Source organism: Marmota monax, unplaced genomic scaffold, assembly GCF_021218885.2.
Source record: "Marmota monax isolate L192 unplaced genomic scaffold, Marmota_monax_Labrador192_F-V1.1 WCK01_AAM20220418_F8-fsc00051, whole genome shotgun sequence".
NCBI lineage: Eukaryota > Metazoa > Chordata > Mammalia > Rodentia > Sciuridae > Marmota > Marmota monax.
The window spans coordinates 11,115,958-11,185,350 of record NW_026695202.1 but is presented as its reverse complement, the minus strand read 5'-3'; the positions used below and the strand labels follow the sequence as shown (position 1 = coordinate 11,185,350).

Below are 69,393 nucleotides of genomic sequence, written 5' to 3'. Positions count from 1 at the left end.
GTAGCGCAATTTTAGCAGCAGGAAACAGGAAGGAATGTGGGGAGTGCCCGCCTCCCTCTTCTGCAATTTCTTCCGGGTCCTCTCTCCCTGGCTAGCACCCATCTGCCCAGCTGTCAAGTGAAAGGCAAGACCAGGGAAGGAGGGCTGTGCATGTTCGCTTGCCCCTCGGCCTCTGGAGATGCCAGGAACGCTTAGCAAACACTCCTCTCCCACTGCTGTGGCAGACACTGCAGGAAGGAGGACTGGCTGCTGGGCCTGTCCTTACTCTAAGGCAGCCTCCTAGAAAGGCAGGGCCCACTGGGGGGGCCACACACAGGCACCAGGCCCCAACTGGGACTGAGTTTTCCAGCTGACACTGAGCCTCTGCTGCTGAGGCTGTGTTCCTACAAGGCCTTGTTCTGTTGGCAACAGAGAAGGAAAGAGACGAAGCCAGCACCCACGGGAGGTGCTGCCCTCGCTGCCCCATCCCTCCCTTGTCTGGCTCACAGAGACACGGAGAGACAGACAGTGGGCATGCAAGCCCTCCACCAGGCCCTCTGAACCCGTCTCTCCCACCCCCAATCCTGTGGTCTTGCTGATGGTTCACTAAGAAATACAATCTCCAAATAACTCTGCATCCAGTTCATCCTGTGTGGGTTGACAACCGTGTTCCCAGGAGAGATGCTATCAGCACTTAAGAATTCAAGTTGAGGGGACGGGGAGGATGGATTTGTTTTCCAGGAACCAGGGTCAAAAGCCGGCTCCTTTCCACCAGCCTCAGCCCCAGAAACCCTAAATACTGTCTCAGCACTCACTCTGCAGAGTTCAGCTTGCAAATATGCAGTCACAGCTCTTCTGTGATATTCAACTAAAAGGCAATACCTTGATTAGGCAGATATGCTCCAAGGACAAGAGCAAAACAGAAGGCATGTGTTGGCAACAGGTCCACCTTGGCCCCTGGAGCCCTACCTCCACTAGTTTGTTCTGCATGCCAGTGTGGCCAGCTCACAAGGCCATGGCGAACTTGCGGTTTTTCTGTTCCTGCTTGTCCGTCTGAGACATATGTATCCCACGGGAATGCCTTGACCTTTTCTGGTCTGATGGACTTATTGTTAAGGGAGGTTTCGGTACCTGACAATAATAGATGTTGAAACTAAATTTCTCCCCCCTCCCTCCTGCTTTTGGGTAGTTTTCCACTTCTGCTGCTTGGGGTATAAAAAAAGGTGTGTTAGCAATAAAGATTATTGACTCCTGGATGAAGAACCTTGGTGTCCTGTGTGTCTTTTAACCTCGCCGTCCCTCGCCAGACTCGGCTCCCTTGGCCGGACGCGGCAGGCATGAACAAGAGGAAAAGATAGAAAAGACACTGAACAGGAAGAGGCAAAAGGAAACCTGGGCCAAAATGCAAAACCCCCAGTGGTCTCAACAACTCAGGCCAGCACTGCACCTTCTCAATTCATTCCAGAAAAAAAATCAGCCTGGAGCAAGGCGGGGAGTAGGGAGCACAGTGTTTGGTAACAAAAATAAAAAGGGTTGGGTGAGAAAATAGGAGATCGAAGAGATGTCATCCTAATCAGCATGAAGTGACCAGGAAGATGGCCAGCAAGACAGGAGGCACCTAGGGACCCTGTGAGGCACCAGCCATGTAGCCAGCTGTTTCTATCGGAGACTCCAGTGCCTGACCGCCCAACACCTGCTCTGGCCTTCACTGCCCTACGTCTGCAGCAGCACTTCCGGCTCAGACAATGAGCAATAGAGAGTATATCCCAATTCGTCTATTTCTCCAGGGGTGAGCTCTGCAAATAAGTTCACCTTGGGGTTTAGGGCACTGGGCAGGACTCCTGCCTCTAAGTAGCTGATGAGTCCCCTCAGAGCCTGCAGGAAACGGTCAGCTAGCATATCTGGAGACCAGTCAGCCTCCTCCTGGGCCAGGTGGAGGATGACATTGGTTAGCTGGCTGGCAGTGAGGGGGCCTAGAGCTGGAGTGGACTTGCATATGGCCTTGAGTATCTTGAGGCACAGCGATCGGCAGCCTGAATCAGCCTGGTCCAAAGCCCGCAGACGCGCTGTCTCAGCAGGACGCAGGCTCAGCCGCCACAGGTTGTCATACTGGGCTAGCCGGTGTGGTCTGGCCACCAAGACAGTGTCACCAAGGGTCACTGATGGCAAGAAGTCAATGACAAGATGTTTGTCCCGCTCATACTGCACTTCAAGTGTCAGGGCCTCTGGAGGTGGAGCTGGCCGGATCACATAGTCCAAGAGGGACCCAATGGCCGGCCAGTTAATAGAGCCAGCCACAACCTTCTCAAAAGTGTCTGCTACTGTCTTTGGGGAGAGGTAGCCCCCGACAACACAGCGGTCCCAGTAACTGCTACCACGAGGAAAGTACTCTGGATTCTCACGACGAACCAGGAAGAAGCCAGGGACGTTCATGATCGTGTCCTCACCAGGGATGCATGACCACAGGTTCTGCTCCAGCACAAGGGGAACAATGAGTTGGATGTGGTCGGCTGTCACCACCTGCCAGAACAGAATTAAAAAGGTTTTGAGGGGTTTACTCTGCTCAGGGGACATGCTTCCCCACACACAAGCGGCACCATCTTGCATTCCCCAACAAGAACAGAAGCCAAGAATTCTTTCATGTCACCAAAGCAATCCATGTCGTGAGGAAACCGGAAAGGAGAGATGGGAACAAGAATATAGGAAGGAGCAGTTTTCTTACACTTTCTTCAAAATTGTGAGTATGACTAAAAATGAGAAGGTTAAAGATGACGTGAGCAAAAACAAAGCTGCCCAGGAGCAGGTTCACAGCAGGAGAACCTCAGTCTGCCTGGTCAGCCCAGGACTTTCTAGACTGATGACACTACTGAGAAGCTTCTGGTCAGAGCCCAGCCCCACCCTTTGTGAGAACCACCATGTTACCTGCAGGTCATCGTAGAGGCTGCCACTCAAATACATGTCCCGAAGTGGCATGTCAGGCAACTTGGCCCGTAGGAAGCTCCGGAGCTCAGCACATATGTCCACGGCAGCTTGCTTGGCCCGAGCCTGCTCTCCAGCAGGGATGGCTGCCCGGTTCCGGTAGTAAGAAAGAAGTTTCTCCTGCAGGGACATGCGGAGTCGTGACTTCTTCAAGTCTACCTGGCCCTTCCGGGCCAATGGCTTGGGCCGGGGCGGGCAGAATGTATCTGCCAAGGCAAGAGAGAGAGGCACATGAGCTCTTCCCATGCTTGCTCAGTCCACAGCTGCCTCAGCCCCAGAAAGGAGAAGGGCTGGGCACAAAGGACAAGTACCTACACGGTGCCCGGCACAAGTGTGCTCAAGAAATGCCTGTGCAACGAAGGAGTAGTGATCAGGTCCACAGGCAGTTCCAGCAGGGTAACATCCCTTCTCACCTGTGTCAAAGGCCAAAGAGTCTGTGGGAAGGGTCTGTAGGGACCGGCTCAGGCCTGTCTTCATGTCCTTGTTCAGCAGTCGGGGGGAGCCCATCCAGTTTGGTTCTTCCCAGCTCCTTTTCCCTGAATGACTCAGGCGGGTGGGACTGGTTGGGGCACTGATTGCCCGGTCATACATCTGAAATGGCACAGAGGGCCCAGGACATATACCTGCCTTTCCTTCTCTATTTCCTTCCAATCCCCTGCTCCCCAGAAGTTTGGCCCTAGTAAGTGCCAATTACTTCTTTTACCTATGCTCAGGATTGAACTCAGAGCCTAGCACATGCTAGGGAAGCACTCTACCACCAAGCCACATCCCCAGCCTCCACTACTTTGTTTTTTTCCAGTGATGTCGTACTGGGAATTGAACCCAGGGGCACTCCACCAGTCAACTACATCCCCAGCCCTTTTTATTTTCTATTTTAAGACAGGGTCTAGCTAAATTGCTAAGATTGGTCTCAAACTTAAATCCTCCTACCTCAGCCTCCCAAGTTGCTGGGATTACAAGCACGTACCACCACACGTATATGTACTTATGTGTACTTTTGAAATGGAATTTTTTCATTTATCATTTTGATCATTTCCTCATGTGACTAGGATGCTTCCACATTTTCTGACTATACATTCATATATTATGAATACACCATGATTTTGAACAATGATTCATTTATTTAACAAATAGTGCCAAGCACAGTAGTGGACACCTGTAATCCCAGCTACTCAGGAGGCTGAGGGAGGTCAGCCTCAGCAATTTAGCAAGACCCTCAGCAACTTGGCAAGACCCTGTCTCCAAAAATTAAAATAAGGGCTGGGGTTTTGGCTCAGTGTAGAGTACCTGCCTGGAATGTGTAAGGCACTCGGTTCAATTCTCAGCACCATATATAAGTAAAAAAATAAAAATCCATCAAAAACTAAAAAAAATATATATATTTTAAAAAATTAAAATGAAAAGGACTGGGGATATAGATTAGTAGTAAAGTGCCCTTGGGTTTAATCCCTAGAACAACAACAAAAAAAAATCATCCCTTGGTATTCCAGGGGAACACCCTAAGGTTTCTAAAACCTTCTGATGCTCAAGTTCCTCTGAGGGCACAAAACACTGCATTTAACCTATGTATACCTTGCTATATACTTTAAGTCATCTGCAGATTTTTTATAATATCTAATACAATGGTAATGCTATATTCTTAAACAGTATTGTTTAGGGAATAACAACAGGAAAAAAGTCTCTACAAGTTCAGTACACTTTTTTTTTTGCAGTGATCAAAACCAGAGCCTCACACATGCAAGGCAAACACTCTACCACTAAGCCACATCCCCGGCCCTCCAGACACATTTTAAATATTTTCAATCTGTGGCTGGTTGTGTCTGTGGATGTGGAACCCACAGATAAAGAGAGCTGACTTTATCGGGAGGCTACTGCATGCTGGGCATTTTTCTAGGTGCCAAGAATAAACCATCAAACCAAAGAGGCCCAAATCCCTGCCCTCATCAGTTTCCAGTCTCCCAGGGAGATATAGGCAAGACATAACAAACAAGCTAAATATAAAGTACACAGGTAGAGATGAATGCGTAAAAACAAAAAAAATAGGCAAGGGAAATAGAAGTATGCAATTGGTGTAGTGCCACTAATTTAAAGGACACTTCAGTTATTTGCAATTTTTTACTTGCCAGGATACATTTATTTGTATTTCCAATCATTTCTTTAGGGCAGAGTCCTGGAAACAGACTCAAGGTCTCAGATATCTGATTCCAACACCAAGTTAGACTGGCAGTATCAAAGTCTTGTTCCTACTGAGCTCTGCTCTGTGAGGCTGCCTTACTGCCTCCCACCCCTGGCCCTGGCTATGTGCACTTACCCGCTTAACCGCCAGTGTGGCGATGCCCAGCATGGCTGCTCCACCCACCCCCAGCACCAGCCGGGCATTGGAGAGCACAAAATCAATGGCTGTGCCAATGCCATTGTCATCCTTCTTGCCTTTGCGCTCACCAGCGCCTGCCATTGCTCACCTGCGAATGAACAAAGAACACAGCTATCACCACCTGGGACCTCAGGAACCATGCGCCTTGTGCCCGCTCTCCTGTCAAGGTCAGGTCTTGCCTCTAGCACTCAAGCACTAGGGCCTAAAGAAAGGCACCAGATCTTATGATATAACTGGATACAAGGGAGGGGAAACTGACCATGTATACTGTGGGTAAAACGCCCCATGATCTGCAATCAGAGAGCATGAAGTTCACTGTCAGTCCTTGTTATAAACACAAAAGTGACCAAACACCCTGTACATAGAAACACAACTACAAGTCCATGTGAGAGAAAGTGATCTCTTTCACTCTGTGAATGCTGCTACTTGACAAATGCTTGTTTCTTGGGGAAAATACACAGTGGGACTACCAAAGCTCAGGTAATGCCAAGAAAAAAAACACAACACTCTAGTCTCAGCTGTAGACTAGAAAACAAAACCAACCAACCAGCCATCTGCTCAAATGTCCTGTGAACTCAAAACACAGTCACAAAGTGTACATGACACAAACCAGAAGAGGCCTCCTGCCTGGTGCTCAAGCAAGGCAAGTACACACTTGCTTCCGGGCTACATCTTGGAATCATCCTGATTAAAGTAGCCCTGAGCCTTTCCCTAGTAAAGGAGGGCCTTGTGGGCCATACCTGACTCCTGCTCCCAGCCTGCTGCTCTCTCCCACTGCCTGTGACCTATATTACAGGAAATACCCGGAAAAATGAAATTGTGTACCATGTGGTATCTTCCAATATCAGATCACATTTCTCTCAATACCCTGTAACAACAGGATATTACTAGTGTCACATCTCATGCCCCTGCCTTTCCTTCTGTGCCCCTCAAAAAAGAAATACTTCTGACTATACTCATTCCAGCAATTGCATGGTATTCTAACAAAAACATGGGCTTTACAGTAGGAAATCGTGAGACTGAGAATTTGCCTAGAGCCCTGACTAATTAGCTGGGTGACCGCAAATGGTTACTTAACCCCTCAGCTATGAAAAGGGGAAAATGATCCCCACATGGCCCCAAATCACAGGCTGCAGTGAGGAAAAAAACTCTGTTGCAATGCTGTCTGTGAACATTTTATAAACTGTAAACATGTTCCACAAATGAGGGCTGTCATTAAGTTATTTAAGATTCCCATCTACAGGACACAAGGTCAGTTTCCAGGAAGCACTCGACAGTCCCACCTGTCCTCTAAGGCAATCTGCATCTTTTCAGGTGGAGCTACACTGGCCTCTAAAACTCATGCTGAAACTATCCTGGGCTTCAGATTGAAACTATTAAGTAGAGCAGGCTTGTTGAAGACTCTCCTGCCCTAATGCAATGCCCCCACCCCATCCAAGGACCAGGTGACATCATAGATCAGGTAACCTGGAGGAGAAAGAGCGTTCACAAGCTCCTACAAAGAGATGCCATCCTTATTCTAACTTAATTCAACCTGTTTGGTGAAACTGCTCTCCATGGCACATCCTGCACTCGGGTTCTGCTGAATCCACCTGCAGCCCACTAGCTGAGAGGAACTCCACCTTCCAAGGAGGTGGGGCATGGTTCCTTAGGGCACTAAAGGACCAGTGTTGTTTAATAGGTTTAGTTTGATTTGCTAGATGAAAAAAGTTCTGGCGATCTGTTCCACAACAATGTGCGTAAGCTTAATACTACTGAAGTGTATACTTAAATGCTTAAGTAGTTTAAGAAACAAAAAAAGAAGCCAGGCATGGTAGCACATGCCGGTAATCCCAGCAGCTTGAGAGGCTGAGGCAGGAGGATCATGAGTTTAAAGCCGGCCTCAGCAAAAACAAAGCACTAAGCAACTCAGTGAGACCCTGTCTCTAAATAAAATACAAAATAGGGTTGGCTTGTGGCTCAGTGGTTGAGTGTCCCTGAGTTCAATCCTGGTACCCTCCCCCGCCCGACAAAAAAAAAAAAAGGAACTCTGAGCTGATGGCCAGGACTAGGTATGCCAACATTTTGGGCAAGTTTTACTTGTTTCCCTAGACACAAAAATGGGTAAAGAAACACTCATCACTCAAGATAGTAAGGACGATGGGTCTTGCAGCATTCTAGCTTGAAAGGTCAGAGCTATGAACTTTCCAACTTAGTTTACTTGAAAGTCATAGGCTTTTTTATAAATACGTCTGGCATATACATGAGAAGAGCTAATAGCATGTGGAGGCTCCTGACAGCCAAAGTGAAAGCCTCAGGAACAAAGTCCCTCTAACCTTTCCCCACCCTCCTGTCTCTCACCCCTCATTCTCTAAGGCAAGTCATGGAAACCAGAACCCAAAAGCCAGCATTAAAGCCTAAAAATATTACTCCATCTTTCCCCCATCTTTTTGCAATAACATTCTCTGACCTTCTTTTGACTACAGTCCTAAGACACGCCCCCTCCCATTCCATAAAAGAGCCACAGGAGGAGATGCTACAGCTGAGGAGCCAAAGGTAACAAGGCCAGGCAGCCTTGCTGGGCTTCCCCTCTCCATCCATCACTGTAAATCATACTTTCTGTCCAGTCATTTTTCTGCACAGCTATTCACACTTCCAAGAACCTAAGCATAAAAACGGGTAATTTAACCTGGGTCTTTGGGCCTTCCTTATGAAGGCTCCTGTGCACATATAAAACTTTGATTAATCTATTATGCTTTTGTCTTGTTGATCTGTGTTTTCCTAGAGTGTCCCTCATGATGCTTTGTGATGGATAGGAAAGTGAGCCCTTGTGCTGGGCACTTTACACACACTAATTCTTCACAACAACAATCCTATGAGGTCAGTAATACTGTTATCTCCAATTTAAAGATGAAAAAAATGAGGCAGATGCTAAATAACTGGCCCATGGTAACATACCACACCAATAAATTGTGCACCAGGATTTGAACCTAAGGCTTATGCTGCTAGGGAGAACTAATCTATGGGAGACCCAAACAGTTTCCAAACTCCACCTTGTTCACATCTCTTCTATTACCTACTAGACCACCAGCTTTCTTGGGAACATTCACTGCTGTGTCCTTAGGATGCAATCTTTTTTTTTTTTTTTTTTGCAGCGGGGGGTGGGGGCACTCAGCCACTGAGCCACACTCCCATCCCTTTTTTATATTTTATTTAGAGACAGGGTCTTACTGAGTTGCTTAGCACCTTGCTTTTGCTGAGGCTGGCTTTGAACTCATGATCCTCCTGCCCCAGCCTCCCAAGCTGCTGGGATCACATGCATGAACCATGGCGCCCAGACTTAGGGTACAATTTTTAACATAGTGAATATCCATTGTATAAATGAACCATAAGGAACCCCTCTTAACCTGAAGGTTTTCTTTTTTTTTTTTTTTTTGAGTGGGTTGTGATAGCAAGATATAGTGTAGCTCAGAGTCAAAACAGAATAGGAACACAGAGGCTTTAATAATTTGCTATTTCCCTTCCATATCCACTACCCCTCCCTGTGCAAGCAGGCTCCCAGGGGCATCATCCAACCCCTGACCTTGTATTACCAAAGGCAGTTCTGCCAATCAATGTACATGGCTAATGAGAACCAAAAGTCATTACATAAGGCTCCTCCTCCTGATTTCCATCTCTACCCAAAACAGCACCTTCTACCCAACTGATAAGCCTTAGACCACAGCTACCCTTCATTCTGTCTCCTCCTGCCTCAGCCAACTGACTGCGCTGCCCCGGTTGTACATGCTGTATTTGTATTTAACCATCCACCACAACCTTAGCCGTTTAATCCATCTGGCCAGATTCAGTGCCTCTGTTTTCTCTCTCCAGTTTACTCTCCACATCACCCTGGCATGCTCCAAGACACAAATGTCACTGCATTCTTACAAAGCTGTGATGGTCCCATCACAGTCCTTAACAATGTTCTTCCAGATCTGGCCCAGCCTCAACTCCAGCCACGTGCCTTACAGATGTTTCTAGCCATTACGAAATGCAGTTCCCATGTCCAGGCACCTGCTTATTCTCATCCCCCTGTCTGATGAGTTTCTATTTCTCATATAAGGTACACCTCAAATGTCCTCTTTTCTATAGCCACCTGGGATCCCCTCCCACCACACAGCCCAAGGCAGAGCTGTGCCTTCACTGTCTCCACAACTCTTCCTACAACCCTCAAGGATAGAGCTGCTTACATTAGAATTACTTCCCACCGATCTCCTTAGAGTGAGTTCCTTGATGGGCCGTATCATTAATCTCTCTCCCCAGAGCCCACCAGAATGCCAGGGCTATACAAGGCCTACCGGAAAGGCTGCTGAATTAAATATGATCACTATACTGCAGTGGGACTTCTTAATAACACTGGGAGAGCTAAAGACAGCTAGCACACCCCTCACAATAGCATCCCCAGTGCTGTGTGCGCACTCATTCAATTCTCATGGAACCTAAAGAGGGAGGTACTATTATTTGCACTTTACAAATGAGGAAATGAAGGCCTAGAACAGTTTAGTGACATGCCCTAAGCCTCACAGTCATTAGCAGCAGTGCCAGGATTTAAATCTCAATCTTTGAACTCTGCAGTCTGTATGCTATGCTTGCTTTATAAATTGTCTTGTAACAGAACAGCTATCTTCCAGAGCATGATCTGACCCACAGTATACCTAAATCTAACTGAAGAACAGGTGAGCTTGAAGCTGAACTCAAATGGTATTAACCAACGTCTTTCCTAACATTTTTATATATAAAGTGTTCTATGAAATAAAGTTGTGATAAAATGGTTCTGGTGGGACTTGAAACTCAGGTCCTGTTTTTCTCAATAAGAGAACCCACTTCTATTAACTTGTCCATTTCCTCCACTGATTTCAAAGGATCAAAGGGCGGGCTCTGGTCACAAAGGAAAGGTTCTTCCTTTCCTGGTCCCCCATATTAGAAAAAAAAAGAAGAAGAAGAAGAAAGAAACCTACAGGAACAAGGACCTACCTGAGGAGTCTTAATGCATCTGTGAGGAGGGGCTGGAAGAGAGCAGGAATGTCTACAGAAGGCACCTTTGTCCTCTTTCCCTTGAAATTAGAGTGGGAGGGGAAAGAGAGGATCCTAAATAAGCCCCCCTAGTTTGCTGCGGAGGAAGACGAGGCCCTTCTCCAGCTGCTTCTCCCGGGCCTCAGGATTCTCTAGCTTCTGATTTTTCCGGAACTCACGGCGGATGGAGGCAAAGTAGAAGTCTCTATCAGTGTAGCGAAGTTCTCGGCCCTGGCGCAGCAGAGCCCGATAGAGACTCAGCACCGCCTCTCGGCTCCACGGGGCCATGGGGGACTTTAGGGGTTGGGCGTCACACTCTAAGCAGAGGGAAGATATAAAAGCCTAGAATCAGAATTAATGACAGCAGAGCATACAGAGACTATGTATGGGGTCTCACTGTGTTGTCCAAACCAGCCTCCAGCCTGTGATCCTCCCTCCTTGGCTTCCCAAGCAGCTGGGACAAAAGTAGTGTACCACCACTCCCGGCGAGATCAGGTTTTCAATCCAAGATTCGGACTTCCAAGGTTACACTGTGACTTGTGGCAGGGCTAGGATTGGACTTCAGCCTCCCAACACTACCTCCTGGGGAAGTCCAGAGTGTGGCTCACCAGGGCTCAGATCCTGGTCTGTGCCTGGGCTGGAATATTGCTCTGCCACTTACTTGCTATATGACTCTAGGTAAAATACTTGCCCCTCTGAGCATCAGCTTCTTCACTTATGAAATGGAGATGATGCTATTATGGTACCAGTACCTACCACATAAGGTTATTTTGAGAACTGCCATGTAAAGCACCTGTTAAGTAGATGGCCATGGTCTAGCGTAGTTGATGGTAAGGACTCAGCCACACTTGAGTCCTGGGCCCACCACTTATGAGCAGCATGACCTGGACAAAGTTCCCTAACCTCTCTGTTTGCCTAGTTCCTCATCTGTTAGTGAGGAGAGACCATTTTTGCCCAGATGGTTGGTCTGAGTATTAAATGACTTAAAAGTGTGTGAGTATGTTTACAGCAGCTCTCGGCACACACAGAGCCTATCAGGACAGCTACCACGGTGCCACCTCCAGGCTGATGGTCCCTGACACACTAGTTACACACGGACCACAGTAACAAGAAGCCCCACACAGGGATGGAGTAAAGTGCTTTGTCATCCATTATTACACCTAAACTGAGAGCCAGGAGGTGGTCAGCGTTCCTAACAAGTGATCCCGACTCTCCACCCGGCATGTTCTAAGCACCTCCCACTCGGGCCCCTCTCCCTCAGCAACCCCAGTGTCACGTTATCCCGTGTAAGTGGAGGCTGCGGAGCTCCCGGAGGAAGTGGCTCGCCCAGGACCCACAGCTGTGCAGGGAGGCCTGCGAGGCTCTCGGGGCGCCCTGAACTTCCCCAGCGCAGCGCCGGCACTGCCCGGCTCAACCCGCCCGACCTCGGGGTTCGCGACGTGCCTCCGCGGAAGGAACGACCTCGCGTGTCAGACACGGGGGAGCGGCGGGGCTGAGGGGCGATCTGGACTTGGGGCCCACGGCGAGTCGACCACAGCCCAGCCTGGCCGACCTCCCAGCGCGCTCGGGCCAGCCACCGTCGCTGTCCCCTTTCCCTCAGCTGCAGAGGCACCCCCGCGACCCCGAGGGCCCCGGGACAAGCCGCAGGAAACGGGAGGTGCCCGATGAAGAGAGCCACCAACCCGCGGGCTGCTCCTGAAGGGCGCCGGGCGACGCGCGGCGGCCCCGCCGGTCCACGCTCGCTCCCCCGACGCCGAGACCCCTGGAGGACCCGGGAGATGAGGCGGGACGAGCCACCGAGAGGCCGGGGGGAGGCTCAGGGCGGGCTGGGCCGGAGGCAGCCCCCGGCGGCCCCTACGCCTGCTCTCACTCACCGCGGGCCGCGCGCTACCACTCCTCAGGACTCGCCACTGGCCCGGTACCTCTCTCGGGGTCACCCATCAACATGGCCCCTTTACTTCCGGGGCGCGACCTTGCGCACCGAGCCGAGGGAGGGACTGAGGGGAGCCAGGAGCGGGCGGACTTCCGGTCTTCTCTCCACTGCCTCCCTCCCGAGGCGGGGCCGAGGGCTCCGTCGGGCCCCGCCCCTCGCGTGGGGCTCCGCCCACTTCACCGAGCCCCGCCTCCGTGGGTGACTTCACCTAGGGACGGGCCTGCAGAAATCTGCGGGCCCCGCCCCCGGCGTTCTTGGGGCGGCGGTGGGCCCCGCGGATTCCCAGAGTGTGTGGTGGGGAGTGATTGCGGGTGTCGCCCTCAGACTGTTAGACCGGCCACCTCCTGCCAGCCCCTAGCCGCCACGGGCTCTGGCCAGCCCCCTGCGCTGACTGCTGACCTTGGGCCCGGGCTCTGAGGGACTCTGACACCCTTATACCCTCTCTGGCTTCTCTTCCAAACCCACTTTCTCAGATCGCTTCCTTTGATCCCTCCATGTCGGCCCCGCCTCCTGGGCCTCTTGTCTCCGGGCAAACTCCAGCCCTTGCTTCCAGGTCTACCTCAAATGTCCCGGCCTTTTCCAGCCCCTTCCTCCAACCCTCAGGTTGTTTCTGGGCCCCCAGATGCCTGCACCGCTCTTTGTCCAACAGTGAACCCCTTTCTCCGCACCTGTTTCGTGTTCTTCATCCATCTGCTTCTGTCTCTCACTGTACTTCGGGTTGGTGGCCGTGTCCCTCCAGAATCTGTGAGCCCAGCCCCCAGTGCCTCCCCCAGCCAGGGATGCTTGGGGTTTGGGACTCAGGCGAGTGGCTCTCTGACAAGTCTCCTAACCTTTCTCGGCACCTAGGCTGTTGGGATTAAACTGTTCAGCAGGAGAGACTTGGGGAATTACAGGTAGTTGTCGACTTATTCATTCTTTCAAGCCACAAATCCTGGACCTCTAAGGAGCTAGGCCCTGCTGTGGCCCCAAAGGAAACTGCTATCTCAAGAGCTGGGAGATGGCAGTGCTCTGTTAGTGCACTCCTGTAATACCAGCTACCCAGGAGGCTGAGGCAGGAGGATAGCAAAATTGAGGCCAGCCTTGTAAACTTACCAAGAACTTGTCTCAAAATTAAAATAAATAAAAAGGATTGGGGATGTATCCCAGTGGTACCGTGCCCCTGGGTTCATTTCCCAGCGTCACTAAAACACACACAGGCACACACACCCCACATATGTAGGCGGACAAGGACAGGAGGAAGAGGGCCTGAGGAGGCAGTGAGCCAGCCAGCCAGTGGTCAGGAGGGAGAGATCCAGAAAGGCCCTCCTAATAACAGGGACAACTCTCCAGGGAAGAGCCTTCCGGGTGGAGGCTCCCAGTGGGGCCCTTAAACTTGAATTGTTCTGGAGCAGCAGAGGGGCCAAGAGAGGTCCTTATGGGACAGGGGAGGGAGACGCAGGTGAGCAGGTTTGGAACTGGGGCAATGGGACCTGGCTTCCCGTTCAACAGGGTCAACCTGGAGGGAGAGTAATGGAAAGGAGCCGGGGCTGAGCAGGGGGCCCCTCAAGAGAGCATTGCCAAACCCCTGGAAGAGAGGATGGCATTCAGGCCAGAAAGGGGCGGTGCAGGGAGAAGGGGTCAGCTCTGGAGAGTACTTGGAGGCAGGGAGGCAGAATTTGCTACTGTGGCTATGATAGAGAAGAGCCAATGGCTTCTGGCTTCTGCCCCAGCAATGGCCCTGCCACCATCCTGCTCCACACTATTTAGGAGCCTGTTCCGGGGATTCCAAATCCCTGGGAGAAGGCCACTTTCCAGTCTCCACTAGGTGGGGGAGGGGACTTCCTGTGACTGCAGCCCCGGGGAGACTGTGAGCCCCTGGGACCTGTGGGGAAGGGAGGGTCCCAGATAGAGGCCTGAAGGAGGCTTAATGACTGTGTGTTCCAGGGTCTTAGGAATCACTCCCCAAGGGCTGGCCTGGCCTGGGAATCAAGATGATCTCCCTCCCACCACCCAGGCAGGACCACACCCCAGAGCCGCCTTCATTGAGCACATACTACACGCCAAACACTGGCCAAACACAGTCTAATTCAGTGTCCCTGTTTGCTAGTCACCATTATCCTAATTTTATAGATGAGGAAACCAAGACCTAATCAGGGCATGGTGGCACATGCCTCAGCGACTCTGGAGGCTGAGGCAGGAAGATCACAAGTTCAAAGCCAGCATCAACAACTTAGTGAGGCCCTAACCAACTCAGAGAGACCCTGTTGCTACATAAAATATTTGAAAACGGGAGGATGTGGCTCAGTAGTTAAGGGCCCCTGGGTTCAGTCCCGGGTATTAAAAAAAAGAAGAAAAAGAAAGCAAAGACCTAGAAAGATTCATAACGTCTTTGAGACACGGAGTTGGGCAGCAGAGAGGCGCACAGTGGGACCCAAGTCTGCCTTACTCTGAAACGTGTGTCCTTTCTGTTCTTCTTGACTGCACTACTTTGCTCTTTAAGGGAATAATTTTGTGACCCAGTTAAATCTAATTGGTGACATTTCCAGCTGGAAGACCAGGTGACCGCTCCGATCCCTCCTGACCTTCTGGTCTGTAGAATATTATTTTTAGGAGGGAAGGATGGAGGGAGATACTTCGGAGGTGGACACCAACCCACTGTAGCACGGGGTGGGAGGGGGATAGCATAGGTCACATGGAGCATTTGCAACAAGCTTTATAATGATGACAGAGGTCTCAGAGGGCTTTCCAGGTGATGGCCCAAGGACAGGGATCAGCCACCCAGGGCTGGCAGGCCACAGCCTGGAACCTGACCCTGACCTAACAGCAGTGAGAAGTCTGCGCCATGGTACAGCTTGTGTCTGGGGAAAATCAGCCTGGCTGCTTTGTGAGCTGGCTGAGCCCAGCAGATCAGTCCCCAGGTGACCACCGCGTCCACTCATCGGCGAGAGTTCACACGGACCAAACTCTCCCCATGCACGGCCCTGGCAGCGCCAGCTCCCATTATTCTCAGCACAGGTGGGCAAGAGTAAGAGAAGTGGCATTGTCCTGACGGCATCCGAGGAAATGGGACCTTAAAAAGCCTTAGGTGGCAGGACGAGGACCTGAAGTCAGGTCTGGGGCTCTACACCACCGTCCACAGACCAAACAAAGTCACTTGGGACCAGGGTGCAGAACGAGGACAAGAAGAGGGAACCCTGGGGACACTGGAATCTGAGATTCAAGAAGCAGAGGGACACTGGGGAGGAACAGTCAGAAGACAGAGTGTCCTTGAGGCTTGGGGGTGCGGTCACAAAGGCCAGCAACCCCGAGAGTTCAAGGCAGAGCCCGGGGCCTGCAGAATGAACGGGCTGGGACGAGAGGGTGGGCAGGACAGCTGGAGGGGACAAAAGCCAGCTGTGTGCCCTGGGAGGGGCTGGGAGAGAGCTGGAAACACCGCAGGGAGGGACCCTGGTGGAGTGACGTCACAGAGGGCAGGCAGCCGCCCCTGACCTTGCCCCTGACCTGGCCCCTGACCTGCTCTGCCCAGTCGGATTACAGCCCCTACCTCCTCCAGGGGCAAACTGGATACCCAGGAAGTGTTCAGCTTCTCCACAAAAAGAAATAAGCCCCAGAAAATGACCAACCAGCTCTCCACTTTTGTGGAAATAACTGCAGGATCTGGATTCCCCGGGCTCCCCCCTGGGCTAAGGAACGGCCACCACCTTTGACAGAACTCGAGCTCCCAGCTCCCCAAGCCCCACCACTCCCTAGAGTCTCACCCCGGGTGGCTTACTCTCACCCACAGGCTCCTGTGGTCCGCCAAGGTCTTGTTGGGGTCTCCTTCCTCACTGGAAGACAAGGGAATCAGAGTCACTGTCCCCAGTCTTCAGTCACAAAGCCCTGAAGCTTCGAATAAGGACAAGCTGAATTGCACTTTTAAGAAAAATTTCTGGGCTGGGCTGTAGCTCAGTGGCAGAGCGCTTGCCTAGCATGTGTCTGGGTCCAATCCTCAGCCTCACGCAAAATAAATAAATAAAATAAAGGTACTGTTAAAAAAAAAAGGAAAAGAAAAGAAAGAAAGAAAAGAAAAATATTTCTGGTTTGGTGAGGTGGGACCTGCCCAAGATCCCAGTTACCCGGGAAACCGAGGCAGGAGGATCACAAGTCCAAGGCCGTCCTGGACAACCTAAAGAGACCCTGTCTCAAAATAGGAAGTAAAACGTTCTGAGGATGCAGCTCAGTGGAAGGGCACCTGTCAGCATGCAGTGGCCCGGGGTGCCATCCCAGGACTGGGGGGAGCGGTCAGGGCTGGGCGGGGCTGTAGCTCAGCGGTGGAGCACGAGGCTCTGGGCTTAATTCCAACTTGGCAAAAAAGAAAAAAAGTTCTATCTTTGGTGTGTTCACCTGGATTCCTTTCCATGAAAGGAGGGAGGTAGGGGTTAGAATGAGTCTTTTTTTTTTTGTACCGGGGATTGAACCCAGGGCGCTTAACCACTGAGCCACGTCCCAGTCCTTTTTATACTTTATTTAGGGACAGGGTCTCGTTAAGTTGCTTAGGGCCTCACTAAGTTGCTGAGGCTGGCTTTGAACGCGTGGTCCTCCTGCCTCAGCCTCCTGAGCCGCGGGATTACAGGTCTGTGCTACCACACCTGGCTTAGAATGAGTCCTTTTTCTACTGTCAGGTATTTACTGATGATCCCTCCTCAATGCCACCAAGTGTCACCTTTGTCATGTGCTAGACTCCTGCATGGACCTGAGGACCCCATCTTCAGAATGCTGAGGCTGCCCAGACCCTGCCTATTCTGGGTCGTTGCAGACCCCCCTGAGTCTCGGCTCTGGAGGTGACTTGGAGCCCATGGCCAGAGCCCCCCTAGGGCTGCTCAGGTTGGGTTTGTCCCAAGGACCCACCAGCACAGAATGCTGGAGGCTGGCATCTGTCGCCGCTCCTCTGCCTGCACCGCTCCAGTCACCACCTCTTGACGGCTTCTGCTTCCTCTGCTGGCCCGGCTCACCTCCTCAAAGGACCCTGTGTCCTGGGCAGTGCTGTCCCAGTGGCTAGGACAAGTAGCATGGCAGGGTAGCAGGCACTCCCCAAAGCTGTGCCAAGAACTCTGACTTGGCACTGGTGTGAGAGGAACAAATCTCGAATGTAGAAGCAGGGGTGCTGGGTATGGTTGTTCAGGTTACATACTGCACAAGGGCACTCCATCTGAGGAGCCTGTTCATGTCACTGACCTCATGGAGGTGAACATTTCCTAGAAGACGTCTTCAGCAGAAGGCAGTTATCATTCTTTTATTGATTGATTGATTGATTGGTTATTTTGGTCCCGGGGATTGAACTCAGGGGCACTCGACCCCTGACCACACCCCAGCCCTATTTTGTGTTTTATTTAGGGACAGGGTCTCCCTGAGTTGCCTCGCCACTGCTGAGGCTGGCTTTGAACTCGCGATCCTCCTGCTGGTATCACAGGCGTGTGCCGCCACGCCCAGCTGCAGTTTATCAGGCTAATGAAACTGGTGCATCACGGCAACTCTCCAGTGGATGACAGTGACCTGTTTGGGGGAAGGGACGCCCTTTTCAATTTGCACCAAGGCCCCTGAGGCTGTGGCGGTCCTGCTGGATGGGAGGAGAGAAGGGGCAGCGGGGGCTGTTGCTGTGTCCAGGTGCAGCACGGCCACGGCTCTGGGACGATGAGCAGGTCTGCTCCCAGGGACGCGAGGGCCTGGCTGTGACACACTGTGGCGGTGCCACCCGCTCCCTGTCCTCCCCTGGAGTCTCTGAGTCTCTTGACCCCGGTGCCCTCACACTTAGCCTCCCCCTGGGCACGGCCCGCGGAAGGCTGGGAACCCGGGGAGCTTTCACCCAAGGCCACTTGCTCCAGGAGGAGAAAGCCACCCTGCGGCCCTCTCCTGTCGGAGGGTCACAGGAGCCTGTCAGGGGGGCAGCACCAGGAAGCAGCCCAGGCCGTCAGGCCAGAGCCACTGTGCGCGGTGACTTCTAGTTGGTGACGTTACCATCTAACAAGCCTCCCACTGACCCCACGGAGGGCCTCTGTCCTCAGGCAAGGGGACACATGAATCTCCACTAAGAGGGTGGCTGCCCTGGCTGCCCGAGGGCGGCTCCCTGGGACCTGACTCTTCAGGGACCTGCCGCGAGGCACAGGTCGATACTAATCATTACTAATGAGGCGGGGTGCAGGCCCAGGGAGGCTTGCTCAGTGCTCACCACGGCAGCAGGACCCAGCGGGGGTTCAGTGAGCACCTCCGGGCCCTGGGCAGAGTGCTGGGGAGGGACACCGAGGTGAGGAAGACGCCCAGCCCTGGCGTGGTCAGCACCTGGATGCCCCCATCAGTGTCTATCCTCAAAGTGTGGCCACCTCTGAGCATGTTCTAGAAGTTTCCTTCTCTCCTCTCCCCCACCGTCTTCCTCCTGTGTTATTTCTGAGGCTTGATTTTGCTTTATCGTCATGGCCCTGTATTCTCACGTTCGAGTACTGCTCTCGCCTTTTGCGACGTGTTTATACAAACAGCTTCACCTCGCAGGTGGCCTCAAGTGTCATGAGGCGGAAGCTGGGAGCCAGGGCAGGCGCCTGGCCCTCCACCAGGAGGCAGCGCAGCACAGCAAGAGCGGCTGGGAGCCGCAGGACCCCGCCCTGTTGAGGAGCGGGCGCCTCCCAGGGGTGCCCCAGGTCCCCCAGCTCCTGTCGTGCAGGCTGGAACACGGAAGGGCCCCTCCAGGGGCCACTCGGGTGCACAGGAGGAAGGGTGACCTGCCATGACCACCCCCACGCCCTGTGCCCTGGAGCCCCCTCCTGGCACCTGGTGGTGGAGCCACGGGGACAGACTGCCAGAGCGCGGGTCCTGGGAGCTTCCTGGAATCGGGGGTCCCCGTGGGAGCCTGGCACACAGTTGGCGTGAAGAAAAGGCCACCTGCCGGTTTTCTCCAGCGGGTGCCACCCGGGTGACAGGTGCCTGAGCAGGAAAAGAGGAGGAGGCGCTGGGAGGGAGGCCCCGAGTTTGACCTTGACCCCCGGCTGGTCCAGCGGGAGCTGAGCTGTGGCTGCCCCCATATTGAAGGGGTGCAGGGGAGGGGCCCAGGAGGGACCAGAACAGGAGGAAGGGGAGACGGAGGCCCAGAGTCGCAGAAGCTCAGGAAGAACTACAGGGAGGGCTGGCCTGCGTGTCGCCAGGTCACCACATCAAAGGAGGCGGAGGGCGGGGTCAGGGCTGGAGCCTCCGCCCCTCTGGCCTCCTGGGCTCTGCCCACCTCTGAGCAGGGCGAGGACCAGACAGGGAGCCCATCAAGGGCCAGCGGCTGGTGAAGCCCTGAGGGAGGCAGCCGAGGTGCCGAGGGGACATCTGTGCCCGCGTTTCTGTGGGTACCCACCCCCCTTCCTCTCAGCCAATATAAATTGGTCTCTCATTGATCTAAAGAAGTCAGCAGATTCTACCCCAACCTCCCTCCAGTTTCCTGGATCTGTTCAGTGATGTTCACACCACCTAATCCAGGCCAGTGTGGTCCAGGCTCTGGACTTCAGAGAGAGGAGCTGGGTGTGACGCCTGGAGCTGCTGCAGCCATCTTGTAACAGAAGGGTGCTCCAGCTTGAATAAGTGTCTCACAAAGGCCACTGTGTTAAAGGCTTGATCACCAGATTGTGCTGGGAGATGGTGGAGTCCTTAGAAGTAGGGCTTGTTTCCTTTGCTGTGAAGAAGCTTTTCAGTGGAAGGAAGTGAGGTCATTTCAGTGTGTCCTTGAGGGCGATAATGGAACTCTGGCCCCTCCTCCTCCTCCTTCCTCCTCCTCCTTCTCCTCCTCCTCCTCCTCCTCCTCCTCCTCCCTCTTTTTAATTTTTTAAAATATTTTTTAGTTGTAAATGGATACAATATCTTCTATGTATGTATTTATTTATTTTTTAATGTGATGCTGGGGATCGAACCCAGTGCCTCACACGTGGAAGGGAAGTGCTCCACCCCTGAGCTACCGCCCCAACCCTCTTTTTTTTAAATTTTTTTTATTTGTTCTTCTTAGTTGCACATGGTTAGAGTGTATTTTGACACATCATACATACGTGGGGTACAACTTCCCATTCTGTGGTTGTACATGATGGGAAGTCACACTGATCATCTAGCCATGTATAGACACAGGAAAGTTATGTCCAGTTCATTCTACTGTCTTTCCCATTCCCATCCCCCTTCTCTTCCCCCCACCTCCTCCTGTCCAATCAGGTGAACCTCCACACCTATTGTGAGTCAGCATCCACATATCAGAGAGAACATTCGGCCTTTGGGAATGTTATGGGATTGGCCTATTTCACTTAACGTGATAGTCTCCAGTTCCATCCATTTATCAGCAAATGCCATAAATTTCATTCTTCTTTATGGCTGAGTAATATTCCATTGTGTCTATATACCACATTTTCTTTATCCATTCAGCTGTTGAAGGGCACCTAGGCTGGTTCCATAGCTTTGCTGTTGTGAATTGAGTTGCTATAAACATTGATGTGGCTGCATCACTATAATATGCTGATTTTAAGTCCTTTGGGTATGGGCCAAATAGTGGGATAACTGAGTCGGTAGTCGTTCCAATCCAAGTTTTCTGAGGACTCTCCATACTGCTTTCCATATTGGCTGCACCCATTTGCAGTCCCACCAGCAATGTATGAGTGTGCCTTTCCCCCACATCCTCGCCAGCACTGATTGTTACTTGGATTCTTGGTAATTGCCATTCTGACTGGAGTGACTTGGAATCTCGGTGTAGTTTTAATTTGCATTTCTCTGATTGCTGGTGATGTTACACATTTTCTCATATTTGGTGACTGATGGTATTTCTTCCTCTGTGAGGTGCCTGTTCAGTTCCTTTGCCCATTTATTGACGGGGGAATTTGTTTTTTGGGTGTTAAGTTTTTTGAGTTCTTTGATTAGCCAGGAGATTAGTGCTGATCTGAGGTGCAGGAGGCCAAGTTTTCTCCCATTCTGCAGGCTCTCTCTTCACGTTCTTGATTGTTTCCTTTGCTGTGAAGAAGCGTTTCAGTGTGATACCCTCCCATTTGTTGATTCTGGGTTGTCTTTGTGCAGTGGGTGTCTTGCGGTCTCTATTCCTTGGCTGTCAGGAGGTGAGCAGCCTCTGCTACATTCTGCCTGCCACCTCACCACAGGCTCAAAGGCAACGAGGCCAAGCAATCATGGACTGAGACCTCTGACACCCCAAGCTAAAATAAACCTTTATGCTTTATCAGTTGATGGTCTCGGGCGTTTCGTCACAGTGATGGAGAGCTGACTATCACAAGGGCAAACCCCTGTGAGAACGGAAACACGCAGTTCGGGAAGTGAGCTGAGCTGAGCCACACAGAGCTGGATGTCCCTGTGCAACCAGCTCCTCCTCGGGCTGCACCCGAAACCAGCAGTGCCCCCAGTGTCACGTTAACAAGCAGCAGATCCCTTCCCCGCCTCACTAGTTGCCTCCCTTGGTTGGCTTTTCTGACATCACTAAAAGCAAAATGGCTCAGTCACCTGTGGCTGCCATCAAGCTGTGTAGCAAACCACCCACAGCTCTGCGGCTTCGCGTGAGCTTGGGAGACTGGATCGTGGTGCAGCCGGGCGCACACACAGGGGACGCTGGGCAAGCAGGTGGCCCCTTGAAGCCACCGTGGCAGGGCTTTGTGTCACTCTTGGTGCTTTCCCTCTGGATGCCCCGAGCACCCAGAGGAAGTGTTTGAAGGTGGCTTGTGACGCTGCTGCAGGGTCAGGCTGCGTCTGCAATCGCCACGGAGGGTCAGGGTGGCGGGCGAAGCGGGCACGGGAGAGCAGCCGGTTTTCCAGACTGTCCTCCAGTTGGAGCCTGTGTGACATGTCCTCGGGATGAGATTCAGGTGACAATTTCGGCAGCAGGCCTCTTTCTCAGAGCCTCATCTCAGTGGGTCTGTGGGGCCTGGAGTCCCTTCTATGGTGGTGATCAGAGACGGGTGACGGGCTCGTTCCTCTGTTATTTCTTCCTTTGTCACCTTCCCAGGACCACGTGGGCAAGTGTGTCCTGTGGCTACTGTCCACCTGCTACCGGACAGCAGAGCCCCTCTGCGGAGCCCAGTCTGGACCCTACAACTGTGAGTAAATACATTGCTGTTTGAATCTACTCAGACTCCGGTGGTTTGTTTTCCAACAATAAATATTTGAGCCGGTGCCTGTAATCCCAGTGGCTCAGGAGGCTGAGGCAGGAGGATCGTGACTTCCGAGCCAGCCTCAGCAACAGTGAGGCTCCAAGCAGCTAAGTGAGACCCTGTCTCTAAATAAAATACAAAATAGGGCTGGGATGTGGCTCAGTGGCCGAGTGCCCCTGAGTTCAATCCCTGGCACCACCAACCCAAATAAATAAATGTTCGAGAAACTAAAAGTATTTTTTTTTCTTTTTAATTTAAGGGGATCTATTTTCTGCTCTGAGTCTGAGAATTCACTAGAAGATCAAGTGAGGGACCAAGGGTGCTGGCCGGGGCTGGCCCTGGGCAGGGCTGTCCTCCCCCCTAGCCTTTAGCCAGAGGCCAGCGGGTGCTTCCTGACTTGGGGTGACAGGAGGGGCTCCTGGCGGGCCTCAGGGATAGACTCTCAGGACCTCAGTGTTTCCCTGCCCACCACTCACTCAGACCTGGCCAGAAATGGCCCTTCAGCATGGACCTACTGTCCCCACTGGCCTGGTGTCCCACCAGGTGAGGTTTCACAGGTCGCTAAGCAGGCCCTGTCCGAGCACTGAAACACCATGGGCCATCTTTAGAGACAAGGGACCCAGTCGGGAGGAGAATGTGCACCCCCAGGGCAGGGCCTCCCAGCGCCTGCACACCTACCTTCTGGCCAGGAGGAGGCCTTTAAGCCTGTTCAGTGCTCGGCTTCCTGGCTCTGCTAACGTTGCGCCAGCCCTCACACCACCGTTCTGAGCCAGTGCTTACCTGTGCTCCCTGACGACTGACCGTGATCCCTCTCTGGGTCCCCTGACCTGGCGCCCTGCCGGGCCTGTCAGGAGCTTGGATGGTCTCGGAACATGAGCACCACCTCGGGCCCCCTCCTCTCCCTGGCCTCTTCCCCAGCTTCCTCCCCCACCCTGCGCGCAGCTGCGGATGGAGGGAGGCCCAGCTTGTGAAGTGGGGCAGACCCCCTCAGCCATGCACACACCTAGGGCGTCGGTGTCTACGCCTCACCTTCCACATCTGTGCATTTAGCCCGGAGTTTGACACAAAATAGGCAACTAATAAATAATGCCCGCAAATACTGGCGATGGTGGTGGCGGTGGATTCACCCAGGACATGACTTAGAAGTTGTAAACTTGATCTAAAGGACATGGCTCCCCATCGCCCCCTTCTGGCTGAATAGAGGTGTCCACATCGTTTCCTTTATCAGGGGGAATTGGCCCCGCCGCCTGCGCCCCAGGGAGTCAGAGCTTAGCCTTGTTAAACTGCCTGGCACCTGATGAGTGCTCGGGAGACCGGAGTCCCTGTTCAGGCCACCAACCCGACACCACTGCTCCACCCTCTGGGCCTGCCTGCTAAGCCAGAGGCTGCAGAACTGCCCCACAAGGAACCCAGGTTGGGCTCAGAGAGTGTCTGTTCCCACCGCCGGGACTCTCCTAGAACACACCAGGGTCCCCCAGGACAAATGCCAGTGTCCACTCTGGAAAGAGGCCTCCAGGAAGGTCCCCACACTCCAAGGCCACAGGTACTGTCACAGCACAAGTCCAAGGCCAGCTCTCTGGAGAGAAGACGGATGCTGTCCTCCCCAGGGGCCGGCAGACCAGGGGCTGGACTGGCCACTTCCTCCTGCTGGACCTTGAACTGGCGTCTTCCTTTGCTGAGCCTGTGTCCACCTGCCTGAGGGAAGAGGCGCCCCAGGATGGAGGGTGGCCATTTCCCTGAGTGAAGGCCTGGCCCCTTGTCCCCGTGGCCATCTAGCCCTCAGGGAGACCTCATACCCCACTGACCATACCTGGTGGCAAGACCAGAGCCACCACCAGCACACCTCTGCCTCCCACCCCACCCCTGCCTCCCACCCTCCACGCGCACACACACACAAACACCTTCAGACTTCGCAGCTGTTTTTATTAATAATATTATCTTCTCCTTTAAGCATCCCTTTAAGGGTGAAATGAAATTCAACCATTTACAGAGAAAATGATTTCAGAATGTACATATTGATTTTCCTTTACAAAAAAAATAATACTATTATTATTCTTGGTGTCCTTAAATTACACATTTCCCAGGGTCCTGCCTTCTGCCTGGGCAAGTCCTGTGTCCCCACTCAGAATCTCACCTTTGCCCTAAAGCTCTCCCGCACCTGTCCCTAGAACCCTGTGACCCCCAGGTGGACGAGGCCTGCTGGATGCTGACACAGACAGCCCACCCCAGTCTGGAGGTCAGGGGCCAGTGGTTGCTGGGAAGAGATCTGGATATGGTGACAGGGCAGTGGTGTCCTGCGGTTCACATGGTTTGGTTTTCTTTCATATTGGGGAACAGCCCTGGGGATCCCCTGCCCCCCCAATTCCCAGTGTATGCTGTGGTCATATGTGGAACTCTCACCCCACGTCCTGGCCCTGGCTCTCACGGCTGCCCTCTGCACCCAAGGCCTGGTCTCCACTTCTGGCCGAGCGTGCCCTCCACATGGTGGGAGAAGCGAGGAGGACCACACGGGCCTGAGTTTCTCCTGTTCTTCCCCGAGTCCAGGCCGTGCCTGGGGCCAGGGGCCGCAGCTGCCCTGGGAGGGCCATCCCTGAAGCAGCTGAGCAGGGCTGGGGGGCCAGGAAGCCATCAGGAGGGAGGCCCTGGGCTGAGGCTCAGGAATGATGCAGAAGCCCCCAGAGACCGCCTGTCACAGGGCCAGCAGAGGTGGCCCCTGCCTCAACCGAAGCCTGACTTCTAGAGCCAAGACTCAGCCCCAAGAGGAACCAAGGAGAGAGGTTCTATGACTTCAAAGGAGGGGTTCCCTCGGGGGTGTCCACTAGACGGAGGCAGAGAGGAGCCATGGAGCCCTCTCAGCCTGCTCCATGCCTGCCCCGAGCTGCTGAGGCCAGCTCCCTCACCATGTCTACACCTGGCACGTCCCCAGACAGAGCAGTGGCAGCAGAGACCCCTGTTCTCCCAGCCCATCAGGAACCCTCCAGTAAGACTCCCCCCAAAACCCACCGGGTGTGGGGATCAGGAGGCACAGTGGGGCCAGAGAGGCTGAGGGGTAGAGGGCTCGCAGCTTTCGGCCCTCAGACCGGGACAATTCTCATTCCTCAGACTGACAGACAGACAGACAGACACCCTGCATCCCCTTCAGATTTGTTTTCTGGGCTCTCCATGGGCTTTCTGCCTCGGTCATCTGGGGGAGCCATGGGAAGTGTGGCCACAGGCTCCAGGTCCAGGACCGGGACTCCCACTCCTACACACAAGCACCTACATACGGGGACCGTCGATACAGACGTGGACAATACACACCAGCATGCACCCATGCCCGTAAATACACACGCACACACAACACGGCCCATTCCACAGGCAGCCTCTGCACACGGGCATCACCAGAACGGCTGAGGGGGGTCAGGGGTGGGGGGCGTGCCGCCCTCCCCCGACCTGCAAGCTCTTGCCGTACCCTAGCCCTGTGCGGACAGGAGAGTGGGAACGGTTCATTCTAGAAGCTCTGGACAACGGAGAGCCCCTTCCCCACATCCATCCTAAGAGCCTCTTCTCCCAAGTCGAGGCCGGGCACCAGGAGCCCAGAGATTACATACCCCAGTCTCCACGCTGTGGCCAATGAGATGCCATGAAAATGACTGGATTCCTGGCTCCTGTCCTTAATGGGAAAAGTGCCTTTCCCAGCCCCCTGATAGGGGGCTCCAGAGCAGCCCTGTATCCAGACTTGGAAGGTGTGGCTGAAGGAAGCAGAGCCGCCCTCTGGCCTCAACCATCTCCCTGTGGACAATGAACCACCCACGAGCTTGTCTTGCTTGAATTTCAGTCTCTTTACTTACAACAGCTTTAGAACCTACTCCAACAAACACCTTCCCTCTCCCAAGGCAAACTAAGAGGAACGGGTTGACATATAACTGGCCTTAATGTCCCTTTTGGGCCCAGAAGAGCCTCATGGCCCCTTCCTGGACCCTAATCAGCCCTAAGGAGGGGCACAAGAGTGACTGCCCCTGGGACGGAGGCAGGCTGGGGCCACGGGTGTGTGGAGGGAGAGGCCTCATGTGGGTCTCCCCTCTCTGGGACCCTCTACTAAGCTCCCCATCCCCCTGGCCCCTGCTCTCATCCCACCTGAGAACTGGACTGCGGCTCCCTGCGAGGCAGCCCACGGGCAGCAATATGAAAGGCAAGAGGGACCGTCAAGGCCAGGGGCCCAGCCTACCTCCGCGGGGAGGGGGCAGGCAGCGGGAGGCCTCAAATCCCTCCGGCCTAGAACTCCAAGGACACTGTGAAGCCCCCTTAGTGCTCCTCTCAGCTCCATGCCATGCTCCCTGCCCTCCCACTGGGTACCCCCTCTTGCTCCTGGACCCAAACGCACTTATTTACAGAGCCCAAGGCCTCCTGGGATGTCCTGATCTCACTGCAGGTCCCAGGCCCCAGGAGGCCCAAGGCCGTCTTCTCTCCCCCAGGCTGCAGCCCCCACGTGGCTGCCTGGTGAGTCCCTGCAGGCTCCCTTCCGTGCCACCTGCTGCACTCTCCAGTAGCACCTCCTGGCCACCGCCCTCTTGGCAGCAGAAGGACTGCGGAGTTGTCTGGCTTGCTCCCGTGTCCTGGCAGGAAGGATTTCCTTTTTCTTCTTTTTTGAGCTTAGAGACCTGATCTTGACGCACAAGGACTTGCACAGGGAAGATCACCCACCTACTCCTGGTCCTCCCAAGAAGCCCCAAGCCGGCAGGAGGCCAGAACTCTGGGGGTAGCCACCACCCCTCACTGCCATCTGCCTATGCGACCGCGCAGCCCTAGCCTTCCACCACGTCCGATTGGCCCCTGGCGCCGGGTGGCCTTCCCTCGCGGGGGCCCTTGCTCCGCGCGCCTTCCTCCGTGCTCTTGGGCTCCTGGTAGGGGTTGTCGAGCAGGTAGCGGAACTGGTCGTAGTTCTTGAGCAGGTACTTGGGGGCATACATGTGCTCGCTGGGGTCGGCGGGCGGGTACTCCTGCTGCGTGCCGTCAAACCAGCCGCCGGTGCGGATCAAGCTCCGGATGTAATTGAGGTCCCGCTTGTCCTCGTAGTCACCCCAGCGGGGGAAGTCGCCGTTCTGGGCGGACACGAGCTTGAAGTAGATGCCCTCGGGCGTGAAGCACCAGGAGCAGTGCCAGCCGGCGAAGTGCAGGGGGCTGCCCAGCGACCACTGCACCAGGATGTGGCCCGTGCGGTTCTCGTACTGGCGGAAGTTGGGCATGGTGTAGTACTGGCGGCGGCGCAGGCGGATGCCGTCCAGCCCGTACACGGCCTGCAGCATGTCCACCGTGCAGCCCGACACCACCTCCAGGGTGCCCGGCTGCTTCCAGAAGAAGCCGTAGAGCGACTTGCGCATGTGGAAGGCGAAGGGCTCCGTCCAGCCGTCGTAGAGCTTGAGGAAGAGGACGCCGTCGCGCGCCGGGATCTCGTCGGCGTCGTCGATGATGAAGACGTCGTCGGGCCGCAGGTTGCGCAGGCGCGAGACGCCGTCCTGCGTGAGGAAGGTGCGCAGGTAGTCGTCGGCGATCCAGCCGTCCTGCCGGCCGCCGGGCGGGAAGTGGTCCAGGAAGACGTAGAGCACCTTGTGGCGGATGTACTCGAAGGTGCCGTTGGTCAGCATCTCGCGGAACTTGAGCGGCCGCGGCTCCCCGTAGGCCGTGAAGTTGGACTCGCACACCACGAAGGCGTCCACCACGTCGCCCAGCTCGTGGAAGCGCACGTCCAGCAGGTCGAACTCGTGGTTGATGTTGATGGCGTTGATGACCCGCCGCGGCACCTCCCTGGGCACCAGCCGCTCCTTGGTGGGCAGGTTGGAGTACTGCACCACCGTGGGCACCCCGCAGCTGGGCCCGTGCCAGCCGGGCAGGCACACGCACTCCACCCACTTGCGCCGCGCGCCCTGCCTGCTGGCGCGCTCCCGGGCCGTCAGCGTGTGCCGGGGAGGGCGCCGCGGGCCCCGGGTGGAGGGGCCGTACGCCCCCTCGGGCTTCTCCTCGGGCCGCCCTGAGGGTGGCTTATCCAGCATTTTGGTCCCTGGCTTAAAGCACACGCCCCCCGCTTTGGTGCGCACAAAATACTCGGTGGTGTCCTCAGGCAGCACAAAATCCACCCGGTGGAGTTCCTCGGTGGCCTTGCTGGGGGACAAAGGCTGGAGCAGAGGCGAGTGGGAGTAGAGTGGGGTTCGCAGCAGGTCCGGGCCACCTGGCTCAGGGCTGGCCTGAGGTGTAACGGGGGCATTGTTCCAGAAGAAGCTGGACACGAGGTTAGGGCTGAGAGAGGCCAGTTCTCGGGGAAAGGTGACATAGGACAGGGTCTTAAAGAAGTGCAAGAAGGAGATGAGGCACAGGCCGGCCATACAGAACATGAAAAAGAGCTTGTAGCGTCTCATCTTCATCCTGCGAAAAAAGGAGAGAGTGGACCGTCAGGGGCAGCCTGGGGCGCTTCTCCTAGGGAGGACAGGTGAGGGCAGGGTGGAGGGGGAGCCTTTACTATTGGCACCATGTTTGAGACCGTCCTGCATAGAGTCACCCACCTCCTGCCCCCTAAGGGTCCACCAGCAGCACCAAAGCCCCTGGAAGTCCCAGGGTCAAGGAAACTGCCCCTTGCTCCCACAGCCCTTGTCCGCAGAGATCCCAAGCCACCAGGGCTACCCCTCAGCCGGCTGCTTCTCCGCCTGGCCCACCCTGACTGGACCAACTGCAGGGCTAGGATTTGCTCCAGAAGCAATGTGCAACCTGGAAACGCTCCATGGAAATGCTGTACTGCCCCAGGGGAGGCGCCAGCAGGCTAACCCTACCCACTAGGGTCCCATCCTGCACTGCAGAGGGTGGGGGCTGTTCCCTATCTATTCATCCGAGATAGGACAGAGACCCTCACCCTGGAGACCCTTTTCATAATTAAGCAGAAACCCCCACCATTTCTGTAATATATAAGTTCCTCTGAGCCTTGTCAGAAAGTTTTTGCACAAGGTATCAGCTATCAGCAAAATCTTGTGCAGAGGGCATTGTGGTTTGGACCTTCCTCTGTTTGTAAATGCCAAGTTTGCAGGAAAAAAATTACTTTTATGTAGACTTCTTTAAAAATGTAAAACACTGGGGCTGGGGATGTGGCTCAAGTGGTAGCGCGCTCGCCTAGCATGCGTGGGGCCCGGGTTCGATCCTCAGCACCACATACAAACAAAGATGTTGTGTCTGCCAAATGCTAAAAAATAAATATTATAAAAAAAAAATGTAAAACACTAAGCCCCCTGGCCACACACACCCCCACTTCTCCCCGCCACCCCGCTGCCACTAGGTATAAAGTTCAAAGAATTTCTAGACTCACGGTCCAGAGGAGGATTTCAGACACAAGCCACACTCTGGACTGGCCGGTGCAGCCAATAGACTGCCTCTCTGTCCTACCTCATTTGGCAATTCCAGATGGGACAGTGGAGCCAAAGATGGCTTTTCCACCTCTCCAGGGTCTGGCTTTCCCTGGACTTTGGAGGACAATGCTTCCCTTTGGTGCACCACAGCGACTCTGCCTGTGGGGGAGGCACTGGGTGCCCTGGAGCAGCCACCCTGAAGCATAATGAAACCCGCGAGGAGCAGGCACCAGGACTAGGGAACTTGGAGCACCGCAGGACTGAACAGGTAGGACCGGCTCCTTTAGTGGTAGCCCATCTGACTTCCCCCTGGAGGCCTGAGCAGGTGGAAGAGAGGCTGATCACCTCTGAGGCCCTGAGTAACCTGCCAGCATTCAGGGTAAGGGAATTGGTCAGGGTGTCTAGGGGTCCTGTCAACTATTAAGAAGACCCAGGGAGTTGCCCAAGTAGTCTCTGTTGGGGGTCAGTGAGTGTAGGGGAGGCCATGACTCCCTTCTTTGGTTTTGGAATTGTGCAGCTGGGATGGTACAGAAATTTTGCTCTGATCATGTCTGTGTGCAAGTGTGTGAATGAGAGGGACAAAGGAAGGTTCCGACCTGACCCAAGGGCCCAAGTGACTGCAGTGTCCCCATCCGTGGTTCCGTGGTACCTCAGTCTGAGGCAGATTCCACCAACCCACGTCTAGGGGGAAGCTCCAGGTAGGGGGTTGATACCCACCCATAAAGCTAAGAGGACTCTAAGTCCCCAAGAGGGGATCAGCCAGAGACACACAAAGTGAGTCTTGTCCTAATGTGAGACAGCACGCAGGGTAGAATTGGGAGGCACACAAAGGAAACTGGGTCTTTTGAAATGTATGTTAGCAAACTATAAGAAAAGTTCTGAATGGTAAGTGTGGGGCGAAGCTCACTCCACAAAGGTTATATACTTTGTGAATTAGAATGGCCCACCCTTGAAGTGGAATGGCCACCAGAAGGATCTTTAGATAAAAGTGTTCTTGGTGAGGTCCGTTTAATAGTTGACAGAACCCTTAGTCATGAGACCAGTTCCCTTACACTGAATGCTGACAAGAGACAGTGCAGAAACAGTCCCTTTGGCTGAGAGCCTGTCTGGAAGGACGGTCTAAGTTGGTATCAGCCCGGGCTATAATGGCCTCTAGGACTCAACAGAAGGGAACTAAACAGGAAAATCCTGACAAAGAAAAGACAGAAAGGAAACTAGTTTTTTCCATGAGCCACAAGAGAACCCACCACCTTATGTGCCATTGTACCCGACATTGCCAAGTCCACTGAGACAGCAGACTGTCCCCTCAGCCCCCTTGTCCCCAGAGGCAACAGACAACGGTCCTCAACACTGGCTACTCCATCCTCCTTCAATGTCCTCAGTGCCAGAGGCTTCCTCAGAGCCAGACTCCTCCACCCCGAGACCAAGGCAGAAAACTTGTCCCAAGACCAGAGCCATAACTCAGGTGAGTGCTCTCCCGATGCCCCTGCGAGAGAGTAGAGGACTTACTTATGTTAACCAGGAGGGAAACGTCTGAGGGGGGACAATGTAGTTTTGCAGCCAGCCTTTCACCACCATTGATCTCTTGAACTGGAAAAATCATACTCCCTCTTACATGGAGAAGCCTTGGGCCCTGGTTGATCTGAGGTGATCCAGTACCCAGACCCACCTGCCCACCTGGGTTGAGGACAGAGCACAGACAGTGGCCCAGCAGCTTGCAAGTGGCTAGGGGCACACGCTCCGGACGCACAAGGCAACATTCAGTCCTATGCCCAGGCCCAGCGCCCCAACAGAGACCCAGGGTGGGACCCCAGAAAGAGTAAGAGCACCTAAAGATAAAGAGATATCAAGAGGCCCTTGTGGGCAGCCTAAAGGAAGGGGAAATGAGAGCCCTAACCATGAACAAGCTATCAGGAGTGCTCCAAAGCCTGGGGAGAGCCCCAGCCAGTTCTAGGAACGACTGTGCAAGACCCTCCAACCCTCCCTTCCTTTGACCCTGAGGCACCAGACGGCCAGCGAGTAAAACCAGCCCACAGAGATACTCCCCGAAAACGCCAAAAACTTTGCTAAAAAAAAAAAAAAAAAAAAATTCCAATGAGCTGATGAAGTAGCCACCACAATTTTCATAACTGAGACCAAGAAGATGGGTCTCCTTGCAGATGCCCTCACCACAAACCCAGAAGTCACCCCAAGGGAGGGGTCCCACCAGGACAACGCCAAGATATTCCCAGCATGGAGGTGACTGGTTTAAGACTGGAAAAGGAAGGTGTCTCCCAGGCGGATGGTGGAGGTTTTCTGATGGCCGCTTGGCCATCCCTGAGACTCCGGCCCCTGCCTTCATCAGGCGGGTCCAGGGGGAGCACACATGGGCCAAACAGCATTCAGACTGTCCTGAGTCAGCATTCCTACATCCCTGGCTCTCGAGCACTTCCCAGGTGACGTGGGAACAGTGCAAAACTTGTGCCCGCAACAACCCCCCCCAGGGGCCAAGGCTCCCACCAGGAATCCAAGCTACAGGAGAAAGCACCTTTTGAGGACTTGGGAGTGGACTTCACTGAACTGCCACGCTCACAGGGTTAGAAATATCTTTTTTTTTTTTTTTTTTGGTATTGGAGATTGAACTCAAGGGCACTCGACCACTGAGCCACTTCCCCAGCACAATTTTTTGTATTTTATTTAGAGACAGGTCTCACTGAGTGGCTTGGCACCATGCTAAATTGCCGAGGCTGATTCTCCTACCCCACTTCCCTTCGCCTCCTGAGCCCCTGGAATTACAGGTATGTACCACTGTGCCTGGCTGCATGTTCTTTTGTTTTGTTTGTTTGTTTTGTTTTTGGTGCTGGGGATCGAACCCAGGGCCTTGTGCATGAAAGACAATCACTCTACCCACTGAGCTATATCCCCAGCCCTGTATGTTCTTCATCTGGCTGGTGCAAGCCTTTCCAGCCCACACTGAGGGGCGCTCCTCCAGAAAATTATTCCTAGATCTGGTATCCCCATAACCATTGGCTCAGATGACGGGCCAACTTTTGCGGCAGAGGTCATATGATTATTGGCCAAGAGTTGAAATATCAGATGAAAGTTACATACTCCCTTCAGACCACAGAGTTCTGGTAAAGTAGAAAGAATGGATTGGACTTTAAAGGCTCAAACTGTATCTGGAAGTTCACCTGCATTGGGATGAAATCCTCCCCATTGCTCCATTACAGATTAGATCACTCCCATCAAGAGGACTGGATGCTCTCCCTATGAGCTAGTGCATGGAGGACCCCCACTAATCAGGGGGTTACAGGGGACTTAAGGGAAATAGGAGAATTAACATTGAGGCAACAGCTTCAGGCTTTAGGGGAACCTTACAGACTCCCAACCAGTGGGTCAGAGAGATTGCCAGTCAGTCTGGCCGCAGCTGCACCCTCCCTCGGGCCTAAGAATGGAATAGTCAGCCCCTAAAACCTCTTTGGAAGGGTCCTGTCACTGTTATTTTGTGTACCCCAACTGCAGGAAAAGTTCAGAGATGTGTCCCTGGATTCATTACACCAGGCTCAAGCCTGGGGGTGAACTCCAGACCCCGCTGCACCCCTGAAACTGACCAGCTAGCGGAAGGAAACACCAGAGAAGACTGAGGGTCAGAAGGACGACAGCCCTCCTCTGGTTACTCGGGAAGCTCACTAACCTGCGCATGGCCCAAGCTTGAGGAGACCACAGCCCTGCTTCAGCCACCCAGGGCCTGGCTGATCAAGAGAATCTTCCCACCAGGACAAACAGACTCGGTTCATCCTCTAAGACAGTCCTCCTACTGTAATGCATTGCCACCCACCTCCAGCCATATATGTAGTTCCCCGCTTGGTTTTGCTACAGATTTGATAACAGTGACTCCAACTGACTGGACCCTTGGTAACAAAATTTCCCATATGTATGAATCTTGCTTATCAGGTTATCAGGTTTTCTAGGGTTTGTTTGGTGTTATTAATTTGACATTGTTAACTTATACTGTTTAACCTATATGTTGGTCTATCACTTAATTTGGTTTCCTTTTTAATCTTAGGGGGCTCTACCCCACTCTTGCCTCAGTGGTAGAAATTTTGTGAACTGTGTGTCAAGTCAATTTATTATAGTTAGGGAGTGATTATATATATTTAGGACTTGCCCCACCAGAAAGATGCTGTAATTGGATGACTATTTGTCTCTGGAAAAGACCTAGGGATCCATTAGAAAAGGATTAATCTAGGAGGTCAACAAACTTGGGGTAGAAATGAATGGCCACCCCAGAAAATTATCGCCACTTCTGGTCTACTGCCTGGCCCCGGGAGGGCAGCTGGGGCTACAGAACTGTCTTGCCACACTGGAGTATTGGCTTACAGACTGTACTGGAAATTATTGCTAATCAAACTGCTCCGGCCTTTGACATCCTGTGGTTTTCTACTCTTGGTGGATTCAAAAGCTTAATTGGCCTAGCAGGTATTCTGCCGTGAACCTGTTTATTACTCCCATGTTTGGCTCCCTGTGCCTTAAAATTATTGGGTCCACTCTAGAAGCAGCTGTTGGAAAAAAAGAGATGACAACTAAGATTGTGACAATCTATAAAGCTTTAAGCCAAGAGGATGATGATAATGTTTGATTTAAATAAATAATGATTGGGGCTGGGGATGTGGCTCAAGCGGTAGCGCACTCGCCTGGCGTGCATGCGGCCTGGGTTTGATCCTCAGCACCACATACAAACAAAGATGTTGTGTCCGCCAAAAACTAAAAAATTAAAAATTAAAAATAAATAATGATCGTTCAAAGGCAGAAATGAAACAGGCCAGAGACCCCCACCCAGAAGACCCTTACCATCATAAGCAGAAACCCCCACCATATTTTTTTTCAGTTGTAGATGGACACAATATCTTTGTGTTATTTATTTATTTTTGTATGTGGTGCTGAGGATCAAACCCAGTGACCCACACATGGGAGGCAAGTGCTCAGCCTCTGAGCCACAACCCCAGCCCCCACACTATATTTGTGACATGTAAGTTCCTCTGAGCCTCTAGATATCAGCTATCAGCAAAATCTTCTGCAGGGGGCACCGTGGTTTGGTAATCGTGGTTTGTAAATGGCAGTTTGCGGGGGAAAAAAATTACTTTTATGTAAACTTCTGCAAAAGTGTAAAACACCAACACTCCCTGACACACACACACTGGGTATAAAGTTCAAAGAATTTCTAGACTCATGGTCCAGAGGAGAATTTCAGGCATGAGCCACACTCTTGGCCAGCTGCAGCCAATAAACCAGCTTCCTGAAAACCCCTCAGGTGTCCAGCCTCGCCTGTCCTGCATCCCATCATCCACCGCTCTTGTGGACATAGACACGCCGTTTCGATACTTTTTCATAGAAAAAAATTCACAGATCTCAGGGCTGGGGCTGTAGCTCAGTGGCAAAGCGCCTGCCTTGCACGTGTGAGGCCCCGGGTTCCGTCCTCGGCACTGCATAAAAATAAACAAAAATCTTGTGTCCATCTACAACTAAAAAATATATTTTAAAAAATTCACAGACCTCAAGGAAACACACTCAGTTCTGACTCTTTTTTGGCCTCGCCCATGTTGGCAAGCCCTGAGCTGCCTCCCCTGCCGCCTTTTTAAAGTTCTCTTTTGAGACAAGGTCTCACCAAATTGCTCTCCTGTCACAGCTTTGGAATCACTGGGATTTCATTTTAAAAACTTAATTAAACAGAGCTGGGCGTGGTGGCCCATGCCTGTAATCCCAGCTACTCAGGGACACTGAGCGGGGAGGACCACGAGTTTGAAGCCAGCCTAGATAACTCACTGAGACCCTCTCAAAATGAAAAACCAAAAGGGCTGGGAACATAACTAGTGGGAAGAGTGTCTCTGGGTTCAGTCCCCAGTGCCAAGAAAGAAACACATTAAATATTTCTTGCATAGCCAGGGGCGGCGGCCCAGGCCTGGGATTGCAGTGTCTTGGGAGGCTAAAGCAGGAGGATCCAAGTTCAAAGCCAGCCTCGGCAATTTAGGCAGGTCCTAGGCAACTTAGTGAGTCCCTATCTCTAAATAAAATCTAAAAAGGGCTGGGGGTGTGGCTCCGTGGTTAAGCACCTCTGGGTTTAATCCCCAGTACCTTGCATTCACCCAAGCCCTGCAATTTGAGGTGTACTACTGGTTTTCCATGCAATTTTTCTGTTTTTGAGCTAATATTTGTCACAGGTCTTACATTTAGACTCCGTATCCAATCAAGTTGTTTTCCTCAATGATTCTTATATTGGTAGAAACAAATCTCCTATTTCCTTTTTTTTTTTAATATTTATAGTTCTCGGCGGACACAACATCTTTGTTTGTATGTGGTGCTGAGGATCGAACCCGGGCCGCACACATGCCAGGCGAGCGCGCTACCGCTGAGCCACATCCCCAGCCTTCCTAGTTCCTTTTAAATCTCATGTAATACTCCCTGTTTTTTTTTTTTTAAGATTTTTTTTAGTTGTTGATAGACCTTTATTTTATTTATTTATATGTGGTGCTGAGAATCAAACCCAGTGCCTCACACATGCCAGGCAAGAGCTCTACCACTGAGCCACAACAGAGAGTGAACCCGCTCCCCGGTTCTTTTGAATGAATCGCTGACTCTCTGTTATGGTTTGGATGTGGTGTCCCCCAAAAGCTCACGTGAGACATGCAAGGTTTGGAGGAGAGAAGATTGGGCTATAGTCTTCACCTAATCAGTGAATTAATCCCCTGATAGGGATTCACTGACACGGAACTGGAGGCAGGCGGGGTGTTGCTGGAGGAAGTGGCTCATGGGGCGTGGCTGTGGGGTGATATTTGTATCTGGGAGTGGAGTCTCTCTGTGCTTCCCTCCGCCACACTCTTCCTCCATGATGTCCTGCCTCACCTCAAACCCTGAGGAATGGAGCCGGCCTTCCATGGAGTAAGACCTCTGAACCAAAACTGTTCTGGTCAGATCTTTCAGTCAGAGCAGCAAAAAATCTGACTAAAATACTCTCTGTCCCCGAGGGACACACGATTCAGCCATTTGCTATATGTATGCAGTTTATTAATTGGTTTATGGCTATGCAAGAGAGATGCTCCTTCCTTCCGTCCTCCCTCCCTCCCTCCCTTCTTTCTTTTCCTTTTTTCCCAACTTAGTTTTAGTTTTAGAATACTTGTAGATCTCCAGGCTCGGTGGAACATGCCTGTAATCTCAGCAGCCTGGGAGGCTGAGGCAGGAAGATTGCAAGCTCAAGGCCAACCTGGGCAATTTAGCAGAATCCTGCCTCAAAAAGAATAAAAGGGGCTGGAATGTAGCACAGCAGAAGAGCACCCTGGGTTCGATCCCATACAGGATTGGGGGATATTTGTGGATTATTAGAAAGGTCACACATACAGGAGAGGTCCCTCACATGTCTCACCTGGTCCCCCGAGTTAACACCCGACCCCACCACGGCACATTAGTCACAAGGGGGAGACCAACACTGACGCGCCACTGTTAACCGGACGCCACCCTTCACTGGGTTTTTTAATTGTTTCAGTGGGTTTTGGTTTGGTTGCTGGGGTTGAACCCAGAGCCTCAGGTCCACCATTGGCCACACACCCCACCAAGGACACTTTTATCTTGCGAATGAGCTTGTGCAGAGCACTTCAGACTACAGCCACCTGCTTCATTTTGTCCCTGAACCTGGGGAGATGGGCAAGTAGGCCAGGATATCACCCCCTTTGTCTAAAGAAAGAGCAGGCACAGGGGTGACCTGTCACCAGGTGAACTTGCCTGGGGGCAGTGGGCACTGGGTCACAGGAGCAGCTGGCCTTTGGCATCTGGCAACATCCCTCCACCCACGACATTCTTTCCCTCAAAATATCCCTTTTTGTGACTTGTCCTTACTCTCTGGTTCTTCCTCCAGGTCATCTGGGTGCCCTCCTGCCATCCAGTCCCCTTGCTCTCTAGCCGAGGGCAGCACTTGGCTTCAGACCACTGTGTTCTTAAGCAAGCGCTTCACCCCCAGAGCCTCAGTTTCCTCATCCGCAGCACAGGTGGAGTCCCTGGCGGGCTGCGGGTGCTCCTTCGACGCTCAGGCTGGGAGCCCCAACCTCACTTTCTCTAAGCTACAGGGTCACAAGGCGCAGCACCATGCAGTGTGTGACCCTGAAATCACGTGGAGATCAGTGTTGGAGGACCATCTCCTCCAACCCTGGACCCAGGTGTCTTGCTTCCTTCCGCTGAAATGCCTGCCCCTTAGAGCTGTTCCCCAGGCGCCTGAGAACCATACTGCAGGCCAGGAGGACAAGCCAGAGGGGGGCCTGACCTTGGCTAAATGCCAGCTGACCCAGGCCAGAGGTGGGGCTCTTGGGGGGAGGGGCTGCCCCCTGGGAGCATTTGGAAGTGGGGTGCCCGGGCTCCTTTCTCCACCCTGCGTTCTGGCCCTGGGCTGGCCAAGTGCGACAGAGCAGATCAGGCCAGCAGGGCGAGCCGAAGGTCGGTGGCGCCAGGCGGAGGAGGGCAGGTGGAGAGGAGGTCATGACCAGCAGGGACCCGGCAGAAGGCAACACTGCAGCCCAAGGTCTACACAGCAGCTCTCCACCGTGACCACTGTGGGGTTCCGGGACCTGGCGAGGCGGCCTGGATCCTTCTGGTGGACGGTTCTTCCTTACTGGGGACCTGCCTGTGGGGCACACGCTGCAATCCCAGCCCTTGCCGGACTCAACTGGCCATGAGTTGTGAAGGGCGGCCAGGGGTTGCCGTCTAGACTCAATTCCCTGGCAGCAGCGAACAAAAGCCCCGGCACGGTAAGAGGCTGGGGACCTTGCTTGGTGGGACGGGCCTCTGGGGACCCGCTGAGGTCGAAGTGACCCAGCCGCCCCTGGGCTCCCTGGCCAGGCTGGCTTCCAGGATCCGGTTACACCCAGCAGCTGTGCCCTTCCGAAGACAGGCTCGTCAGCGCCTGGGACTGCTCCTCTGATGGGCTGGGGCCTCCGGGCAGGGCCCGCTGCTGCGAACCTAGAACTAAGCAGGTCTCCCTCCTGGCTGAGCCACTGGCAGGTCAGGGGCACCGGCCGGCTAGGTGAAGCCGGCGTGGGTCAGTGGGCTAAGGGGAAGATCCACCCTCACACTTTCTCGGCCCTTTCCCTGTGGCCCCACAGGTGTTTTGCAGCTCACTCTCCGTAGCCCCCTCCTTTGGATCTTCACTAAGTTTGTCAAGTGTCTCACGTACATCTTCGGAGCAAGGCAGCGCACAAGCAGAATGGAGTATAAACAAGCTCAGGGGCTCCTGGAAACCACCCTGAGACTCGGGAAGACGGCAAGTCCTTCCCCAAAGGACACCACGACGTGGCTGAGTCAGGACTTGGCCATGGCCTCTGTCCCTCATGACTGCAGGTGGCCAGCACTGTTACTGCAGGCAGGCTAGCGCCACCCGGGCCATGGGGCTGGCAGTGGCATTCCTGCCTCTGTTATAAAGTGTCATTGAGAACCCCCCAGGCATGACGATGACCCATCACCAATGCCAACATGTGCCACTGTCCTGAGCACGGTACACATGGGACCTCCCCAAATCTTCCCAACACAGAGCAGGTGTCATGTCACCCCCATTTTTCAGACAAGGAAACTGAGGCCAGAGGGATGATGTAACTCGCACTGTGCCAAACACAGCAAGTCAGAACCACATCTGATGCTGCAGGGTCCCTGGTCAGATGACAGCCCATGGTAAATTTCCCCTGGGCACCTTCCATCTGCCAAGTTCCACCCAAGTGGGACAACAGGAACCCGTAAGGAGTCCACCTGCGGCCAGTGAAGACGCCCAGCAGGTGGAACAGCCACGGTCACGTTTAATCCACACACCACCCCGAGGGTGCTCACCCGACCAGCCCGGGTCACTCACCACTTAACACGTACCTGCCTGCCGAGTGCCCACCATGTGCCGGATCCTTGCCGAGCACTGGGACACAGGAAGACAAGACTGACCTAAGGCCCGGCTCCCATGCTGGCTGCGAGGCTCAGGCCAAGTCCAGAGGTCTCAGGACCAGGAAAGCTGATGGTGTAATCCTCCATCCGAGGCTGAAGGCCTGAGAAACTGGTTGGTGGGAGGGAGAGGACCGGTGTCACGTCCTAGAGTCCCAGGGACATAAAGCCTGGTGTCTCATGGCAGGGGAAGTGTCCCAGGTCCACTTGTCCTTCTCAGTCTTTTCATTCTACTGGCCCCGGCTGACTGATGGCACCCACCCTCGCTGAGGATGGATCTTCCCCTTAGCCCACTGACCCACGCACCAATCTCCTCCAGAAACACCCTCACAGACACATGGAAGTAATGCATTATCAGTTTTCTAGGTGTTTCTTAATTCAGTCAAGGTGATACCTATACTTAAAATTACCCATCACAAGCTGGACGCGGTGGCGCACGCCTGTAATCCCACTGGCTCGGGAGGCTAAGGCAGGAGGATTTTGAGTTCAAAGTCAGCCTCAGCAATGGCGAGGCGCTAAGCAACTCAGTGAGACCCTGTCTCTAAATAAAATACAAAACAGGGCTGGGGATGTGGCTCAGTGGTCGAGTGACCCTGAGTTCAATACTTGGTACCAAAAAAAAAAAATTTACCCATCGTAGGGCTGGGGATATAGCTCAGTTGGTGGAGTGCTTGTGTGTATAAGGCCCTGGGTTCAACACCCAGCACCCCCACCCAAAAAAAAAAAATTCCCCATCACAATGACCCAGCCATGACCTCAGAGTCAGGCTCAGGTGGAGGGTAGCCAGGTGCTCTTTGAGGCTGCTCGGGGGGTGGGGTGGGGGGGTCCCTGAGCAGGCACAAACTCACAAGAGGCTCCTGTGGAGCTCTCCGTGGTCCTGAGCTCTCCTGCGCTGACCAGGGTCCTAGCTCGGCCCCGAGGGCAGGCCTCACCCCTACATGGCAGCAGAGGGTTCAACACCCAGTAGGTGCTCCAGGCACACTGGGCGTGCTCAGGAGGGGAGTTCTGGATACCACCCAGCCTGCCCTCCGCCTCCTCTCCTGGGCAGGAGTGGCCCCTCCACAGCCGCCAGTCCAGGAGAGACCCTCACTGCCTCCTGAGTCGTCCTCTACTACTTCAAGGACATCTTGACTGCGCTGCTGTCTGCCTCCCTGGGTTCACCTTCCACTCCACGCCAGGCCCATGCCAGGCCACCACCAGCAGAGCCAGGCAGGAGGTGCGTCTCTGCAGCTAACCCTGCCGTGTCTGGTGGCTCCAGAGGCCCAGGGCAGGCTAGCGGCTTATGATGGCCAGATATGAACATGCCTGTGACCCCGGTGAGTTCCTCTGCCTGCCCATGTCTCTATTTCCCTTTTTTAAAAATCCTCACAAAGAGCCGGAAATACGCCTAGGCACACACCAGATGTTATTAACCCTGGCCCTCATTGTTAAGAGAAGTCTGGAAGACAGTTTGAATCCCAAGGCTGTGACTTCATAGCTGTGTGCCCTTAGGTAAGTTGCTGAGTTTCTCTGAGCCTCAGGAAAAGAGTCATCTTCTGCTTTGCTGTCCAGTGGGAGACCGGGATGAGCCATGCTGCCGAAGTACCCTGCAGAGGCTGATACTGAGAGATGCTCTGTCTATAAAGGCCTACTTTTTGTTCTCCTCCCATTTGGATTTTCTGTCCGTCAACCCAATGCAGGAGCACGCCTTGCTCCTGGCTGGCTTTGCTAAAGGATGGGGCCAACTGGGGGTGCTTACCACTAAGTGGCCCCCACCATCCTAAGGGACATTTCTCAGTGACTCATCAGGCTTTCAAGACCTGCGGCCAGGGGGCTGGGATTGTGGCTCAGTGGCAGAGCACTTGCCTTGAACATGCGAGGCACTGGGTTCGATCCTCAGCACCACATAAAAAAATAAATAAATAAACAAAATAAAGATATTGTGTTCATGTATAATTTAAAAATATTAAGAAAAAAAAGACCTGCGGCCAGAACCCAGAGCATTTGGAACCTCGCAGGGGGTTCCTGGATCCAGTGACCTTGCTACTTTCGAGTCTGGCCTGTGCATGTCCAGCCCCCGGTGCTCCAACCCCAAGCCCCCTGGACTGTCGGACATTCCTTCCGCTCTGTTGATCTACATCAGCCTCCCTGGGGTCCTCACTGTGGGTTCTGATTCATTTCCTGGTGTAAAGCTGAGAAAGCCAGTGTCCCAGGAGATGGTGCCCACCTCCCCTGGTCTCCGAGACCAACAAGAGTCCTTCCAACTTGAGGTTTCGTGACACCCTCCCACCCCCAGAATGGTGGGCAGAAGAGGTGGCTACAGACAGGGCAGATCCTGGAACGAGACCAGAGGGAAACTGATGCTGGGTTTGTCCCTTCAGCCCTGTGGCGTTGTCCTTTAATGTCGCCAGGCAGGGCCTGATGGCCACACTACAGCCAGTGTATCATCCAGGCTAACCACCGAAGTTGCCGAGCCCTGCTGTGTGTGAACAGGGGAGAGAGATTAGGGGCCGGTTCTTGGGCCCAGCCCTGGGAGGCAGGTGTGCGTCTACTCTGCAGATGGACACAGGCCCGGAGTGGTTGAGCTGCTTGCTCAGCCGGTGGGACTGAGACAGATGCAAACCGAGGCACCCCAGCATCCCGCACCTGCTGACCAGCAGACCTGAGGTCCAGGGGGCTGCAGACGGGAGGGTCCTTGTCCAGACAAAACACAAATAGCTGGGCGGAGGGAAGACAATTTGGGTACCTGCCCCAGGGATTCTGCTCCTTGACAGAGCCAGAGAGAGGAAATCTGCTTTAGGGGCCAGGCCTGCCCCAGGGCGCCATCTTCCCGGGGTAGCCAGAGATTCTTGCAAATCCTGCTCCCTCTGGGGCAAGTGGACTAGCTGCCAGGTGCCTGTGCTGGGTGAAGAAACCAAGGCCCAGCGGGGAGAGGGAGGCCATGCTTCAGCCAGGCAGGTCTGGGCAGACTGGGGTCCAGGTCCCGGCAGTACCCAGCTCTCCTGGCCATTTCAAGGTGACCTCCCTGAAAGCTTCTGTTCAAAGCCTGCCCCAAAGAGCCCCTTCCCTGGGGAGCCCACTGCCACCCTCCCCCTACACCTGGCCCCTTCTCCCTCCAAACCCCCCTGCTCAGCCTGACCCCGGCACCCTGCTGGCTGCCGCAGAACTCTCCCACTGAGTGGGGGGGCAAGTGCCCAGGGAAGTGGGTTCCCAAGGTTGGGACCTGCCCCTGCCAGGGTGACCCCCTCCCCAAATGGGTTATAGTCCTACCAAGATATCAGTTTCTGGTCCCCGAGACCCCTGGGCAGTATAGATACAGAACGTTTCCAGCAGCCCAGAACATTCTACTGGACAGTGCTGGAGGTCAGGCTAAGCACCCTCAGGCGCCAGCCAGTAGGGTGGCAGTGCTCAGAAGCCTTCATGGCTCTGCTCTCCGGCCATTTATGACCCTCCCCTTCCATGACCTGCCCCTGCCTCATCTCTTTCCTGTCAACACTTATTTCATGCTTAATATGTCCCAGGCGACGGAGGGAGGTTTATACATGCTTTACCCTCACCCCCATCCTCCGAGCTAGGAATATTCATCCCCATTTTACAGATGAAAAAACTGAGGTTCAGGGGGGTAAAGCAACTTGTTAGACCGCTCCTCTGCTCACCTGGGCACACTCACTGATCTTCAGGGCCCAGATGGCCCAGCTGACCCCTCCTCTAAGCAGGCAGGCCTCCGCCCCAAGCCACCGAAGGCTCTCAGCAGAGGGAGTCCCGCCAGCTGTGCCTGCAGAGGACCAACCTATCCAGCCTTGAGCGCCGTCCCACCGCACATTCTGTGATGGTGGGAATGTTCCTGGCCTCTGTTGTCCAATGCAACAGCGGCTACTGAGCGGCTACTGAGCACTTGAACTTGGCCACAGCAACTGAACAACTTATTTGCAATTTAATTTTAATTTTAATAGCCACTTGTGCAAGCAGCTACTGTGTGAGACCAGGTGGGGTTAGACCCATCTAGGGAGAAGAGGAGCAGGAAGTCAGCCAGGCCAGGAGAGGGCGAGGCTTCCCGAGCCGCCCGGCAGCCCAGGGAGGAAACGGTGGTGGGTCCACCCGAGCAGACCCGAGGGAAGGGGGAGCTCTAGCCCAGGGGCCGTGTCTCTCGGGGATGTGGCTTTGCCTGGTCAGCCCAGCCCCCCTCCAGCAGGGCACACACATCACGGACCGAGTCAAAGCTGGGAGGCACTGAGAGTCCACGAGGGCTGGTGAGGGGAAGGTGCCCGGCTGTGAGAGGCTTTGGGGACCCGAGGCCTGCAGCTCAGACGCTGGGGTGGGCACACTGGGCAGGACGGCCCCTGGGCTGGGACAAGGACCTCACCGGGCTCAGTGCAGAAGGGACGGAGGACAGAGGAGAAAAGAGCAGGGAAGGAACACCAGGGGGTGAAGGGCTCCTGGGAAGAGGACCTTTCAGCCCAGACCCCAGGGGAGAGGGCCGCAGCACTCCGGGTAGGCAGGCCACCAGCACCGAGTGTGGCCACAGGGGCTGAGGCCAGCACTCAGCCCTGCACTTAAGGGGGCAGTGAGCTTGGCAGGGACACCAGGGCCCTCGAGGGCATGGCGAAGACACTGCCTGAGCATCTCGGTCACCACCCTCCACAGCTAAGCCCTCTGGCTGGGCAAGGGTGGGCACACTTGAGCCCAGAACATTCCCCAGGAGTAGTCACCTCTGTGGTTCTATTCTCCTTGGAGACAGCCGGCTGGCAGACCTCTGGTGCCCCACTGTGTGCCACTTGATTACTTGTTACCCTCACAAGCAGAGGCCAGAGGACCGTGGGCTGGTGGCAACCACAGGATTCATGCCGCCTGCCACCTGGGGCTCCTCACCTAGGGTTTGGGGCAAGGTGCAGGCGGCTGCCTTTAGCCTTGCCCAGGGCAAGGTCCCCTCCACCCAGCTGCCACGAAGAGCCCAAGGGCCTGCCTGCTGTTCCGGGTCACGGGTCACACCTCCCCGCCTGCAGCAGGTGACCACAAGAGCCCCAGCCCATCCTGCCAACCCTCGGACCCACCCCCATCACCAGCATGGAGCTGGGGAGCCCCAGGGCAGCGCTGGCCAGGCTTGATGGCAGGGACTTTAAAAACACGTTTCATAAAGCCCCAAGTTCCCAAAGGGGCCAAGGCCCCCCAGTCCCAGCAGCCCTTGAGCCCCCAACACCAAGAGAAACACGTGACTCTGGACAGTGGTGGGTCAGGCAGGGGGGTCACCCGGGGGTGGGCAGGCTGGTGCTTTAAAAAGTCAGGAAAACCCCGAGGTAGGGCTGGAGCTGAGACTCTGGAGGGGTCGTGCTCTGCACGGCAGACCCCTGGACCCTGCCCCAAGCTGCCTGCGCCAGCCTGCTGTGCCGTAGGTCCCCCCGCCCCGTTGTCCTCCTCTTCCTCGTTGTTTGCCCCTAGCCCTGGGCACCAGGAACTCGAGGGAGGGTTCCCGGGCTGCCTGACCCTGGCCTCCAGCAGCCTGCGGTGGTTACAGCCTGGGGCTGCCCCAAGCCCTGAGCCCACACTTCCCCCATCAGCCAGTAAAAGATAGGGAAGGAGAGGGTTCTGCCCAGACCTACCCAAGGTCACCCTCTGGCAGGGTTTGCTAAGTGCTTCATCCTGACACCAGCCAGCTCTGAGTCCAAGGACACTCTCCCTGCAAAGAGCTCTTCCGACCCTGACCTGCGCCAGCACTCCCCACCACCCACGTCAGGTCACTGCCTGGGCCTCTCCGGGCCATCGCTGCCCACCTCCCCTCATTTAGTACCTGCCTCAAGGCTCCCCAGGGGCACCACCACAGCGGGCAGTGTCCGGTCCCCGGTCCCCCCTGCAGCAGCGTCTGCACTCGGCTTTCTAGTAGCCGGTGGTTCTCCCTTAGCGGCTGTCCCCAGCCTCCCTGGGCCCAGCACAGGTGTCAGTTAGGTGACTACATAAAGAGCTGGCCTCCTCCAAGCCCTGCCCTTCACCCAACTGTTTTCCCAGCCCCACCTCTTCCCCGCTGTGACTCCCCACCTGGGCCTCAGTCTCCTCATTTGTAAAGCAGGTAACCAAGCATCAGAGGCAGCCCCACCCTGCAGGCTGGGCGGCCAGGTGCTGGGGAGCGGGGAGCAACCGTGTTTTCCAGGCCAGGTGCCCTCAAGGCCAAGGCTGTGTAAACCACGTGGCCTTCTCCTCTTTGGGCCTCTCACTGTTTCCTCCCTGGGCAGAGGGTCCTGGAGGATGTCCACCTGACTGGGGGGACTGGTCGCTGCTGGACATTCCACAAGGATGTGGTCGGGAGCAGAGGAGCATGCATAGGTCAGAAAGCTTAGAAATGCCCTCTCTGCGCGGAAGGACCAGTGTCCCAGAGTGGGTGGGGCATGCCCGGGCCAGCCAGGGGCCAGAGGCCAGAGCCCATGTTCCTGGCCGAAGGTGGCCAGTGCCAACAGCCCTGCAGGCAGAAATGGGGAGAGTTAGGGGATCACCCTGCCCAAAGGAGACCCCTAGCCAGCCCCTGCATTGCCGGGCTCTGGGCCTGGAGGCCCCCTCAGCGAGGCCCCGCCTGCCCTGTCAACAGTCACCCTCTCAAGAGGCTGAAGACAAATCAGACCCCCTCCCTAGGCGGCTGAGACTGGAGAGAAACTTCCTGTTTGCTCGGCTGCCTCCACCAGCAGCCAGGAGCCACCCAGGCCCGCTCAGCATGGGGTGCCCTCAGCAGGCCGTGCTGCCCCACGCCCCGGGCCTCCATCTGTCAGAGGGAGGGCATCCACTCTCCTGCAAGGCCGTTGAGAACCGCCCCCAGTGGGAAGGAGTCCAAGGGGCCCCTGGTGTGCACGAGGCGTGGGGGCTTCCAGAGGGCGCAGGCCCTGGCATCTCTGCAGAGGGAGGCTGGGGCAGAGGGAGAGGGCAGCTGGGTGTGGGGTGTGAGGAGGACAAAGGATACAGGAGCAGAGAGGAGGCCAGAGCGGGTCAAGCCATGGGGAGGGGCCGCACCGGCCTGGAGTTGTTACTTGGGCAAATGATCAACAGCTTCTGCTTAGAGGAAGGAGAGCCCAGCGCCTACCGACCGTGAGCCACGGCCAGCCACCAGGCCTCTGGCTGGAGTCCTCAGGAGCCCAGAGGCCAGTGGGAACCAATCTCCCAGGGACATTTGCACCAAGGCCTGTGGCTCCCTACTATCCCAGCCGCCTGGCTTCCGCGACCCACACGACCAGTCCTGTCCTGCCTGGAGTGGGGAAGGAGGGACAGCAGACAAGGCCAGGGGTCAAGGGCTGAGGCCAGCTCTGCCCGCCTCGGTTTCCACAACGTTGGAACAGCGACCAGAACTCACGGGAGACAGGGTGCCTCCTGAGTAAAGTGGTGTCATCATCTTGGGGCTGGAGGGTGGCAGTGATCTGAGACGCGTGGCCCTCATCGGCTTACCACGGAGGCCGAGATCAAGCAAGACCTGAGGGGCTGGGGCTGAGGGGCTTCAGTCCACGAGGGAGAGACCTTCCGGGCTCCTCTGGCCAGTGCCAGGGAAGATCCCTTCAGCCCAACCTCTCAGAGGACAGCGTGGGCCAGGGGCAGCTGGGGCAGCAGCTTCCTGGGGTCTGGACCCAAGTCATGCCCCTTCTCCCCCCTTCTCCCATGGGATCCTGGGTGGGCCACTAAATATCCTTGGTGTCCCCATTCACAAAGTGAGACCACCCACCTCTGACCCCATGAGATCAAATACAATGACATCCAAAAAGCTTCGGCACAGACGCCAAGTCCCTGAGCTGGGGCTCGGTGGCCTCTTACACCAAAACACTGAATGCCTGGCAGGGAGCTATGTGGCCTGCTGTACCCCCCTGACCCCCTCTTCCCCCTTGCCCCCCAAAGCTCTGCTCATGGCCTCCCCCTGTCTCTGCAGCAGCCAGGGTCACCACAAACTCCCCATCAGGCCACCTCCCCCTATGAATCATCCCCTGTTTACTCCCAGATGTGGCCCCTGTCACAGTTGGATTGAAGCCAAGACACCTCTGAGCACCTACAAGGCCTGCAGACCTGTCCCCAATATCCTCACCAGCCTTGACCCCTAGTCCCTGAGGCTCCAGCCACACTCCCCACCTTCCTGACCCTGGCGCCCCCCCGCAGGGTCCCAACCCAGGGTCCTCACACTGGCTGTTCCTTTCCTCAGATCTCTGTGTGCTGGCCACCTTCAGTCTTTCTGATGTCACTGGTCCCAGAGACCTTCCTGACCCCCGCCCCCGCCAACAGCCCGACTCTGGGTCTCTCCCACAGCTCATCTCTGGGAATCTGCTTTTCCTCCCACCCCAGGCCTGAGTCCTCCCCGGGAATAGCAATCCCAGGAGAGAAGGGTCCCTGCCTGTCCCCCCCAACACACACACACAGCCTGCCCCAGGCTCTGTAAACACTGCCAAGTGACAACCCCAAGACTCAGGGAACCCTAGTGAGTGGGGGACTAGTTTGGCGGTGCATGGGGTACAGCCCCTCCAGTGAGCACTCCCAACTGACAGGGTGCCCTCCCCTGTCCAGAGAAAGCCCCTGCCCCCGCCCTGCTGAGATCAGCGCAGGGCCAGCCCCTCCCGCCCAGGCTCCCTGTCCTTCAAGGACAATGTACAAAGGGCCACTTCAGTGTAGAGCCTCGGCTCTGTCTGCAGCCCTGAGGCTGGGGGAAGGGCACGGAGGGTGCGCCCCACCCCTCCCTGTCCTCTTGGGGCCCTCTCTAGCAGGGGGGCTATGGCCTGGGAAGCTTTGTCCCAGATGTCATGGGGTGGGGGTGGCCAGGGCCCTGCAGAGGGCGCAGGCGAGGGCTGGCCCAGAGCACCCCAGCAGGACTGCGGTGCTTCCTGGCACAGGCACCGCCCGGCTCCCGGAGAGGCTGGTGCAGGCTTCCCGGGCATCTGAGGGGCCTAACTGCCAGCTGAGCAGGAGTGACCTGGGTGGGGCGGCAAGGAGGGCCTGAGCAGGGCCCTGGTCACACAGAGTGGTTCCGGTCCCGCCCTGGCAGCTCACCGGCCTCTCTGAACCCTCCTCTGCAGGCCAGACTCTGAATCATTCCGACAACCCAGGCTGATAATGTGTGACCCGTGCCTGGCACCGAGGGGCACTCTGACAAGTCACCAGTCCCTTCTGGGCCCCATCAGTGACGTGACCGGCAGCCCACACCAGGAGCCCCAAGGCATCATCCCGCTCAGTGACCTCCTCACCCACCGCCCAGTCTGTCCCGCGGCTTGGTACTTCTCAGGCCCCGCTCCTCCGGGGCCTGGCTGGTTGACCCCTCGGCTCTCACCGCGACACCACAGCAGCTTCCTCAGGGACTCCCGACCAGGTCCCCAGGAGCCAGCCAAGGCCGAGCTGACGCTGCTCTCCCTCCTGGACCCACTGCCCCGGGATAAAGTCCAAGTGCTCGAGGAGGCTCTGGAGCCCCTGCGCAAGCTCCCTCCCCAGGCCAGTCCCTGCAGGCCCCTGACACCTGCCTGCGCCCACCTGCGCCCCGTACCCCACACGGGCCGTGCTGCTCCACCACCTGCATCCCCAGGCCCCAGCACATGGCGACAGAGAGGCCTCAGCCCGGCCAAGTCCACACATCTGCTTTTCAATCAGGCTGCTGGCCTCGGGTCTCAGAAAAGTTGCCCAAGGTCTCAGTCCTGCCTGCCATGCCACCTTAGGCTCCTCACGCCAATGAAGTGGCTCATTCATGGGAATTCTAAGGTCCCCTCCAACTGGAACGTGGGAGGCGCAGAGGAAAGACATAGGAAATGACGCAGCCTGTGGGGACTCCGTGGGAAGCCCTGGAAGGAGTGACGGGAGAGAAGCTGGGGACCTGAGGAGAAATGGCTTCAAGCAGGCGGGACCCTCCTTGGCCTGTCCCACTGCAGCTCAGTGCACAGCGCAGGCCTGTGGCTCAGCGGGCATTCAGCCAGCGCCCCCAGGTGCAGGGATGGACTTAGGCCCAGAGGAGGAGGGACGAACCTGCAGAACTCTCCTGGGCTCCGGGCACCTGGTGAGGTGCCTGTTGCAAGAGGGAAGCTGCACAATGCGCCTTTCTCTCCTCCTCTGCCCAGTTACTCTGCCCTGCTCCTCACGTTTCTGCTGTGCCTGGGGCTCCAGCTGAGAACCAGGCCTGGGTCTGGAAGAGCCACCCGCAGACGCTAGGCCACCTGTGCCCTCTTGGAAGCGTGGTTTGCTTTTCTGAAAAGTGAGGGGCCTGCGAGACGCTCGTGCCCCTCTGGTGCCGGGGCAGCCCCACCTGCCCAGCGCAGCCACTGCCCCAGGGGCAATACCTCAATGAAGTCACTTCCTCCATCCCACCGGGCCCCTGAGAGTGACAGTGAAGGGCCCAGGGCAGCAAGTGGCCCTCCAGCTGTCTTAGGGGTGCAGTCACGATGGAGGTGGTGAGGACCCAGCGCCACGCTGCAGCAGGGCAGGCTGGACTCTTCCGCAACCAGGGGCCACAGCCCTCTTGGGTCAGGACTGGCCATCACCAGGGACACTCAGGATGAACAATGAAATGCAGGAAGGTCACAAGTGTCCTTTAACTTATTTTAGGGTCTTCTTTAAACCACTTCCAAAGTAGATGAAACAGCAAAGGGTAGTGATTTGTAGACAATCAACAGAAGCAAAAACGCTAACCGGAAACTACGTCAAAAGAAAAGGATTTAGGTACCATCCCCTGCCGGGCGCCACTGAGGAGGGTGTGAAGCTGGGATTATGGCCATGGGTGACTCCATCTGTCTGGGAGGGACGGTTCCTTCAGTAGCACGGGCGCACTAAGGTAACTTCTGACCAGTCACTGCCCCAGTGCCCATGTTAACAGGGGACGGACTTGTAGATGAAGCCCCCCTAAATAGGACGGCCACCGGGACACTTCCAGAGAGGACAACTCAGGTCAACCCCACAGACCAGCGTGAAGGCGCTGAACACCTGGTCGGCGGAGTGCAGAGGTGGTCCCCGGCCCTCCCGGTCAACACCAGGCAGCGAGGAGTTTGGAGACAGCCCCGCGCCCTCGTGCCCTCTGCGGGAGCCTCACTGCGTGCGGTTTCCCTTCCTTTCTCCTCATTGCACATAAAGTTCTCCTGAAGGCTTTTGGTGTCTGACTTGAAATCTTCTTTCATCGGATCCGAGGTTTGGAGTCTCCACTCGCTGCTTTCCTGGGACATACGACTTGGTGCCTAGACTCCGCTCAAGAGCCAACCACGGGACGGGCATCGACACTGTTCATCACCCATCTAAGTTGGCCTCGGATACCTTGCCTTCTGCCTTGAGCCTCCCTGTGTTCACTGACCTCTGCCAAAAGCTCCCCAGCGTGTCACGCCCACCTGCTCGGCTCGTCTTACGTCATCTTGTTGTTTTTGCTCAGCTTTTTATTCAGGCAGCAGCTGCAGTGACGTTTGTCTGTCCTGGGTGGCACGCAGACTTGGACTCTCCCTTGCTTTTTGCAGCATCTTCTTAATCTGTAGGAGGGGCATGACAAAGGGGACAGGCCACCTCCACTGATGTGGCTGTTGTCTTGGGGCACACACCCACCTCCCTTCAGGAGTGGGTACTGCACCATCTCATTTTAGAGGCTTTATCCAGAATGGGGGGGGGTTCCACAGGTCACCATCTTTGTCTACCAGGATCCTTGTTCTTTTTTAAAAAAAATATTTTTAGTTGTAGGTGGACACAGTACATTTATTTCATTTTTATGTGGTGCTGAGGATCGAACCCAGTGCCTCACGCGTGCGAGGCGAGCGCTCTTCCTCTGAGCCACGACCCAGTCCAGGCTCCTTTTTCTTTCTTACGCCATTTGTCCTGTGGTCATTTGCTCTGTTTTCAACATAGTGACACAAAAACCACTACTCTCCTCCACTTTCAGTGTCCAGCCTAAGCTACTCTTAAAAATGCTATGCAGAAGGATTAAGGGTCACTTCCCCAAGTTATTAAAGTGTTTTTTAAAATGAGATTACAAGATTGAGCGACAGCGGTTCAGCAGATGATAAGCCAGGAGTCGCAGCACTTGGACGAGCTCGCTACACCAAGTTCTCGGGAACCAGGGCAGGGACGCATCCTGGTTCTGGGTTTCGAAAGGCGTGTACGGGAGGGACACCTTCACACAGCATCTCTCTTGGTCATCAGCACTGCTGAGGGACACCTGGGGTATGGACAGACTCTGGCTTCCTCTTACTCCCTCACAGGGTTTCAAGCCACACCAGTAAGAGCGCATAGTTTGGCAGCCTTCGACCTTCCGTGGCCACTCAAGGAAGAGGAGACAAAAAGTTACCAGGGACTAGAAAAATAATGGTCAAAAGTGCCCACGTATAAGCCCCTCACAATCAAAACAACAGCTTCCCTTGCTCCCTAGCAGCTGGTCTGATATCATCTGGATGTAAGCTGCATAAGCAAGGCCCAAACTGACTGGAGACCAGAGGGAAAAGGTGTCACCTTTAGATCCAAGCTGCTGTGGGACCTACAAGACGGTTTCCCTTTTCTCATACTCTGGGATTATGCTCTTTCAATAAGTTCCTCCCTAAAGGGTTTTCTCTTCTCTCCAGATGGGCACAGGGAAGAAAAATGGAAAGATCCCAAATGCGTAAGTTTTCTTTTCTTGTTTTTGAATTTTTTAATATTTATTTTTTAGTTTTCAGCGGACACAATATCTTCGTTTGTACGTGGTGCTGAGGATCGAACCAGGGCCGCACGCATGCCAGGCGAGCGCGCTACCGCTCGAGCCACATCCCCAGCCCCCCTTTTCATTTTCTTAAAGGCTTTTTTTCCCTGAGGACTTCACAGGCTCCCACACTCTTTACATATCTGGGCTGACTCATGCAAAAGGGCACTCTGATCTGATAAGGTTGTTCTATGTCCTCCCTCTCTAGGGTAATCACAGCTATGTGTTTTTTTGTTGTTTTTTTTTTTTTCTGAGTTCAAGGTTTTTGTTGTTAACAGTGAATTCACCTTTTCTCCAGAACTAATTAGTCTTGTTTATTGTCCTCTGTTTTTCTTTCAGCTGTCTTTATTCAGAGGCCAGTAGTTCAATGTTAACTCTCAAATACACTAGAAAAAGGAAGAGATCTTCTTTGAAGAGCCCTAAGCTGGGGAAATAAACTGTGGTGGTGGGAGTGAATTTGCCCCCAGCTAGAAGAACCTTGGACTCCGCGCTGACCTTGACTGACAGGATGCCATTCCTCATGTTCCCAACTTCACAGGCTCCATTCCAATTCTAAAGGACTAAATCTGACAGTCTGTATAATAAATATTTATAGCGCTTTTGTAGCCTATGGAGGAAGTCATCTCTGACAAAAAGCTAAAAAGTCTTTGTTTGCTCTTGATTTATATATGTGTGTGTGTGTATTCTAAGTGGTGTCTACGTGTGTGCTTGTGTCTGTATATCATGTACATGGGGCCAAAATTGGCATATAGATAAAGGGTGCTCATAATTTTTTTTTTGTGTGTGTGTGTGTATGTGTGTATTGCTGGGGATTGAACCCAGGGTCTTGGGCATGTGAGGCAAGCTCTCTACCAACTGACCTACATCCCCAGCCCAAGAGTGCTCACAAAATATTTAAAAAATGGATTCAGGGCTGGGGCTATAACTCAGTTGGTAGAGTGCTTGCCTAGCATGCACAAGACCCTGGGTTCAATCCCCAGCACCAATCAAAATAGTAATAATAATAATAATAATAATAATAATAACAATAATAATAATAATAATCCAAATACCTTTTAGTTTACATGTCTTAAAATGACTTAAAAAGAGATAAAAATAAAAATGTCTTTAAAGTTATTAAACCACACTTTTTTTTCCCCTAGGTGATCAGCCAATGAAGAGAGTTGTTTTCTACAAAATGTTTACAGTGAGGGTTGTGGCTTAGTGCTCTCACGTAGGAGGTACTGGGTTCGATCCTCAGCACCACAGAGAAATAAGTAAATAAAATAAAGCTATTGTGTCCAACTACAACTAAAAACATATATGTATAAAAACTGCTTAAGTCATCATTATACAAAATACATGTATGAAGAAGTGAATTTGGTGTCAACATATCTTATATACAAACAGAGATATGATAAATTATGGTATAAAGGTTTATTAAGAATTGTAATGGGGCTGGGGATGTGGCTCAAGCGGTAGCGCGCTTGCCTGGCATGCGTGCGGCCCAGGTTCGATCCTCAGCACCACATACAAACAAAGATGTTGTGTCCGCCAAATACTAAAAAATAAATATTAAAAAATTCTTCCTCTCTCTCTAAAAAAAAGAAAAAGAATTGTAATGCAAAAAAAATCAATGAGAGCTCATGTATAATGGCATAATTTGGTGTGAACATACTTTATATAGAGAGTTATTAAAATTGTGCAGTGAATGGATAATTATGAATGTAATGAATTCCACTATTGTCATGTATGAAAGAAATTTTAAAAAAGCAAAAAAAAAAAATGCTTAAAGTGTAATGTCCATTGCTTCTAGGATTTTTCAACAAAAGAGATGGCTTAGGGCTGGGGTTGTGGCTCAGTGGTAGAGCGCTCGCCTTGTGCATGAGGGGCTCTGGGTTCAATCCTCAGCACGACATAATAATAAAATAAATAATATAAAGGTATTGTGTCCAACTAAAAAAATAAATATTAAGTTTAAAAAGATGGAAACAGAGATGAGAGGTGGGAGGGAAAGGGAGAGAGAAGGGAAATTGCATGGAAATGGAAGGAGACCCTCATTGTTATACAAAATTACAAATAAGAGGTTGTGAGGGGAAAGGGAAAAAAAAAAAACAAGGAGAGAAATGAATTACAGTAGATGGGGTAGAGAGAGAAGATGGGAGGGGAGGGGAGGGGGGATAGTAGGGGATAGGAAAGGCAGCAGAATACAACAGTTACTAATATGGCAGTATGTAAAAACGTGGATGTGTAACCGATGTGATTCTGCAATCTGTATACGGGGTAAAAATGGGAGTCCATAACCCACTTGAATCAAATGTATGAAAGATGATATGTCAACAGCTTTGTAATGTTTTGAACAACCAATAAAAAAAAATTTAAAAAGATGGCTTAAAATATTAACTTGACTTGGTTTCCATGGGTAACCTGTTAAAAATGGGTAAATCAGATTTAACATAAACAGGATGAACATTTATAAATGTGATTTTATAAATTGTTGATCAATGGAAAGCAATTAAGATTACTTTGTTTCTAAAAGCAAGATGATTAAGGGTTAAAATTCTACTTTCAGCCTGGTACTGTGACACATTCCTGTAATCCCAGCAGCTCGGGAGGCTGAGGCAGGAGCATCACAGCTCAAAGCCAGCCTCAACAACAGTGAGGCACTAAACAACTCAGTGAGACCCTGTCTCTAAATACAATACAAAATAGGGCTGGGGGTGTGGCTCAGTGTCTAGTGCCCCTGAGTTCAAGAAGAAAAGGAGGAGGAAGGAGGAGGAGGAGGAGGAGGAGGGAGGAAAACCAAACTAGTTTCAATTAAAAAAAATCTACGAGAAAAACAAAGTATTTTATTTCATTAAAATGTATTTTGTATACATTCATAAATTTTTAAGGATTGTTTTAAAATGTAAACTTAAAAGGTCAGTAACTAGGAAAGAAATGTAATCAAGTTAGAGGTATAGAAACATATTATGGTAAGAAAAATTAAAGGGGAAAGGAAATATTTCTAGATGAAAAAAGCATCTTATAGGGTAAAATAATATCTTTGTTCTAAACTTCAAGATGAAAGAGAGGACAAAACTAAGGATGTAAAACTGGTTGTAAAATATCTAAGTAAGTTGCAAAAGGTTGGTGAAAGGTAAATCTCAAAATGTTTGTGTGATTAATTTGGCTATAATCAGCACAAAGTTTAATTTAAGGGTTTCCTTCCCCCAAAGTCAACATTTAATACATTAATATGAAACAAATTCCAATTATCTGTTTAAAAAAAAAGATTTTATTAAAACATTGATCTGCTCTTATCCATCAAGATAATTTCTTTCTTTTAAGTTTTATTACTTAGAGAAATTAAGTCTTAAAGGAATCAAGGTTTGTAGCTGTTCTAAGGTCTTTTAATTGATGACTTCATAGCTGGTTAATAAACAACTATTATTTTAGGTTACTACAATATAGTTGACACCCAAAATATATGTGACTAGAGGTACATATACCTCTGAGAACTAACTATGTTTGTCTGAGCCTTGTAAAGGTTTGTAAAATAAAGGTTTATGTAGGTTTACAAGGTGACCACTAAGTGCTCTTTCATAGGTTGTGTTGGACATAAAGGGCTACGTGGCCACTTTAAAACCTGGCTTGCATCTGTTTGCTTTAACTACATAAATGTTTCATTTTACATAAATAAGATACATTTGTATATAAGATAATGAGTCTGTTTTGGAACCTCACCTGAGTTAAGACTGCCTCCCGCCTTACTCCATGTTGATAGCTCTAAAGTAGGCCAGAATTAAGTTTATTTACAATTGTTATCAAAAGATAGATTTTTGTTGTAAAGATTACTATGATCTCAAAATAAACAAGGGATAGAGTACAAAATTACATAAAGATTTTGGTAAATTATAAAAGGTATTTAAGGTTGTAAGAGTTTAAAAAAATAAAACTTGTGAAGGATTTCACATGTAATTGAGTTCATAAACGAATGGATCTTTACAGAGGCTAAATAGATATCAGATATACACTAGTGCAATGATAGAGAGTATGTTTTTTGATACAAAGTTATTATACAAACTATGTTGTTGCTCTTAAATTCATTTTGTGTTTTCCTTCTAAAACTTTATAATTGTTACCTGCTACTATTTTGCAGAAGTACCATTTAAAAAACTTTTCTTGTAGCTGCAGATGGACAGAATGCCTTATATTTATTTATTTATTTTTATGTGGTGCTGAGGATTGAACCCAATGCCTCACACATGCTAGGCAAGTGCTCCACCACTGAGCCACAACCCCAGCCCAGAAGAAATACTTTTAACACAACAGCCTGAGTTAATTAAAGACAGTAAGTCATCACCTAAGGAAAGACAAAATAGAATGCTGACTTCTACTACTGATGCAAACTCATTGCTCCCAGTTCAAGCATGGTGAAGCTGCTGGGTGCCTTGGCCTTGCCTATAATCCCAGCAGCTCAGGAGGCTGAGGCAGGAGGATCGTGAGTTCAAAGCCAGCCTCAGCAAAAGCAAGGTGCTAAGCAACTCAGTGAGACCCTGTCTCAAAATAAAATACAAAATAGGGCTGGGGATGTGGCTCCCTGGTTGAGTGCCCCTGAGTTCAATCCTTGGTACTCCCCCCCACCCCCCAAAAAAGACAATGCTTCTTTTAATGTAACTTGAGATTCTTATTCAGGAGTGTCTAATAACTATCACAAAAGACATTGCCACAACTTGTTCTGGGTCAATTTGAGACACACAAATTTTCCTAACCTCCTACATAGGTAAACTTAATCTGTTTTTCACTGGTTTGGTTATGTAACTCTGCTATTTATCCCTCCGATTAGTCTATAGGACATAATCTGGCATGTGGAAACTCTGACCATTTATACCCAAAAGCTCTCCATGACACTGAAAGAGGTCTCTCTCTCCTTCCCATGGAGGTGGCTCTCATGAGAAAAGCTGTGTTACAAAACTGGACGGCTTTGGATGTTCCCACTGCAGCTCAGGGTGGCACTTGCGCCATTACCCAGATGGAATGCTGTGTCTGCATTCCTGACCGATCTGACAATGTAACTAAAATTCTTAAAGATTTACATTTTCTTTCTTTTTTGTACGGGAGATTGGACTCAGGGGCACTCCACCACTGAGCCACGTCCCCAGCCCTATTTTGTATTTTATTTAGAGACAGCGTCTCACTGAGTCGCTCAGTGCCTCTCTTTTGCTGAGGCTGGCTTTGAACTCGTAATCCTCCTGCCTCAGCCTCCCAAGCAGCTGGGATTACAGGAGTGGGCCACTGTGCTCGGCTAAGATTTACCTTTTTAATGAGATGCAAAGTGATGTCCTCACCTGTCTCATCATGGGATCAATGTTTTAGTTACCAGCGTTCTAACACTTCCTGGTGGAAGAAACTGCTGATATTGAGTCATTATCACATCACTGGTGTATTTAGATGTTGCCTTGTCTATTGTTGTGTCTATCTTTTTCCAATACTTATGTCTTCTTATTTTGTTCATAGGGCATCGGCCTCCCAGATGGCTTTACAACCTGTTTCTACTAACCTAGAGAATGACCATGACCCCTTGGATAGACCTGACTCAAAATCTGAAGCATTTCCCTGATAGATAGTGAGGACTGGAGACACCCACCCTGTAAGCCCACGCCCCAGCTCAGCAGGAAGTAGCTACTGATTTGACTTCATACCCTTTATTCCCTGTGATTCAGGGTCAGTCTAGAGAGGGGAAAATCAGGCAGAAGCGACCAACAGCAGTGAAATGCAGGCAAGGTCACCGGCATTCTTTAGATTACTTTAGAGTTCTTTGAACTACTTTCAAAGTAGATGAGAGAGCAAAGGGTGGTAGTTAATTTGTGGGAAATAAACAGAAGCAAAGGAGCTTATGGGAAACTCTGTCACAAGAAAGGACCCACCCCCCCCCTTTTTAATGTTTTCAGTTGTAGATGGACACAATACCTTTATTTTGTTTGGTTAGTCTTATATGGTGCTGAGGATCAAACCCAGGGAAGTGTTCTATCACTGAGCCCCAGCCCCAGCCCCTGGGGTTAACTCTTGACCCACTGAAGAGGGTATGAAGCTGGGATTATGGCCATGGGCGACTCCATCTGTCTGGGAGGGACGGTTCCTTCAGTAGCACGGGCGCACTAAGGTAACTTCTGACCAGTCACTGCCCCCAGTGCCCATGTTAACGGGACAGACTTGCAAGGATGCTGTCACTAAATGAAGCCCCTCCTAAATAGGATGGCCACCAGGACAGTTCCAGAGAGAGGACAACTCAGGTCACAACCCCACAGTGAACACCTGGTTGGCGGAGTGCAGAGGTCCCCGGCCCTCCCGGTCAACACCAAACAGTGAGGAGTTTGGAGACAGCCTCCTGGGCTCAGATCTCTCTCTCTCTCTCTCTCTCTGTCTCTGTCTCTCTCTCTCTCTCTCTCTCGTTCCCTGCTGGAGCCTCACTGGGCTTTCCTTTCCTTTCTCCTCACTTGCACTAAACTTCTCCCGATGGCTCCTGGTGTCTGACTTGAAATTCTCTTCGGTCAGAATACAGGCACTGACGTTTGGCATTTTAGCTCCCCACTTCCCTGGGACAAGGATGCTGTCACTAAATGGCAAGGGATGCCAGGCAGGGTTGCAGGGGCCGAGCCTTCTCCTTAACCCTGTGAGACCACCACCTATCTGTCCTTGCCCTGTCAACTCCTGACCTTTCTCACCTGGAAGAGTCGGAGAATGTTACCACACAGGCACGCGAGTGCCCAAACGTCCCACTGACACTGAGGAAGGAGAGAGAATGAAGTGGCAGCAATGTGACATGCATAGGGAATTCCGTCTCAGCAAAGCCACTAAGGCCCCCATCGACCCCAGGCTCCCAAGTGATGTGTGCCACCTCATTCCATTCTCACAACCCATTTTACAGATGAGGAGGCTGAGGCTTGGCGACGGGATGGGACTTGCCCGCAATCAGGTACCCAGTAAGCGGTGGAGAGGGCCTGCAGGGGTTGTGTGTGCCAGAGGCTGCCCGTCCTCACCAGGCTCAGGACGGCCCCCTAGCCTCCACCCCCCAGGGGCGGCGGAGCTGACTTCAGTGTTCCAGAAGACCCCTCTCTAGGCCTGCTCCTCCACGCTGCCCCCTTGGTCACATGGAGCGCCAATGCTCCAGGAGCCTGTCCAACAGGAGCGGCGTCCTAATTGCTGGTCCCAGGCTCTCCTCCCATGGACGGTTCTGCTCTCCTCCAGCGTCCTCAGGTCCTACGTTCTGTGCCCTCCAATGACCATGTGACCTCTTCAGGGCTCAGTATTCCTGCCACTCCCCCAACCCCTGCACCCAGCCCAGCACTCCAGGCCCCGGGCCCATCACCCTCCAGGGGATTCTGGAGCCACAAAACCACAGACGTCACAGACAACCCAGACCAGGCAGCAACGCCCCTCTGCACCTTCTCCCGGTCTCCCCAGCCCTCACCAGATGCCCCGCCATGGTCACAAGACAGGAGCTTCACAAAGATGGAGACTGTGGGTCACTGGGCTTCCAGGTCAGGGCTGGCATGGCTTGGAAGGTGCTGAACGGGCACCCCAGGACAGCGTATGGGCAAAGCGTCAGAGGCGTGTATCCACGGGTCAAAGACACTGATGCCATGCGCATACGCAGGTGGTGTGCACCAACGCACAGGCGCATGCAGTCACCCTGAGACTGGCCAATCTGCGCCATCTGTGCCTTGCCACTTGGCCCAGCCCTTGGCACACAGTAGGCACTCAGGCAATAGCTGAGGGCAGTGGGGTGAGCACTCTGAACCAGGTACAGAATCAGGAGCCAGGAGGGAGGCAGACTGAGTTCTCACCCAGGATAAGGCTCAGATGCCATTACAAGTGACCACATGACCACAGGACAGAGCCTGTCCCGTGTGGGAGGATGGCCGGGGAGGATGGCGGGCAAGGAGCGTGGAGGCCAAAGTCAGTGAGGACTGCAGCCAACAGGGACAGGGGTGAAACCATCCGCCCTGGACCCTGCCCTGGGGCTACCCCTGGCTGGGAAGCAGGATGGCTTCCCCAGTGGGGATGACCATGGCGGCTCTTCAGGAGGAGGCTGGGCCCAGCAGCAGCCAAGGCCAAGAGTAGGAAGGTGAGGACCACATGGAGATGAGCAGCCACGGCCCAGAGGCTGGACACAGGGCTCGGAGGAAGAAGGTGCAGAGGCCAGCTTGGGCCGCGGGAAGGAGGCCAGATGTGTTTGGATGAATTCCTGGGCACTGCCCCAGGAGCCCCAGGCCTGGACTCCGTGACCCAATTTCCCCGAATGAGAGCCGCGGAGGCTGCTGGCACAGGCGCCCAGCCTGGGGTTGCACCTGCTACCAGGCAGCTCCTGTGGGGAGCCCACGGCCGTCATCCCGGAGGCTGCTCACGAGTGGAAGCCCCAGAATCAGACAAAGGGGAGCAGCTGCCACCTCTTCTTCCCTCTTGCCTTAGGATAGAGCTTCATTTTCGTGTTTCTCATACATTCTAGAAACTCCGGAAAACACAGCAGCAGCAACAGGCAGTAACGACCTCGTGGCCCGGGCCGCCTCGGCCGCTCTCCCCCTCTGGCTGGAAGGCGCTGTCTCCGTGGACCTCTTGCCCTGGGGGCAACACACATTTCTTTCTATCCAGCTTTGGCCTTCTCCATGTTAAAGGACGGGCGCTCAGAGCCCTGGGGACCCTGCTTTCCTTGGTTCCTTCCTGTCCACTCCCAGATCTGACCTGTAGGAAAATGCCCTTGCTTGGGGACGGGGGAGAGGGCAGGAGTGCGGTCCCGTGAAGTCCTGCTGGACTCTCCTCCCACTCCCCCCCACCCAGGGGACCGTAAGCCTCTCTTGTGGCACTCTGGTCAAGCCCCAAGCACCCCAGGCCTCAGTATTCCTTCTGTAAAATGGGTAGGTCCAGCTGGCCACAGGCCTTGAGCAAGATCCTCTGCTGGCCCTCTCTGGGCTGACCTCACACCTGCACTCAGCTGCCCACTACCAACCAACACTGGCAGGAGCTGGGTCAGGAGGCCCCCGATCCCTCCCATGAATCTCTCCCTTTGCCCTTAGAAACAAGGAAAGTGTGTCCTGCTGGCGGCCCTGGTGACACGCACCCAGGGTCCTCCTGGTCTGTCCCCTCTGCTCACTCCACCAGCATTTCCTACCAGGCCCAGCACTGCACAGACCCTCAGCCAGGGTCTCACCATCCCACAGGACAGACATCCCACAGGCCAGCCTCACTGCACTTGGGGGTGGGGTCCCGGAGGAGGTTTAAAGGTCAATCAGGACCATCCAGAACACAAGAGGAGGGCACTCACACTCAAGACAGGGACCGGGCCTACAAAGGCCCAAGGGCAAAACCAGCCCCCGGGGGACTTCTGGGGTGGTGGGTGCTGGTACGTCTCCCTGAGAAAGTGGGGCACATTAGCCCTCCCCACCGGCAAGTGCCTGAAGGTTTCCTTCAATTTTCCCCTAGTGTGGGGGTCACCAGCCTGTGCCACGTGTGGCTCCAGACACTCGTGACAGCAGTGTCATGCCAGGCCCCAGTCAGCCTGAGAGGTCTTGGTGTCCAGATGCCCCCAGGGAGGAGGGTTGCTGGGGACACTCTGGGGTGTGCCCTCTGCCCAAGGCTAGTCCCAACAGCAGAGTCCATTAGGGATCCTAACAGAGTCCCTTCTGCAGAACCACAGCCTTCATGGCCAGCTCCTGACCTCTTCAAGCTGGCCCAGACTCTCGGCTCCAGCCCTTAGCTGAACCAGAACTTTCCACTGGGCATGAGCAGTATGTCTTTGGACTAATCACCCCATTCTCCAGGCCTCTGTGTCAGGACTAAAGATCTTGGGCTGTTTCAAGAGCCAAGTTAATAGTAAACATTCCAGACGGGGCCAGACCATGGACTAGCTGGTACCGGGCCCCAGCCCAGGGCTGGTTTTGCCCTCCCTGACCCGAGTGCATCTCATCCCCTAGAAGCTTGGGCAGAGGGGCTTCTCCCCTTACACACCCCTCACAGACGCAGCAGCACGCCCCTCGGATGGCTTCTGAACCCAGGGCGTCCCCTCCTGCCCACCGTGAGAATCACCCCAGATCCCAGGCTGAACTTCACTAGCTAGAGCCACTCGGGTCACCCAGCCGAGGGCCCAGCCTGTCTTGCAAAGCCTCCTCCAGCCTGTGTGACAGGAGTTAGTCACTGCCCCCGCCAGAGACTCAGTTTCCACAGTGAAAAGAGGGTTATTTCCACGCCACTGTCCTGTGACACTTCAAGGGGATCCTACAGAAAACTGTGGCACGCTGGTTCTGTCCGCGCCATTCATGGGTTTTGACACCAGCTCATGTTCAGGCTCCCGGGCTCCCGGACAGGTGCCTTCCCCAGAACCAGCCAGTTCCGGCCATTTCTGGAAGACTCCCTCCCTGGCAGCTCTTGAAACCAAGTTCAACAAATACTTACAGGCATTATCTGTGGAACGCCTTCTGCCTTCTGTGTACCAGGCACGGGCCGCACCCACCTGGGTGCTGGCCCTGGAGCCCGGCCCTTCCCATCATCCGAGGCTCTCCCTGCGCGCCCTCTCCTGGGGCGGCTGGCATCCATCGCCTGCCAGGGTTCAGCCAACCAAAGGCTGCGTCCAGTAACAAGAGGAGCAGGACCACAGGACCCGTCCAGAGTCCAGAGTGTGAGGCAGCTGTGGGGGAGGGGCACACCCAGCCCTGCCAGCACCCAGGAAGAGACACTGCTGCCCAGGGTGGGGACAGCAGGTGCATGAGAGCTGGGTGGCCAGGGATAGAGGCCAAGAGCAGGTGGGGGTCGGGGGTCTCATGTGGCGGTTGGCACTGCACATTGCGGGACTGGGCATCTCGGGGTCCACGGATCCCCTCAGGTTGCAGGGCAGCATTTTAAAAACTGGGTTCCTAGGCTGCTGGAGCAGGATTTTGACGCAGAGGGGCTGGGTGGGGCTGGGAAGTGCGCGCTTTCCCAGCGGCCCAGGACAACAGGAAGGAGGCCGGCTGTTAAAGGAGGCTGCCTGAGGCCAGGAAGCTGGGAGGCAGCTGCCTTGAGGGGTGCAAGGGCAGGCCCCCTGCTGGGATCCCATGGGGAAAGGGCAGGTCTGGGTGACCAAGGGGCCCAAATGGGCAGCCCTGACGGCTCTGGGGTCCTAGGGTTTGAATGCAATCCCAGCCCTGCCACTTCCTGGCTATGAACCCCCAACTCCAGGTTCCTCCCAACTGTCCAGGGATGATAACAACAGGATCCGTGCCCAGGAAGTTATGCAGCGTCACTGGTTAGAGCACACAAAGTGCCTGGCCCTTGCCCTGCACGTACTAAATAAACTCAATAAACAGCAGCAAGTCTTTATGTCTTGGAGGTGGGGATGGAGAGAACCACCTAGAAAGCCGCCCATCAAGACTCTGCCAGCCAGAAGCCCAGAGACCACCAGCGCCACCCTCCCTTGCTCAGACCCTGCACTGTTCCTTCTGGAAAGTTCAGTTTGCCTGGACAGGGCAGCAAGAGGACAGGCCTGAGGAGCCCCGCAGGTCTCTGCCAGATCCAGCCTTCCGTCCTGGCCCCCCCTCCCCTGTGGGGAGCCCACTTCAGTGGCAAGTTTTGAGCCCAATAAGCCCTGAGTCCATAAAACAACAGAGTAATTAGGTGTGTGAGCGATTTCTATTGTTCCAATTTTATTTTTATAGAAAAGATGAAAATAAGTGAGCAGAGGAGGAGTTTCCACTTCAGGCAGCACAAAGAAGTCCTGGAAGATCATGGTAGCTTCCTGGGCTACAGGAGAGGTGTGGCCCCTGGCCAGCCTCGTTCCAGACCACGGGAGAGGGTCCCAGGCCTTCCACCAGAAGTGCTCCCTGTCCCCTTCTGGGAGGTTGGGGCAGGAATCCCTACCAGCCAGCTCCCTGGGGCCATCCCTCTCCAGTGCAAAGCTGCCCTCTGAAGGGTCAGTCCACCCACCAGGGGAGGAGCAGGGGGTGTAAGGCCTGGACAGCAGGGCCTGGGCCAAGAATTGCTCATTCACCCACGGATTCATTCATTCATTCACCTGGTACATCTGTCACTGTCACTCATCAGGGGAACAATAAGCCTGTCAGAGAAATGGGCATGTGCTCTGGGTGTCTTCAGCAAGGGGACCTGACTCACAAGGGGTCCCTGAGCCAGCCATGCCCAAGCTACCTTGTAAAGGGTGGGTGAGTGCCAATGAGAAGCTGTGCTTCAGTGTCCCCTCTGCAGAGGACCCAATAAATGACAGTTATTAATATTTCATGGGCAGGCATGTGCATATCTAAGGGATTGTGTGGCTGGTGGCAACAGCAGTGGGGAGAGGGTCTGTCTGATCCTGGTGTGGAGGCTGACAGCTCACAGGAGGCATATGAAGAAACTTCTGAGGGGTGACAGAGTTTTAAGGGACAGAGAAGAGCGAGGAGCGGAACAGATATTCAAGTGGAGAAAACAGCATAAGCAAGGATAGGAGCTGGTGTGGGTCTTTTTGGATCTCATCTCAGAGCTCTGTTAAGCTAAAGCATGGGGTCCAGCTGGGCCATTCTGTACAAAACCCAAGGCCAAGGTCAAGGTTAAGGCAGGTTAAAAGGTTTGGAAGGTCTCAGAAAAGGAAGACTCACAAACTGTGTGCCTGCCCCATCCCACGGCAGGCTGTTGGAGATGGCCACTCGTCCCCAGCTCTCCGGCATCCACGCCTCCCTTGTAAGCCCCTCACCTACAGTATCTCCTGGTAGCTCCCCTGAGTCTATCTGGCCAATGGTACCAGGGGTCTTCTCTCCATGTTCAACCATCATTATTAAGCACCTACTGAATGCCTAGGTGCTGAAGGTGGATGCACCACCTCCCATTAGGAGACTCTTGTTAAGCCACACAGGGAAGATGTACAACATGGGAGTCAGTCAGCACTAACTTGGGGGATTTTATCTTTTCAGAGAACATAACATTGCCTGCTGCTGGGGCAACAATTCAGAAAAGGCCACAGGGCCACAGTCAGAAGGGAAGGGAACAGGGACATGAACAGGCCTCTGCCAAGGGCAAAGCAGGAGGCTCACTCTGAAGGTGGAAAAGCACATGCCAGCGGAAAACAAACCACCCTGTTCAACTGGCAATAGAGCGCACCATCCCCATTTTACAGACAAGGAAACTGAGGAACAGAGATGCAGAGTCACAGAGTAAGAAGTGGTGTGAGCAGGATTTGAACCAGGACATTGGATCTGGAATCTACTCTTGGCAACTCCCCCTGGCACCACCCTGGGCAGACAGAGGGTGCCTGGGAGGATCTACCTCCAACTAGATGCCAATATCCTGAGAATGGCCTGTGTCTTCTCGACCCAGCACAGGACTCCTTGCCTGAAGGCACTGTGCTTCTTGGCCCAAATGTCAGAAGAAACTTCTAGAAGGGAGCACTAGTCCTTGTGGAAATCGGGGTACATTACGCAGGATGAGGAACAAAGAGGCATTGGCCTTGAGAAACAGAGTGGTATATTCCAAACATCCTGGCTGTAAGACAGCAGAGGTGTAGGTCTGCAGACCACCCTGCCGCTGCCCCCCATCTCCTCCCAGGGTTACCTGAGGACTGGACACTGAGCTCCCCGCTCTCAGCTGCCTCCCATTCCCATCCAGCCCACCTGCCTGCGTTAGAGGGCTCTGGCCTGGCCTGACAGCTGACCTCAGATGTCCTCATTTGACAGGTAATAACACCAATGTGGTGGCCAGCAATTTCCCAAACTTCTCAGGTGCCAGGCATCCCACGCCCAACATCTTACTCAACTCTCTCCAAAATCCTGTGAAATCCCATTTGACAGAGGTGGAAATGAAGACTCAGAAAGCCGACTCCCTTGAGGTGGGCCAGCAACTACAGAAGAGATGGCCAGTGTCCACCAGCAGCCCTGCCCACATCAGCACCTCAGGGCCGCTGAGCCAGTCTGTTCCCTGTCAGGGTCATCTCAGCTCCCTGCTGTCCTCAGGAACCAGTGCCAAATGAAGCATGGCCTGCCACCTTGACTCCACCTGGTCCTCCTGCCCTTCTGCCCTCCCCTGCCTCACCTGCCTCCTCATCACTTCTGTGGTAGCAAAGGGGCCTGTCATGCCCCACCTCCAGGCGCAGCCCAGGCACTCAGGCCTCTGAGCCTCGCCCATGTCACTGCCTCTGCCCAGATGCCTCCTGCCCTTCTCCCCCCACAAGCCCTTTCACATTCCTGTGCTCTCCTGGAAGTTCTGACCCTCTTGGGCTGGGAGCCCCTCTTTCAAACTTTCCCAGGACCTGAGCCTATCTCCTTAGCTCCGGGTAGCCTTAACAGCCCCACATTCCTGCAGGGTGGGAAGGCATTGCCTTGCTGTCCCCATCATCCTCGTGTGTGACCCACTGTCTGGACCTTTAACTGCACCCCTTCCAGGTGACACACCAGGACTCCCCCCATCAAGTCATAGCTGTACTGGTGTCTGTCTCAGGAATAAAGGGGGGACCACAGAGGAATCCCCCGGGGAGGTAGCGCTCTTGCCCGTACCCTTTCTGGGGTGCCTTTCAGGGTTGGAGTCATCTGACCTCAGGCCACCAGGGATGGCTGAGCTACCCATCTCTCCTTGTTGCACCCCAGCTCAGGCACCCCTCCCTACAAACACAACCAGGCTCGCTCCCCTCCCCACCCCCGGTTCCAGAACTCACTATTTGCAGATATTTATAGCGCCCTCCTCCAGCCACGATCCCTCCTCCGCCCTGGGCAGTGCAGTGCAAAGAGCGGGAGCACCCCTCCCCCTGTGGAAAGGATGGGGGCTGTTTGCCCCTGGCTTCTGCCTGGTCCCCACTGGCCGCTATGGCCTCAGCCCCCGCACCCGCCCAGCACCCTGCGCGCGCCTGGGCCTCGGCCGCCGCAGCCCCGGGTCGGAGGGGTAGGGAAGGCGGGCGCCGAGGCCTCCCACCCCGAGCCCCGCGCCGCGCCGGAGTCGGGGGGCCGCGGCGCACAAAGCAGGGCTCAAGCTCGGCGCCTCGGGGCGCCCCCCGCCCAGCCGGGGGAGGGGGTGGCCGCGACGCAGCTCTGCCCTGCGGCCCCGGAGAGCTCCGCGGAGCAGCCGCGTTGGGGGAGGGGGCGCGGGCGAGGAGCCTCGGTGCATCCCGCCCCCACCTCGGCCGCGGCCCCCGGCTCCCGCGCCCCGGCCCCCGCCCCGAAGGCCGCGCTCCGGGAGGGGCGGCGGGAGCGGAGCCGGGGCGCCGCGCGGCGCGGGAGGCGAGGGCCGGGGGCGCGGGGCTGCGGGGCTGCGGCGCGGGCCCCCGGACGCCAGGGTCAACTCACCCATTGCCCGCTGGGTCTCAGCAGCGGCGGCAGCAGCGGCGGCGGCGGCTCCGCGGCCCCCGGGGCCCCCGGCGGGGAGATGCTGGCGTCCGCCGCAGCCTCTCGCCCCATCCCGGGCTCCGGCGGCGGCGGCTGCGGCGGGCGCCCGGCATCGCAGGCGGCGCGGCCCCGGCCGGGCCCCGATCCCCGCCCCCCACCCACCTCCACCCCGTCCCGCGGGCCCGGCGCGGCCGCTCGCTGCACCCCGGGGCGGCGGCGGGGGCGCAGCGGGCGGACCGGCGCGGGGGGCGCGGCGCGAGGCCGAGCGCTGCGCACGGAGGTGCCTCTCCCGCCGGCCCGGGCGGCCCCGTCCCCCGCCCCGCCCCGCGCAGCCCCCTCCCCGCCCGCCCGCGCTCCCGCCGGGCTCCCTCCGGGCTCCGCTCGCCGCGCCGGGCCGGGCCGGGGGCGCCTGGGATCGCAGATCGTGCCGCGCTCCGCGCCTCCCGCGTGTGCTCGGATCAAGTGTGTGAGTGTGCGCGCGCCCTGCCTGTGACCGTGCGTGCGCCGGCCCACGGCCCGGGCGTCCTGTGCGGTTGTGTGTGTGCGGTGGGAGGCGGGGCCGGGCAGAGTGCGTGTGGGGGGTGCGCGTGGGGCTGCGCGGCGGGTTCCGAGTGTGCGTGGACGTGTGTGTCTGCGTTCTGCGGTGCACTCGGGTCTGAGTCACGGCGTGTGCCCGTCCGGTTCCTCTGTGTGTGTGTGTGGTTGTGCAGACCCGCGTTACCGTTCGTTCCTGGACCGTGATTTCGCGCACATGCGGTGAGGGGAGGACTCTGGGGCCGGGGCTGAGGATTGTGCAGGGCCCTAAGGGCTGTGATTAAGTGCACACGCACCTGTGACTCTGGGCAGAGGCTGGGCTGTGGTGTGTGTGTCGTGTGGGGCCTGTCACCTCCTTGTCTACTCAGCTCTGTCTGGTTGGGTGTGGTAGCCGTGTACCAGGGCCCCTGTCCCTCAACCCTCTACACCCACCAGTATGCCCAAAGCCGGCCTTTGCTGCTCTCACTTGTGTGACTTCTTGGGGAGACCTTCCTGCAGGGGCACTGGGCCTGGCAGGCCTTGCTCCCCTCTGCGGCCTCTGCTCTTGCTCCTTGTGGTTTCTGGACCCCCAGGCTTTTGCACCCTGACTCCACACACCTCTCTCAGCTCCTAGAAGGGACCTCTGTGTGATTCCTGCTCTTCCAGTGGCTTCTGTTTGGCTCAGGGTTCTGCAGGGCATCCACCTATGCAGCTTGCACTGCCTGCTGGGTACCTACCAGGCGCCTTCAGCACAGGTGTGTTGCAAACGACGGGGAGACACCTTTGAGGATGTGTCACAGCAGAAGTCCTGGAGAACCTTGGTGCTCTCTCAGGACAGGCTTCCTGCTCCAGGTGCTCCCTTGTCCATTTTCCTTTGTCTTTGCCAAGCAGCCAGTGACCCTTCTCCAGCATTCTTCTGGCAGGTCACTCTCCTCCCTGACCCTTCCATGGCTCCCACTTACCCTCAGTTTAAGTTGAGTGCCTAGTGAGGCACAAGGAGGTCCTGGTGCCATGGCCCTGCCACTTTCTCTCATCTCACCCTCTCCCCCACACACAGACACTGCTGTCCTCTCCTGGAGGTTCCCTCTGAGCCAAGGGTGGGCAAACTATTTTCTGGAAGGGCCAGATTGTAAATATCTTGGGCTTTGCTGGCCATACGATCTCTGTCGCAACTGTTCCACTCAGCCATTGGACATAAAATCAACCATAGACCATGTGTCAAGGAAAGAGCAGGGCTGCCTTCCAATAAGATTTTATTTATGG

The 69,393-nt window shown here is 54.3% G+C and overlaps 3 protein-coding genes across 8 annotated transcripts; all 3 read right to left on the bottom strand.

Moving 5' to 3' along the window:
* Nucleotides 1–1,421: 1,421 nt before the first annotated feature.
* Nucleotides 1,422–5,413, bottom strand: Mief1 (mitochondrial elongation factor 1). Its single transcript, XM_046429256.2, has 4 exons — nt 5,270–5,413; nt 3,372–3,549; nt 2,902–3,164; nt 1,422–2,499 (listed from the first exon to the last, which is right to left on the bottom strand). The coding sequence occupies exons 1-4, from the start codon at nt 5,411–5,413 to the stop codon at nt 1,693–1,695; spliced, it is 1,392 nt and encodes a 463-aa protein (XP_046285212.1). The 3' UTR covers nt 1,422–1,692.
* A 5,025-nt stretch (nt 5,414–10,438) lies between these two features.
* On the bottom strand, nt 10,439–12,391 carry LOC124082808 (mitochondrial ribosome and complex I assembly factor AltMIEF1). Its single transcript, XM_046429259.2, has 2 exons — nt 12,238–12,391; nt 10,439–10,680 (listed from the first exon to the last, which is right to left on the bottom strand). Exon 2 carries the CDS (start codon nt 10,649–10,651, stop codon nt 10,439–10,441), a length of 213 nt encoding a protein of 70 aa, XP_046285215.1. The 5' UTR covers nt 10,652–10,680; nt 12,238–12,391.
* Nucleotides 12,392–24,310: 11,919 nt separating this feature from the next.
* Mgat3 (beta-1,4-mannosyl-glycoprotein 4-beta-N-acetylglucosaminyltransferase) lies at nt 24,311–67,709 on the bottom strand. 6 transcript variants are annotated; one of them, XM_046429552.2, is made up of 2 exons: nt 67,579–67,709; nt 24,311–28,807 (listed from the first exon to the last, which is right to left on the bottom strand). In XM_046429552.2, exon 2 carries the CDS (start codon nt 28,804–28,806, stop codon nt 27,193–27,195), a length of 1,614 nt encoding a protein of 537 aa, XP_046285508.1. In that variant the 5' UTR covers nt 28,807; nt 67,579–67,709; the 3' UTR covers nt 24,311–27,192. The 6 variants fall into 6 exon arrangements, with proteins under 6 accessions (XP_046285508.1, XP_046285510.1, XP_046285509.1 ...); XM_046429554.2 differs by lacking the exon at nt 67,579–67,709 and adding an exon at nt 62,738–63,202; XM_046429553.1 differs by lacking the exon at nt 67,579–67,709 and adding an exon at nt 48,968–49,047.
* Nucleotides 67,710–69,393: the final 1,684 nt, after the last annotated feature.

What these genes read in the sequence shown, in the direction of transcription:
- Mief1 (XM_046429256.2), bottom strand. Translation starts at nt 5,413, where the DNA reads ATGGCAGGCGCTGGTGAGCGCAAAGGCAAGAAGGATGACAATGGCATT. An exon ending in CCACACTGGCGGTTAAGCGG is followed by an intron (nt 3,550 to 5,269) that starts GTAAGTGCACAT and finishes GTGCCATTTCAG; the next exon opens with ATGTATGACCGGGCAATCAG. An exon ending in CTCTTTGGCCTTTGACACAG is followed by an intron (nt 3,165 to 3,371) that starts GTGAGAAGGGAT and finishes TTGCCTTGGCAG; the next exon opens with ATACATTCTGCCCGCCCCGG.
- Mgat3 (XM_046429552.2), bottom strand. Translation starts at nt 28,806, where the DNA reads ATGAAGATGAGACGCTACAAGCTCTTTTTCATGTTCTGTATGGCCGGC.
- LOC124082808 (XM_046429259.2), bottom strand. Translation starts at nt 10,651, where the DNA reads ATGGCCCCGTGGAGCCGAGAGGCGGTGCTGAGTCTCTATCGGGCTCTG.